The sequence below is a fragment of the Panthera onca genome, chromosome A2 (assembly GCF_046562875.1).
Source record: "Panthera onca isolate mPanOnc1 chromosome A2, mPanOnc1 haplotype 2, whole genome shotgun sequence".
In the NCBI taxonomy this organism is placed as follows: Eukaryota; Metazoa; Chordata; class Mammalia; order Carnivora; family Felidae; genus Panthera; species Panthera onca.
The window spans coordinates 57,315,094-57,385,356 of NC_138340.1; the positions used below are offsets into that span (position 1 = coordinate 57,315,094).

General features: G+C 47.0%; 1 protein-coding gene across 2 annotated transcripts; it reads left to right on the forward strand.

The window, feature by feature from the left end:
• Window positions 1–7,497: 7,497 nt before the first annotated feature.
• On the forward strand, window positions 7,498–38,142 carry RPN1 (ribophorin I). Of its 2 annotated transcripts, none has more exons than XM_060631911.2 (10): window positions 7,498–7,828; window positions 11,194–11,258; window positions 15,566–15,872; window positions 24,027–24,236; window positions 25,881–26,073; window positions 30,466–30,565; window positions 32,203–32,341; window positions 32,575–32,694; window positions 36,059–36,304; window positions 37,519–38,142. In XM_060631911.2, the coding sequence occupies exons 1-10, from the start codon at window positions 7,568–7,570 to the stop codon at window positions 37,699–37,701; spliced, it is 1,824 nt and encodes a 607-aa protein (XP_060487894.1). In that variant the 5' UTR covers window positions 7,498–7,567; the 3' UTR covers window positions 37,702–38,142. The 2 variants fall into 2 exon arrangements, with proteins under 2 accessions (XP_060487894.1, XP_078298808.1); XM_078442682.1 differs by lacking the exon at window positions 7,498–7,828 and adding an exon at window positions 8,928–9,014.
• The last annotated feature ends 32,121 nt before the right edge of the window (window positions 38,143–70,263 follow it).

Consider the following 70,263-nt stretch of genomic DNA (forward strand, 5'->3'; position numbering starts at 1 on the left):
GTCGTTGTCATTGTCATCATCATCATCATGATATCCTGGGTGAGAATCCAGTACCTAGAGAAGGTGCTGTTTCTGTCCATGGGAAAGACACAAGGTTTGTTTGTGCAGGTGTGCAAATGCACATATGTTATTGTCTTGTTGTAGAAGAAATAGGGAAGCCTTTTCCTATTTTTCTACGACTAAGAGATTGAAATTCCACAATGTCCCTCTTAAACTTATGAGTAACATTCATGCAGGACAACACAAACCAAAACGAACAGGAACGTCAGACCTTTGCACTTTTGTCCACATAATATGCACAATTATTGCTTTATGCAGTTGTCTTTTAAGTCAGAGGAGAAAGGGGTACCTGGGTGTCTCACGTGGTTAAGTGTGTGATTCTTGATTTTGGCTCAGGTCAAGATCCCAGGGTCGTGGGATCAAGCCCCATGTCGGGCTCCGTGCAGGGTGTGGAGCCTGCTTGGGATTTTCTCTGCCTCTCTCACTCACTCTCACTCTCTCAAATAATAAAAAAAAGTACATCAGAGGAAGGAAAGAGCAGAGCTACAAATAAAAAGTTTCTTTATTTTTTCATTTGGAATTGAATTACTGACTAGTGTCATTTCATTTTAGCCTGAGAAATTCCCTTTAACGTTTCTTGTAGTGCATGTCTGCTAGTAACAAATTTTCTTAAAAAAAAAAAAATTATTGGGGCACCTGGGTGGCTCAGTCGGTTGAGCATCCGACTTCGGCTCAGGTCATGATCTCACAGTTTGTGGGTTCGAGCCCCACATCAGGCTCTGTGCTGACCGCTTGCTCAGAGCCTGGAGCCTGCTTCGGATTCTGTGTCTCCTTCTCTCTCTGCCCCTCCCCCGCTGATGCTTTGTCTCACTCTGTTTCTCAAAAATAAATAAATGTAAAAAAATAAATAAAAATTTTGTTTATTTTTTTGGGGGGAGGGGCAGACAGAGAGGGAGACAGAGAACCCCAAGCAGACTCAGTGCCATTAGCTCAGAGCCTGACATGGGGCTTAATCTCATGACCAAGAGACAATGACCTGAGCCTAGATAAAGAGCCGGATGCTTAACCAACTGAGCCACCCAGGCACTCCTGTTAGTGACAGATTTTCTTAGTTTTTGTTCATCTAGAAAACTCTTAGTTTCTCTTTCATTTTTATTCTATTACAGTATTTCACTCATTGATTTTTTTGGATATTAAACCAAAGAATGAAAATTCTTGGAGAGAAGTCCATTTCATCATGATGTATAATTCTTTTCATACATTACTTGATTTTGTTTGCTAATATGTTGTTGAGAACTCTTGCATACATATTTATAAAATATATTGGTTTATAGACTCTTGTGATGTCTTTGGTTTTGTTGTTAGGGTAACACTGGCCTTATAAAATGAGTTGAGAAGTGTTCCAGAGGCTGTAAGTGTTTGTGTTTTTATAGCTTTCACCAGTTTTACCCCAAAGGTCAGATGACCTCCTCATGTCATGCTGGAAGTCAGCCCTTCACCCATGTTCTTCATTTAAAATCATTTTTTTAATGTTTATTTTTGAGAGAGAGAGAGACAGAGAGACGAGTGGGGGAGGGGCTGAGAGAGAGGGAGACACAGAATCCGAGGCTGGCTCGAGGCCCCGAGCTGAGCTGTCAGCACAGAGCCCGACACGGGCTCGAACTCACAAGCTGCAAGATCATGACCTGAGCTGAAGTCGGACACTCAACTGACTGAGCCACCCAGGCGCCCCATGTTCTTCATTTTTTTCATTAAAAAAAAAATTTTTTTTAACGTTTATTTATTTTTGAGACAGAGAGAGACAGAGCATGAACGGGGGAGGGTCAGAGAGAAGGAGACACAGAATCCGAAACAGGCTCCAGGCTCTGAGCTGCCAGCCCAGAGCCCGACGCGGGGCTCGAACTCACGGACCGCGAGATCATGACCTGAGCCAAAGTCGTCCGCTCAACCGACTGAGCCACCCAGGCGCCCTTGTTCTTCATTTTTTGAAGGATATTTTGTTCCTAAAAATTCCTGGTTTACAGCATTTTTTCTTTTTAGCCTTTTGAGGGCATCCCAATGCTTTCTGGCCTCCATGATTTCTGATGGGAAATCTGTTAAGCTTATGAAAGATTCCTTGTGCGTGGTGAATCATCTCTGCCTTGCTACTTTCAAGATTCTCTTTTTGTGTTTGCCTTTTGTTCACTTGATTATGATGTGTCTAGGTATGGATTGCTTTGAATTTATCCTGCTTGGACAATTGTTCTCATACTTTGCTTTAGTTCTTTGAACATATTTAAATAAAAAAAATGTTTTTAGGGTTGCCCGGGTGGCTCAGTCGGTTGAGCGTCCGACTTTGGCTCAGGTCATAATCTCTAGTTGTTGTTGCAACAGTTTGTTTAGTGACTTTCATGAAGGAGATCTGTGTTTTTTGTCATGTGTGGCCAGTGAAGTCTCTGATCAGTTAGCTTAGTGGTCAGCTAATGCTTAAACAGAGATTTCATTAAGTGCCTGGAACCATTAAATCTCCCAGGCTTTGCCGAGAGGCTATGTGTGTATGTCGGCCACAACTTCAATGCTCATGAAGGCAGTTTACAGCCCCACCTTATCCTTCATTTACTGTTTCACACAGCCTCACCTAGCCAGAAGTGAGAGCTTAGAGTCTTCTGAGGTATTTTTTGGGCATGTGTGCAGCCCTACACGTCCTTCTGGTTTCCAAGAAGATGGGACATCTCATTCCTCTGTTCAAAATATTGATTTTGACCATTTCCCCCCAGTTCTCAGTGTATTTACGAGGTGTTTTGGAGGTCCTCACTTCGCCATTCCTGCTAATGTTGTCTTATCCATGTAGTATTTACAAAAGTCTTTACTTTTCACCTCTCGACAGATGACCACGTAAGATGTTTTTAATTTTTGGTCACTGCAAACAAAGCTCTATGAACATTTTTGTCTGTCTCTCTGGGCAGATGTGCTCACATTTCTCTAGCATATATATCTGGAAGTAGAATTGCTAGCCCTTGGGTGTGCACATCTTTGGTAGGTGATGCCAAACTGTTTTCTTAAGTGGTTATACCAAATTAGAGCAGGGTATGAGAGTTCCCCTTGATCCACATGCCCACCAGCAGCTGGTATTCTGAGACTAAAAGTTTTGCCAGTTGGTGAGTATATAGTGGCATCTTCTTGTGGTTTTAATATACATTTCCCTAATTACTAATGATACTGTATGCCTTTCATCCTTTGTTTTTTTTAGTTTATTTTTAAATTTATTTTGAGGGGCGCCTGGGTGGCGCAGTCGGTTAAGCGTCCGACTTCAGCCAGGTCACGATCTCGCGGTCCGTGAGTTCGAGCCCCGCGTCGGGCTCTGGGCTGATGGCTCGGAGCCTGGAGCCTGTTTCCGATTCTGTCTCCCTCTCTCTCTGCCCCTCCCCCGTTCATGCTCTGTCTCTCTCTGTCCCAAAAATAAATAAAAAACGTTGAAAAAAAAATTAAAAAAAAATAAATTTATTTTGAGAGAGAGGGCACGTGCACATGCCATGCAAGTGGGGGGAGGGGCAGAGAGCGAGAATGAGAGAGAGAGAGAATCCCCAGCGCTGCCAGTGCAGAGCCTGATGCAGAGCTCAAACTCATGAATGGAGAGATCATGACCTGAGCCAAAGTCAGACACTTAACTCACTGAGCCACCCAAGCGCCCCTGCCTTTCATCCTAATTGTCCATTTGAGTAATTCTTCTTTTGGAAGTGCCTGGTCAAATAAGCAATTCTTCTGCTTATTTTTCTACTGTCTTGTCTTTGTCTTATTAATTTGTATTTTTGTATATATTTTCAATATGAATCCTCTGTCTGTTAGATGTGTTCCAGTGACCATCTCCCACTCTATGGGTTGTGTTTCACTTAATGGCATCTTTTGAAAAATCTTTTTTTTTTTTTTTTTAATTTGAGTTCTGGATTTGTAGAAGAGTTGGAAAGAGTAGCAGAGAGTGTTCTGGTCTGATCTCAGACTGTCTGCACAGCTGTTAGTGTGCCCCTCTCATCCTTCACCCAGCTTTCCCTTGTGTGATCCTCTTGCGTAATAATAGAATGGGAGTGGGCATCATTTTTTGTAAAGATCTCTGAGAGTAAGTGGTTTAGGCTTTGTGGGCCACACAGTCTCTGTTGCAACTGCACAACTCTGTTTTGTAGTGTGAAAGTGGTCATAAATCATATGTAAATGAATGGGTATGACTATGTTCCAATCAAACTTCATTTACAGAAACAGGTGGTTGGCCTACAGGCCATAGTTTTTAGACTCTTGCTCTGTAGGGAAGGAGCATGCTCTCTTCTTCCCCCTTCTCTCTTCCCATTAGGCAGAATATAGACATTATGAGGAAGCAGAGGCAGCCATCTTGGTTCATGACATGGAAGCCATGTGTTAAGGATGGGTGAGTAATCTTATTGAAGGAAGCTGGGTTCCTGGGCTCCATAGGATTATTACATGAGGGATAAACATTCTTCTTGTTTAATCCATTGTTGTTTGGGAATTTTCTAAGAGCAGTTTGCACTGCATACTACTATGCCCATTTTGAGTGGGGTTTCTATCTCGTGCCACCAAAAGAGTTTTGACTAATACACATGACAATAGGAATTTGGGATCTAAATAAAAGAACTGTCCTGAACATTCTTCTATGGGTAATTGATAGGCTCAGTGTTTGACCTTGTTTTCTGTAATATCTGGGTAGTTCTGTCTTTCCAAAATAAGGGAATAGTAAGGAAGGTTCCCTGATCTTGCTAATGTGCAGAGTGTTATTTCTTAAACTCACTTGACTGAATGGAAACACTTCTCTGTACCTTTTTAGTGAGCATCTGCAACACCACATGCACATCATGGGAAAGGATGAATTACAGTTTGGTGTTCCCCTTGCCTGTAAAGAAAGACAGGTATATAGACTACCTAGTAGGGGACACAGAGGTAAGAGGGATTAATTGTGTGTGTGTGTGTGTGTGTGTGTGTGTGTGTGTGTGTGTAAAATTCATGAATTGTTCTCAGATGATTTTAATTTTTTTAAATTTATTTTTGAGAGAGAGACAGAGTGCAAGTGGGCGAGGGACAGAAAGAGAGGGAGACAGTGTCTGAAGCAGGCTCCAGCTCTGCGCTGTCAGCCCAGAGCCCAGTACGGAGCTTGAACCCACGGACCGTGAGATCACAACCTGTACTGGTCATGTGACTATCTTTGTGACTATCTTTGCCAGGAAACCAAAGAAATGGGAGCAGCAGTTGCCTCCTAGGAGTAGGACTAGAAGAACAGAAGATGAAGACTGACCTGGTACCCTTTGTGGTTGCCTCCCTCCAAAATGGTCCCCAACTATCTCTGTCTGCCTCCTGGTACCATGGCCTTGCATAATCCCTTCCTACGCTGCACTATGGTTTGATCTATCACCAATAGAATATGGCAGAAATGATGGTATGTCATTTCTGATGTTACATTTGATAAGAGAGAAAACTGAAAGGGAAGCCATTTTAGATTTCTTTCTGTGTCAGCCTGACATAAACTTTGTTTAAACCAAGGCCCAGTTGATGGCCCGCCATACATACATGGCATTGTGCACCTACTTTGTAAATGAGTAGCTTGAGGGAAAACCATCTTGTCCTCAAGATAGCTTTCAGTGCTCCTACTCCCTGCATTTCTTGATGTTAAAACTTGTGATTTTTGTCTATGCGAATCTATAATCTTCTGATCTTTTACAAGGTGTAAAAAAATGTATAACCCTGTGAAAGCTGTTCATTCTCTGGAACATCGTCTTCCCTGCGAAGAGTGTGTTTCCTGGGCAGCTGCCCTAACTTGGGATCTAAGAAAACCCTCTGTCTTAATTTTAGAGATTCTAAAAGGTTGGCTCATTTGGCATCAACACATTGCAGAAGACACTCTGGCTTCTGTCTTGGTCGCTGTCTCTGACACCTCCTGCCAATAACCACATGAGTGAGCCATTAGTTGGGCTACAGCCTCTGAAGACTTGAGTGGGGCAGGAGGTGCCCCAAGTGCTCTAAGCTCACTTAACTGGTGTTGGCGAGAGAAATGAGAGAGAGTGAGGGAGTAGACTGTGACCAAGATAAAAGATACCCAGGGACAATGGAACGTCTGAAACTCCAGGATAATTCAGGGATCTTTGCCCTGTCGCTTGGTGGAAAAAATCAAATTGGTTTTTTTCATTTGGGACCTGGTGGATGGCCCTAGATTTGCAATAGACTCTGCCAAAGCAACTTCCCTGTATTGCAGTTAATGCTATCCATTCTGGCATTTTTGATGGAGAGTTAGGAGATTGGCTTCCTAGTGTGAGGTCTGCTCTTCGATAGCTGTATGACTTTGGATAAGCTACCCTCTCTGGAACTGTATTTCAATCTGTGAAATAAGAATTAGATTGGGATCCCTAATGTTTCTTTTTGTCAATGAAGATCTGGGATTTTATTCAAGGGTGTGGGGGTAGTGGAAAGAGCTCCAGTTCAGAAACAGTCCTGGTTTCCAAACAAGTTGGCATTTATTGGCTTTGATACTTGAGTTTAATAATCTACAAAACAGGGATAGTACTTACTAAAAAATGCTTAAGTTTATTCATTTATTTTGAGAGAGTGAGAGAGCGAGCAGGGGAGGGGCAGAGAGAGTGGGAGAGAGAGAGAGAATCCCAAGCAGGCTCTGCACCATCAGCACAGAGCCCAACATGGGGTTCAAACTTATCATGACCTGAGCAGAAATCAAGAGTAGAACATTTAACCAACTGAGCCACCCAGGTGCCCCGTGGGGTAATAATATTTATGATGAAAAGTGTACGTATTCATTCAATATTTATTGACACCCTGGGATCCTGGAATTAACAATCTAGATAACTTTCTGCCCTCAGAGAGATTGCCTTTTGTAATAGTTTCTTACTGCTGCTAATAGATTACCACAAACTTAGTGGCTTAAAACAATACAAATTTATTATTTCTATAGTTCCGGAGGACAGAAGTCTGAAATAGGTCTCACTAGGGTAAAGTCAAAGAATTTTTGGTTTGAGGTTTCTTATGGTTGCGTTGAGGTTATAACGTACATTTTCAGCAATTGACAATACCACAGAAGAGAGGTGTCCTTCTGGGTGTATCAAAGGAGTGAGTACATGCTGTCACTAAGTCTTATAATTGGTGATCTTAATCTTGATCACTTGGTTAAGGTGGTGGTTTCTAAGATTCTCCACCATAAACTTATTGTTTCCCTTTTTCTAATTACTAAATATTTTATGGGAGATACTTTGGGACCGTGCAGTTAGCCAGTTTCTGCTTAAGCTGTCGCCTAGGGTTTAGTTTCTCCGTTTGCAGAAGACACTGTGGCTTCTGTCTTGGTTGCTGTCGCTCTCTGGAGCAGAAAGCCATTGTTCTCCCAGGAGAGGAGATTGGCAAAGGTGAAGGCGTGTGCAGTCGGGCGCCCCGCAGGCCTCCCGTTGCCCTGGAGACGGGGTCCTTCCTCCGTGGGCGCCGCCATCTTGTGGCGCCAGCCCGGGCCCAATGAGCAGCTGCACGGTGGCCGGAGGCGGGGCGGCGGCGGCGGCGCTCCGCGCGGCCTGCGGCTCAGCTCGTCCCGGTCATGGAGGCGCCCGCCGCCCGCCTGCTACTGCTTCTGCTGCTCGGGGCCTGGGCCCCGGCGCCGGGCAGCGCCTCCCCGGAGGCACCGCTGCTGGTCAACGAGGACGTGAAGCGCACGGTGGACCTCAGCAGCCATCTGGCCAAGGTGACGGCCGAGGTGGTCCTGGTGCACCCGGGCGGCGGCTCCTCGTCCCGCGCCGCCTCCTTCCTCCTGGCCCTGGAGCCCGAGCTCGAGGCCCGGCTGGCGCACCTCGGGGTACAGGTGAGTGCGAGCGGGCCTCGGGTGCCGCGCCCCTCCCGGCCTCGGAGGAAACGCGGAGCCGTGGGCGTCTGCGCGCGCTCGTTCCGCCGCCTCGGACACGTCAGCGTAAGGCTGCTGGAGAGCGGCCGCCGCCCACGTGGGCAACCGCCCCGACCGCGGTCCCCCAGTCCTCACCGCGGGCCCCTCCTGGGCCGCCGGGCGGACCCCGCGGCTGGCCTCGGGCCGTGCGAGCCCCCCAGTCCGGGGAAGCCAGGGGAGGGGCCGCCTCTGGAAGAGCCTGACGGGGCGCGGGAGTGCAGCAAACTTGTCGTGTCCCACGACTTGACGCGGGAGCCCAACTGGAGGACCAAGACGTGAGCCCAGATGGGTATCATTCCCTTAATTCGGTGTCTGGCCCATTGTAGGTGCTTCGTTCTAGCCATCATCCCGTACAATCAGAAATGTAACATTGCGTGTTTTCCCGTTTGTAATTTGAAACCGTTGTTGTAATGTACTTAAGGTTGCTAAGAATGCTTTTTAAATTTTGTCCCTCTCCTTAAAGTTATTTTAAAAAGGCATATAGGTAATGAAACCTCTCTTGAACTGTACAGAAAGGTACAGTCCCAATTCACTCCCTTCCCCCTACCGGTTCTCATTCTTGGACTTACCAGTATAGGGCTTGGAAGTTTGCTATTGTTCTTGTTCACGGCGTTTCAGTGAACACTTTTACAACTCGAGGAAAGGAAACGTTGGCTTACGTAGTCATAGGTTTGGCTTTTTATTGCTATTTTCATTAAACAACATCCGTTAAGTGATTACCCAATTATTTGTTGCGAGGAGAATAGTCATTACAGTGTCATATTGTAAGTACACCTTCCTCTCTGACCGAAACTGGAGCTATAAAGCTGGGTTTATAGAGATCATACTTCTGAAACGACTCCTGTTCCCTTTTGTGCCTTGTCCATGATGGAACGCACGGTTTTACTCAAAGGTGTGTGTAAAGATGGATCAAAACTTCATTTAAGTTGGTGCTGCCACCTTTGAATGTTTTGAATGTTAAATCCCATTCTTTTATTCAAACTAGTCCTGATTTATTGAAGTTGCCACGAGACGGTAGCAGAAGCCGTCTGCCATCATGCTGGAGAATGCTTTTGAGCAAGCTAGATTACCGTACCACATGTCTTACTGGCAGTCTGCTTTGTGTTGGGTAGGTCGTTTAAGTGCATTCTCTTTAACCCTCACAACGACCCTTTGAGGTGTGTGTAGGCCTACTGCGGGTGAGGAGTGCAGTCTAGGAGTTATTTAAACCTCCCTGTGTCAGGTTTTAGAGCAATGAGTGAACCTGGGCTTAGGTTAGTTTCAAACGTTGTGTGCTCTTCGCTTTACCACGTTGCCTCATTTGGTCCAGATGTCTCTGTGGTAGGGTTGTGTTGGGATGTAAGAGCGGCAGTCACATTACCAAATTTATTCAAAATCATTTAATTTCGTAGTTTCATGAGAGGCACAAGTTAAATGGAGGTATGTGTTCCCTTATACTCCTGTCCCAATGGGAAGTGTAACTGGACGTTACACTAAGCAAAGAGGGTGTGTTCTCTTCAACGGTTGACTTGGAGGCGTTGGTGAGATGGCCAGAAGTTTTTTCAGTAGGTTATCTTCAGCCCTCCATGTAGAATATGAGGAACTGGTTTGAAGGGACAATGGTGATTACTGATGAGGAGCTCACATCTTAGTACCAGGACCCATCTTAGTATTTGTCCTGTCGTATGACCCTATATTTGAGATCTTTTGTCTCTCTGATCTTTTATTAATTAATATCTTTTATTAAGACAAATCAACATATAATTGAATAGTGATAAGCACGAGTGTACTAGAATGTTACCATTGTGATAAAATTCCAAAGTGATGAAATTTGTTTTTATTAGCCTGTAGAGCTTTATTGAGGATGGCTGTGTAATTACTTTTAGGCATTTTATTTATTATTATCTTTTTTTTTTTTTTTAAGGATTTTATTTTTAATCCCTATACCCGAAGTGGGGCTGGGACTTACAACGCTGAGATCAGGAGTTGCATGCTCTACCCACTGAGGCAGCCAGGCACCCCTTTTTATTTACTTATTTATTTATTTGTAAAATGTTTACTTATTTTGAGAGAGAGGGCGCGTGTGTAGTAGGGGCAGAAAGAGAGGGAGAGAGAATCCCAAGCTGCGCAGAGCCTGACTTGGGCTCTAGTCTCGCTAACCATGATCACATGAACCATGAGATCATGACCTGAGCCAAAATCAGGGGTCAGAGGCTTAACTGACTGAGCCAGCCCGATGCCCTAGGCATTTAAAAATATTAAAAATAGGGGCTCCTGGGTGACTCAGTTGGTTAAGCATCTGACTTTGGCTCAGGTCACGATCTCACGGTTTGTGAGTTCAAGCCCCACGGGCTCTGTGCTGACAGCTCAAAGCCTGGAGCTTGCTTCAGATTCTGTGTCTCCCTCTTTCTCTGCCCTCCCTGACTTGTACTCTGTCACTACTTCTCTAAAAAATAAACATTAAAAAAAATTTAAAAAATGTTAAAAATGGCTTCTTCTTTGTTATAGTTCTGTGTACCCTACTGGGAAAAAGTTCTTCAGCCCAAAAAGTAGTCTTAATTTTTTTTTTTTTTTTTTTTTTTTTAGTAGAGGTTGGGTTGGCAGAGAGATCAGTGTGCATAAGTGTTTTCCTTATAGTCTGTTCTACAGTCTCACGATTCAGGGTGTCTACTCTGGGATAGACCCTGCAGCCTGCTGGAGTTAATATTTTCTTCCTGGTTATACATCTGGTGCAGTGAAGGATAAGAATAAGGGAGTGTGATAAGCAGTGGCTGTTGGCTCCTTCTCCCCAAGGGCTTAGGCCACTGTTGACTTCTTTTATGCAAGTATAACCAGTTTTGGCCCCATGGGAGACTTTTCTACCACAACAGTAAATAATCCTATTTATTTTCTGTGCACATGTGTATTTGAATGTAAATGAAGAAGAAAACATTGCCTTTATATTTGGAAATGTAAAGTGTGAGTATAAATTGTTTTTTAAAGTTTATTTGAGAGAGAGTACCTGCCACAAGCCTAATTTTTATTTATATGTGTGTATTTGATCATTCAGGAGAATGTTAGGTACTTATAGAGCTCATTATACAGCTTATTCAGTGCAAAAGTAAGTCTTTGGCAATGTTCTTATGTTTCAGACAAAAAAAAAAACATTACTGAAACCAGAATTCAGTCTTTAAAAAGTTCTGGTAGTTTGAGTACTTCACTGTGGACATTCTGAGGCAGTTAGTTAATTGTTGACTCAAACTTAGAGACAAAAGACATAAAAAAAAAAAAAAAAAAAAAAAAGAATAACCTCTTCTGTCCTGTTACAGGTGAAGGGAGAAGATGAGGAAGAGAACAATCTAGAAGTACGAGAAACCAAAATTAAGGGTAAAAGGTAAGCTACCAAACAGAGTATCTGCATATCTTTTTCTTGTTACAGGTTATCAGATCGCGGTAGGAATCATAAGGTAGGATAGTTGCTTCGGAAATAAATACAGTGTTTGGTGTTTTAGAGGCTGTTTCAATTAATATAGTGTGTGGTAGTCTGCTAATCCCTGTGGGGATAGGGATCCCCAGCCAATGGGTGGAGAGCTGGTATGTGAGAACTCCAGGCCGTTGGCCTCAACAAATAGCCACCCATTTGTTGTTGCTACCGTTCTCTTTCCAAAGGGCAGGTAGCTCTTACCCCTTTACCTCTTCTTGAGCCTTCAGGGCACTGAAAGTGATGTTTCTTTGCAAGAGGTAGACTGAGCTCTGTGAAGGCTGGGGTTGGGCTTACCTTGTTCTCTGCTTTAACCTCAGCACCCAGCAAGGGGCCTGGCACTTCTTAGTTACTGTAAAACACTTTGTTAAGGATATTTTCCAAAATACATATAAAGCAGGAAGAATTGAATACAGAACCCTCGTATATCTTATCACACAGCTTCAGCAGTTATCAGTATGTTGCATGGTGTATACTGGGCACTGAAATATTTGTTGAATGAATGATGTAGGAAGAAAACATTTTTTATTTTTATTTTACTTATTTATTTAAATTTTATTTTTTTAAAATATACATCCAGGGGCGCCTGGGTGGCTCAGTCGGTTAAGCGTCGGACTTCGGCTCAGGTCATGATCTCACGGTCCGTGAGTTCGAGCCCCATGTCAGGCTCTGTGCTGACAGCTCGGAGCCTGGAGCCTACTTGGGATTCTGTGTCTCCCTCTCTCTCTGACCCTCCCCTGTTCATGCTTTGTCTCTCTCTGTCTCAAAAATAAATAAACATTAAAAAAAAAAAAAAATAAATAAATAAAATATACATCCAAATTCGTTAGCATATAGTGCAACAATGATTTCAGGAGTAGATTCCTTAGTGCCCCTTACCCATTTAGCCCATCCCCCCTCCTACAACCCCTCCAGTAACCCTCTGTTCTCTGTATTTAAGCATCTCTTATGTTTTGTTCCCCTCCCTGTTTTTATATTATTTTTGTTTCCCTTCATGTTCATCTGTTTTGTCTCTTAAAGTCCTCATATGAATGAAGTCATGTGATTTTTGTCTTTCTCTGACTAATTTCGCTTAGCATAATACCCTCCAGTTCCATCCACATAGTTGCAAATGGCAAGATTTCATTCTTTTTGATTGCCGAGTAATACTCCGTCGTTTATGTATACCACATCTTCTTTATCCATTCATCTGTCGGTGGACATTTGGGCTCTTTCCATACTTTGGCTGTTGTCAATAGTGCTACTATAAACATGGAGGTGCATATGCCCCTTCGAAATGGCATCCCTGTATCCCTTGGATAAATACCTAGTAGTGCAATTACTGGGTTGTAGGGTAGTTCTATCTTTAATTTTTTGAGGAAACCCCCATATTATACTGTTATCCAGAGTGGCTGCACCAGCTTGCATTCCCATATTTTAATTTTTTTAATGTTTGTTTATTTTTGAGAGGGAGCGATAGAGTGCAAGCCGGGGAGGGGCAGAGAGAGAGAGAGAGGGAGACACCAAATCCGAAGCAGGCTCCAGGCTCTGAGCTGTTAGCACAGAGCCCAACATGGGGCTTGAACTCACGAACCATGAGATCATGACCTGAGCCGAAGTCAGATGCTTAACTAATTGAGCCACCTAGGAGCCCCAAAAGAAATTTTTTAGGTTAGTGATTCTTTTTTTTTTTTTTTTTTTTTTAATGTTTATTATTTTGTTTTTGAGGGTGAGAGCGAGCGAGCAGGGGAAGGACAGGGAGAGAGGGAGACACAGATCAGAGGCAGGCTCCAGGCTCTGAGCTGTTAGCACAGAGCCTGACATGGGGCTTGAACTCATGAGCTGTGAGATCATGACTTGAGCCGAAGTCAGACGTTTAACTGAGCCACCCAGGTGCCCCTAGATTAGTGATTCTTAACTGGGGGAGGGAATGGTCATGTCCTGCTCCCACCCTGCCCAGGACATTTGGCAATCTTTGGAGACATTTTTAGTTACAGCTGAGGGGTGCTACTGGCATCTAGTGGGTAGAGCCAGGGATGCTGCTAAACATCTATAATACCCAGGATGAGTCCCTCCTCCCAGCAGAGAGTTCTCCACTCACAAATGCCAGTAGTGCTAAGAAATCCTGTTTGCTCAGGCAAATAGCTTTAGCTTATGCTGCAGTTTATCATAAAAAGAAGAAAAATAATTTGATTCTTAACTAGCAAACCATTGAGCCTTACAGCTATTGGTCCCCATACAATTTAGAAAGTGTTAAGTTCGGTCTCCCTGCTTGGCAGAGGTTTTGTTTGTTTGTTTGTTTCTGTTTTTTTTGTTGTGTGTGTGGTGTTTTTTTTTTTTTTTTTTTTTGCTTGGCAGAGTTTTAAAAACTTTTCTCATTAGTTTTGAATTTTTTAAAAAATGAGAATATGACTTAATTATTGTTCTCTTTCTTTCTTTCTTTCTTTCTTTCTCTTTTTTTATGTTTATTTTTGAGACAGAGACAGAATAGGAGCAGGGGAGGGGCAGAGAGAGGGAGATAATAGAATCTGAAGCAGGCTCCAGACTCTGAGCTGTCAGCACAGAGCCCGACCTGGGGCTTGAACTCATGGACCATGAGATAATGACCTGAGCTGAAGTCAGACACTTAACTGGCTGAGCCACCCAGGTGCCCCAATAACAATTTTTTTCTTATGCGTTTGCTCATTCATACAAAATTTTATGTAATGGTATATCAATGGGATCATTTTAAATTTATTAATCTATGTAAAGCTTAATGGCAACATTAAACAAGTCATTTATCCTGCAGCCCTAATGCGACCACTGAAATATCTTTGTTCTGATCCGTGAAAAAATCTCCTTATACACCAGTATAGTCAGCTCTGTGCTGTCTGCCCAGCCTTTTATCAACCAGACACCTTCATTAGCTGGTGCTTCTGAGTTGCAGTAAGAATTGATGTTTCTAATGATGACCCTGGAGCACTGAAAGGTTGTTAATGTGAGATTCAGTTTTGCTGGGACATGTCATGTGAAAAGGTGGGGTTGTGTCACAGTGTGTCGATGGGCTGGAGGGAGAAAGAGTTTGGGGGTTAATTAGGGAGAGATGCAATGATCTAGGCAAGGGAGAGTTGCTTGAACTGAGGTGGGCAGCAGTGGAAAGCCAGGAAGGGATGAATTTGAGCAACATTCTAAGGCAGAATTAACCAGATATTGAGGATGGAGTAGAGTGAGGCATCAGAACATGCCAGAGGGTTTGGTTTAGAAATGGTTAGATGGTGGTAATAACAGAGTAAGGAATCAGGATCATGAATGATACAGGTGTGTTCAGTGGTCAGTAGAGCTGTCTAGTGAACATTTGAAAATAGGAGTTTAGTGCTCAGGGCAGAGTGTGGGAAGAGAAGCAACTTGAAGCCAAGAATTGGTTAAGACTACCCTGGGAAAAGGTGTAGGGCTTATATTTTGAGTGGGTACTTTAGAGTAGGGATAGGATGTGTGATGGTGTAACTGATGAACACATGTCAGTTCTTCAAGGCGTGTCAGCAAAAGTGATCCACGTTCTGACCTTGGAGGACAAATTGCATGGAAGCATGTTAAATGCCTTTAATTTTCCACTGACGGTTTCTGAGTCTACCAAAAATTATCTCCTGGCTTAGAAAACTCAGGTTCATTTTTGAGTTAATATCTTCTGGATTTTAGTAGTTTCCAGGGCATCTCTTTTTGTTTAAAATGCTAGTAGCTTAATTTTTATTTTAGTTATTAGAGTGATAACAAGCTCATAAAACGGATTGGAAAAAAATAACAAAATGAAGCTTAACCTCCACGAGACGATTACCATTAACATTTCAGAAACATTCATTGTAATGTTTTTCTTCACATATATTTATATGTTTATACCTTAGGAAGGAATCATACTGTGTTGTTTGTAAACTGATTTCTGTTATTTGCATCGGATGTGGAAATGCTTAATATCTCTACAGATCCAAACATCTTTTTTAGTGGCTGCCAGAATTCCTCTGCTGTAATGCTTTTAGCTATTATCCTGTTGTTGGACTTTTATGTTTTGTACTCCATTATTATTATAAACAACTTTGAAATAATACCCATACATTTGTCTTAAAAGGCTTAAATTAGTAGGTTAAAGGTGATCTCTTGAAGATAACTGCTTTTGTCTTTGGTACAAAATGTTGCTGTGACCTTGAGTTGCTAGCCCTGTTTTCAAAAACCCTTCATCTCTCAATTCTCTTGCCTTGTTCTTCCTCCAGTGGGAGATTCTTCACAGTCAAGCTCCCGGTTGCTCTCGATCCTGGGGCCAAGGTTTCAGTCATCGTGGAGACAGTCTATACCCATGTGCTTCAGCCGTATCCGACCCAGATCACCCAGTCAGAGAAACAGTTTGTAGTGTTCGAGGGGAACCATTATTTCTACTCTCCCTATCCGACTAAGACACAGACGATGCGTGTGAAGCTTGCCTCCCGAAATGTGGAGAGCTACACCAAGTTGGGGAATCCCACGCGCTCTGAGGACGTCCTGGATTATGGACCTTTCAGAGACATCCCTGCTTATAGTCAGGTAGGCTTGTGTGGAGTCCATTCTGTCTCTCTTTCCTTCAGAGAGTCTCTTTCCTTCAGAGAGTCTCCTCCCTTCAGAGAGTCTCTTCTGGAGTGACTGCTAGTTGACTGGCTGTGAAACTACTAGTTTCACCTGCTGTGAAATGACTCCATGGGGGTCACCTTTCTCATTTTGGGAGTACAGATAGAGGTTCGGAGGTTTAGGAGGATTTTTTCAAAAGGCTCTAATAAGGAAAAACATGGCAAATGAACCTTATAAATTTTGCAACTTGGAGTTTTTCAGGCAGTGACACATGAGCTGAGCCGAATTACTGCATAAGAATTTAGGACCTGACAAAGGCTAATATTAGTCAATGACAATGATTACTAGAGATTGCTGAGGTTGAAGGAGACAGAGTTTATCTGCAGGTACTGCAGGAGGTTTCCTAATACCGAACCCCAAATGTAGACAGTAGTGTCTGTACAAATAAGATGGGCCAAGGCAGGTCTCTCCCCTTGGAAGTCTTGCCAACAGATGAAGTGAGATCTCAAACTGCCTGTGGGCAAGTATGCCAGACGGAGAAGAGGAGCTGGACAGAACATGCCTTGTCCATCCCTCTCAAATTTACAGTTACTTAGGGTGTATGGGTCCTCTGGACAAAAAGGCCCAGAGTCTTATACTAACAGAACTCCCATCACATGAAATTAAATGTGAGCCCAGAGGCATTAACTTCCTAAATGCATGCAGGCAGTGGAGGAGAAGGGGATTTGGGAAGGGAGAACAACTTGCTGACTGTCTTTTGTCCTGGGCTCTGTAGTTAGTGTATTCAGTATGATCATTCATTTCATTGAATCATAGTTAAAAAACATAGTTAAAATATTTGTTTTTATCCTCTAGGTATAGAGGAGGAAACAGACTCGGTGAAGCTAAATGACTCCTCCAAGACTAGAGTAACAAATAGAGTAGCTTCCAGGGACGGTGGGCAGTTGTGTGTAGCACAGTGTTAGCAAATATACTCACATGAAAAAATAATAATACAAAATAAGGAGGTAGCATTTGGAGAGCTGAAGTGGGGGTTGGGGGAGAAGGACAAGGCATTGTGGGTAGAGGTCTGGAGATGGGAGACCGGGCGCTGTGCTGGCTGGGGTGGCTGCTGGGGTCATAAGGCAGTCTGCCTTACTGAGCCTAGGCGTTGGGCCTTAAATACAGAGGGAGCAGTCAAGGCTTAAAAAAGACTTTGTTGTTACAGGAAAGTTCAAACATATCCAGGAGTATGGAAAATAGTATAAGCTCCCATACACCGATCACTTAGATTCAGTGGTTTTCACAATATTACTGCACTTGAGCGCTCTCTTTTTCCTCTGCTGTAATATTTTAAACCAAATCTTGGGAGGAATCCTGTCATTTCAACCCATGTACTTGTTTATCATCTCTAAAATACATGGAGGAAAAAAAAATGAATAAAATAAAATACATGGAGGAGTGTCCGGGTGGCTCAGTTGGTTAAGTATCCTGACTTTGGCTCAGGTAAAGATCTCATGGTTCATGGGTTCAAGCCCCACATCGGGCTCTCTGCTGTCAGCACAGAGCCTGCTTCGGATCTTCTGCTCCCCTCCCCTTCACTTGCTCTCTCAAAAATAAACATTAAAAAAAAAAAATAACATGGATATTTAAGACTTCTTTTCATCTCTGTGTTTAGAACATATGTTAATGAGGATGTACAGTCAAAATAGTTCTAATGTCACTTGAAATAATTATTTCTTTCTCAGATGTCAGTTTGACATAGTTAGGGCTATTCATTTTGGGTCATTTTCAACTGTTAAGAATTTATTTTAATTTAATTTTATAAAATGATGGTATATTGGGAGAACTTTAGCTTCCACTTTTACCTTCTGTCTGTTCTTGGTGACCATGTATACTAGTTTTTGGTTTATTTTTCTAAATTTTTTTTTTTTTAAGTTTATAAATTTATTTTCGAGAGAGAGAGTGTGAGCAGGGGAGGGAGAGAGAGAGGGAGAGCGAGAATACCAAGTAGGCTCCGTGCTCAGTGCAGAGTCTGATGTGATGTGGGGTTTAATCTCACAATGGTGAGATCATGACCTGAGCAGAAATCAAGTCGGATACCTAACCGACTGGGCTACCCTGACACCCCTCTAATTTTTTTTTCTATGTGTATTTATGTTCCCCCATTTCTCTAAAATTAGCACCCTGTGTTTACTGTGGCCCCATGGGTTTTGGGGGGGAGTGAGAGTGACGCTCTGTGATTCCTGGTGTAGTTACCATGTGGATAGAGAGTCCTGGGGGCTCATACTTCTGGAGCTGAGGGACTGGCCACTCTGTGGGTTGTGTTTCCTCTAACTGCATATTTATTTCTTTTTCTTAAAACTGAGTGACCATTCATTTCATGTTAAGGACAGAGGTTTGTTTATTCTCCTACATAGGCTTTTAAATTTTGAATATTTTGGATTTTTGACTTCATTTTATTTTATTTATTTACTTAACAATTTTTATATTTTTTGAAAAGTTTATTCATTTAATACTTCTGAGAGAGAACGCATGTATGTGTGTGCACAAGTGGGGTAGGGGCAGAGAGAGAGAGAGAGGGAGGGAGGGAGACACAGAATCTGAAGCAGGCTCCAGGCTCTTGAACTGTCAGCACAGAGCCTGATGTGGGGCTCAAACTCACAAACTTAGAGATCATGACCTGCACCGAAGTTGGACACTTTACCGACTGAGCCACCCAAGCACCCCTCTTACTTCATTTTAAAATAATAAAATGTTCATGAGATACTTACTTGGCAAATATAGAGGAAAATGTGATGCCAGTTGACATCCACTTTTGACATTGTCGTAACTGAGTCCTTTCTAAGCATAGGGACTTTTTAATGTGGGAATCATATTGTGTATAAAGTATTGCATGATACTTTTGCCTCCTAGGATATTCTGTAAACATTTTACATTACCTTTGTAAACCGTTTTTAATAGCCACTTAAGATCCTATGATTTAGTGTATCTTACAGTATATTTGCCAAGTTTCCTATATGGTGGACAGTTAGGTTTTAAAAAGTTTAATACTATGGCACAAAAACAGACATTCGGATCAATGGAACAGAATACAGAACCCAGAAATGGACCCCAAACGTATGGCCAACTAATCTTTGACAAAGGAAAGAATATCCAATGAAATAAAGACAGTCTCTTCAAGTGGTGCTGGGAAAACTGGACAGTGACATGCAGAAAAATGAATCTGGACCACTTTCTTTTTTTTTTTTTTTTTTTTGGACCACTTTCTTAAACCATACACAAAACTAAACTCAAAATGGATGAAAGACCTAAACGTCAGATTTGACCTTGGCCGCAGCAACTTCTTACTCAGCATGTCTCTGGAGGCAAGGGAAACCAAAGCGAAAATGAACTATTGGGACCTCATCAAAATAAAAAGCTTCTGCACAGTGAAGGAAACAATCAGCAAAACTAAAAGGCAACCAACGGAATGGGAGAAGATATTTGCAAATGACATATCCGATAAGGGTTAGAATCCAAAATCTGTAAAGAACTTAATCCAACTCAACACCCAAAAGTCAAACAATCCAGTGAAGAAATGGGCAAAAGACAGGAATAGACACTTCTCCAAAGAAGACATCCAGATGGCCAACTGACACATGAAAAAATGCTCAACATCTCTCATCATCAGGGAAATACAAATCAAAACCACAATGAGAGAGCACCTCACTCCTGTCAGAATGGCTAACATTAACAACTCAGGCAACAACAGATGTTGGCAAGGATGTGGAGAAAGAGGATCCCTTTTGCACTGCTGGTGGGAATGCAAACTGGTGCAGCCACTCTGGAAAACAGTATGGAGGTTCCTCAAAGAACTAAAAATAGAGCTACCCTACGACCCAGCAGTTGCACTACTAGGCATTTATCCATGAGATACGTGTGTGTTGTTTCGAAGGGGCACATGCACCCCAATGTTTGTAGCAGCACTGTCAAAAATAGCCAAAGTATGGAAAGAGCCCAGATGTCCATCGACGGATGGATAAAGATGTGGTATATAGATACAATGGAGTATTACTCAGCAATCAAAAAGAATGAAATCTTGCCATTTGCAACTACATGGATGGAACTAGGGGGTATTATGCTAAGTGAAATTAGAGAAAGACAAATGTCATATGACTTCACTCATATGAGGACTTTAAGAAACAAAACAGATGAACATAAGGGAAGGGAAGAAAAAATAATATAAAAACAGGGAGGGGGACAAAACAGAAGAGACTCATAAATATGGAGAACAAACAGGGTTACGGGGGGGGGGGTGTGGGAGGGGGGGATGGGCTAAATGGATAAGGGGCATTAAGGAATCTACTCCTGAAATCATTGTTGCACCATATGCTAATTAACTTGGATGTAAATTGAAAAAAAATAAATTATTAAAAAAAAAATAGAACTCAATAGCCAAATTATGAAAGAGCCCAAATAAAGAAGATGTGGTATATATACTCAATGGAATATTACTTGGCAATCAAAAAGAATACAGTCTTGCCACTTGCAACAGCGTGGATGGGACTAGAGTGTATTATGCTAAATGAAATATGCCAGTCAGAAAAAGATCAGGGGGCGCCTGGGTGGCGCAGTCGGTTAAGCGTCCGACTTCAGCCAGGTCACGATCTCGCGGTCTGTGAGTTCGAGCCCCGCATCAGGCTCTGGGCTGATGGCTCGGAGCCTGGAGCCTGTTTCCGATTCTGTGTCTCCCTCTCTCTCTGCCCCTCCCCCGTTCATGCTCTGTCTCTCTCTGTCCCAAAAATAAATAAAAAACGTTGAAAAAAAAAATTAAAAAAAAAAAAAAAAAAAAGATCAGTCTCATATGATTTCACTCATATGTGGAATTTAAGCAGCACAACAGATGAACATAGAGGAAGAGAAGGAAAAATAAGATAAAAATAGAGAGGGAGGCAAACTGTAAGAGGTCTTAAACACAGAGAACAAATTAAGGGTTTCTGGAGGGGAGGTGGATAGGGAAAGGCTAAATGGGTGATGGGCATTAAGGAGGGCACTTGTTGGGACGAGCACTGGGTGTTATATGTAAGTGATGAATCACTGGGTTCTACTCCTGAAACCACTACTACACTGTATGTTAACTAACTTGAATTAAAAAAAAAAAAGTTTAATACTATAACGTTAATATCTTTGCATATGACTTTTTATATATTGTTAGGGTAGATTTTCTTTTAAATGTTTGTTTATTTTTGAGAGAGAGCAGGGGACAGGCAGAGAGAGAAGGGAGAGAATCTGAAGCAGTCTCCACGCTGCTAGAGAGCCCGATGCGGGGCTCGAACTGACGAACCGTGAGATTGTGATCTGAGCCGAAGTGGGCCACTAAACTGAGCCACCTAGGCGCCCCTCTTTTAAAGTTTTTACTTTAATTCCAGTTAGATAACATACGGTGTAGTATTAGTTTCAGGAGTACAATGCAGTGATTAAACCATGCAACACCTAGTGCTCATTGCATCCAGTGTAATCCTTAATCACCTTCACCTATTTAACCCATCCCCCCACCCTCCTCCACTCTGATAGCCACCAGTTCTTTATAGTTACGAACCTGTTTCTTGGGGCGCCTGGTGGCTCAGTCGGTTAAGCATCCAACTTCAGCTTGGGTCATGATCTCATGGTTTGTGTGTTCAAGCCCTGCATGGGTCTTTGTGCTGGCAGTGCCCTTCTTCTCAAAAGGAGAGAGAGAGAGATTGTTTTGTGTTTGTCTTGCTCTCGCTGACTTATTTTGCTAAGCACTATATTATGTTGTGTATGTGTATGCCACATCTCATCCATTCATTGGTTGACAGACACTTGGGCTGATTCCATATCTTGGCTATTGTAAATAATGCTGCTATAAACATAGAGGTGCATGTATCCCTTTGAATTGGTGTTTTTGTATTTTTGGGGTATGTACCCCGTAGTTTCAGTAGTGCTGGATCATAAGGTAGTTCTGTTTTTAACTTTTTTAGGAACCTCCACACTGTTTTCCAGAGTGGATGCACCAGTTTGCATTCCCACCAACAGTGCACGCACAAGGGTTCCCTTTTCGCGCATCCTCACCAACACCTGTTTCTTGTGTTGTTGAGTTTAGCCTTTCTCAAGAGTTGTGAGATGATACCTGACTGTAGTTATTTGCATTTCCCTCATGTTGGGTGATGAGCATCTTTTCATGTGTTTGTCAGCCATAGGATAGATTTTCTGAAGTAAAAGTTTTTAAATTAAGGCATATGAACATTTAAAAATGTTTTTTTTGAATGTTTATTTTTGAAAAAGGGCATCCGCACGCACAAGTGGGGGAGGAGGGGGCGGGGGGCTGACACAGAGGATCTGAAGCTGGCTCTATGCTGACAGCAGAGAGCCTGATGTGGGGCACAAACTCACAAACCGCCACATCACGATCTGAGCTGAAGTCAGATGCTTAACCGACTGAGCCACCCAGGTGCCCCTAAAAATCTTTTGATGCATATTGCCAAGTGGTTTTTCAAAGGGTTAAGCCAATTTATCATGGCATCAGCAGTCAGAAACTGCTGGTTTCCTTGCACCCTTGTCACTATTGGCATTAAATAATACGATATGGATGAAGTTGAACTTTTAAAAATCCAGTCCTAGAATGAGTGAATAAAGTAGTAGGATATATGAGAATGAATACAGTGTCCTTTTCATGGTCTTTTGGGGAAGAAGGGTATTTTTTTGATCCTTCTGTCCTTTTAGATACCATTTTTTAAGGTTCCAGGTGTGTATTCATAGAGGGGCATTTATATTACTTAGTGATTGGGAGGAATTAATACTAATTTCATTGGTGAAATTGGCAAAGTGGAGGAGGAATTGCCAAAAGTATTTCCTTTAATTCTCTGAGATGTCATTGGGAGGCAGTATTTACTGTGGAGGAGTGCGGAGCCAGAACTACAGAGTTGAAGACCCGAAGACTTAGTATTGCCACTTAGATTCATTTATGACCTTGAATATGTTAAAACTGCTGGGCCTCGGTTTTTTTAATTTGTAAAATGAGATGGGTAGTACCTCACTGTGTTGTTTTGAGCATTAAATGATCATACATTTGTTTAGAGCTCATAAAAGTGACTACCAGATAACATGTTAGCTCCATATGTGTTAGCTGAAAAAGTCTTCCATGAACTTTTATTTATAAGTCTTCTTATGTGCTAGAAAAATTCAGTAATGTTATGAATCATCCTCAGTTTTGAGGTTATTTGCTAGCTCATTGGGTAGAGATCATGTCTTTATTAGATCATGAATATTACCTAGTCACACTTTTTCTTTATTATAGTTTAAGGTTTCATTTTATGTTAAAACTGGAAAAATTATTTAAAAGGCAACTTAAAAAGCTCATTGTAGAAATTTTGCAAATAGAACGTACAAGGAGAAAGAAATAATCTATAACTGTTACTTGGGATTCTCATGTATTTCATTCCAGTTTTTTTTTTTTTTTTTTTTTTGTCTTTTTACTCATATGGTGGCTATAAGATGAGTGGAGCATAGAAGTTTTTGTTTTTAAAATACAAATGAAAAAAAAAATTAAAAAAAAAAAAAAAAAAGAGGGGCGCCTGGGTGGCTCAGTCGGTTAAGCGTCCGACTTCAGCCCGGGTCACGATCTCGCGGTCCGTGAGTTCGAGCCCCGCGTCGGGCTCTGCGCTGATGGCTCAGAGCCTGGAGCCTGCTTCCGATTCTGTCTCCCTCTCTCTCTGCCCCTCCCCTGTTCATGCTCTGTCTCTCTCTGTCTCAAAAATAAATAAACGTTAAAAAAAAAAAATTTAAAATACAAATGATGGGGAGGGTGGGTGATGGGTATTGAGGGCACCTGTTGGGATGAGCACTGGGTATTGTATGGAAACCAATTTGACAATAAATTTCATATTAAGAACAAAACAAAATAAAAAAACCCACAAATGATACTTATGTTGGAACCTAAAGCAATTTTGTGTATCCTATTTTTCTATTTAATAATATATCCTGAATGTTTATTTCTGTATGCCAGTAAAAAGTTCCAGTAAGCGTCATTTTAGAATGTGGCCCACAGTAGATATACCATAATTTAACCATTCTGTTGCTGATACATGGATTGTCTCCAGTTTATTTGAAACTAGTATTGATTCATTTGTCACTTGTTTCCTTCCTTTATAGGATACTTTTAAAGTACATTATGAGAACAACAGCCCTTTCCTGACCATCACCAGCATGACCCGAGTCATCGAGGTCTCTCACTGGGGTAACATTGCTGTGGAAGAAAATGTGGACTTGAAGCATACAGGGGCTGTGCTGAAGGGGCCCTTTTCACGCTATGATTACCAGAGACAGCCAGATAGTGGAATAGCCTCCATCCGCTCATTTAAGGTATGGGGTCTTCAACCAGACAGTGGGAGAAAGTATCATTTTATCATATCTGCCCTTTCTTTTGCTTTTTTAAAGTATCTGAATATTGACCGTTGTTTGGGATTGTTTGGTGTTCAAGTAGTTGAGCTCACAGTGTTAGAACCAGCAGAAAGAATCTTTAAAAAAAAGTGCCCCCATTTGTATATGTAGGCCACGTGTTTGTTTGTTTTTTTAATGATTTTATTTATTTAGTTTTTGTTGTTTTTGGGGGTTTTTTATTTTTATTTTTAAATAATATCTACACCCACCATGGGTCTTAGACTCATAACCCTGCAATCAAGAGTCGCATACTCCAATGACTGAGCCAGCCAGGTGCCCTAAAGTAGGCCATGTTTTTAAAAGAAAACTTGAATAATAGAAAAAGGAAGACCAAACCACCACCCAGACATTACTATTGCTCATATTTTAATATTTCTTTTTTCTTTTATAATGCTCTTTTAAAAAGATATGTGATTATATTGCATATGAAGTTGTATATACTTTTTGTCTTGTAAATAAGAGAGTGTACAGTGGAAAGCTGAAAACATGCACAGTTGAAAACCTCCTTGAGGGGTGCCTGGGTGGCTCAGTCAGTTGAATGTCCGATTTCGGCTCAGGTCGTGATCTCACATCCGTGAGTTCGAGCCCCGCGTCGGGCTCTGTGCTGACAGCTCAGAGCCTGGAGCCTGTTTCAGATTCTGTGTCTCCCTCTCTCTGACCCTCTCCCGTTCATGCTCTGTCTCTCTCTGTCTCAAAAAATAAATAAACGTTAAAAAAAAAGAAAACCCCCTTGAGAAACACAGACGTTAGGGGTGCTAGCCCCCCACACAGTTGAAAATCTGTGTATAACTTTTGACTCTGAAAATTTAACTACTTATAGCCTCCTGTTTTCTGGAAGCCTTCCTGATAACATAAACAGTCCATTATGACATTGTTTGGTATGTTGTATGTATTAATTATATACTACATTCTTATGTAAGCTCAAAGTAAGCTAGAGAAAAAAATATTAAGAAAATCATAAGGAAGAGAACGTGGCGTTTAAGTACTGTATTTACTGAAAAAAAATCCACATATAAGTGGACTCATGCAGTTTATGAACAACTCATGTTGTTCAAGGGTCAGCTGTTCTTCTGTTTTATAGAAGGGCTCATTATGTGAATGGAAGTGTTAGCATTATTTCTTCCTGATTACGAAAAGATACTTACAGATTTGGAAGCCACAGTAAAGAGGTGGAGAAACCCTCCATGACCCTGCCACCTAGCGATTTGATGTAATTTCTTCCATTTTCATGTTTCTCTCCCTGCAGAGTAGTTTAAAGATTATTTTTATCTTTGTATTAATCGTTTAGTATTCGTAAAGGTATTTACAATTCTCTTCATTATTTATTGTTCAGGAGAATTTGGCTATTTACCATGATTGAGAAATAGTTACAATATCTAGAAATTTTGAAGCCTTGGGTGTGGGGATGGTAGTTAGACCTCTTTTTAGGTTGTTTCCAGTTTGGGGACTGTTTTAATTAAGTATTGTTACAAGGAGGCTCTTGGTGTAGAAAATCTTTTCTGTCATTAGGATCATCTCCTGTGAGTAAGTTTCTGGAGGCTTTCAGGCATGTCCCTTCTTTTGCAGACCATCCTCCCTGCTGCTGCCCAGGATGTTTACTACCGGGATGAGATTGGCAACGTTTCCACCAGCCACCTCCTTATTTTGGACGACTCTGTAGAGATGGAAATCCGGCCTCGCTTCCCTCTGTTTGGCGGGTGGAAGACTCATTACATTGTTGGCTACAACCTCCCAAGCTATGAGTACCTCTATAATTTGGGTCAGTCTTTAGTACTTAGTGCTTAGGGGAGAGACTATCATTATCTTTCATTTCCTGCATTTTTATTTCTACTGGTGTTCGTTTGTTTTGAGAATTACCAGTCGTTTTTGATGGGAAGAGAGAATTATCATTTTTTGGAAGGCTGGGATAGCAGGAACAACTTTTCATGGGTGGAGATAAATTACTGTTGTAAAAGTAATGCCTGCATATAATAGTTCACACAGCCTAGTCAAAATCCTTCTAACCCCTGGTTCCATCATAAGACAGAGCTGCGTAAGTTTTTTTTAATTTGAGGTATTTAAAAAATTAAGGAAAACTCAGAATAATAAGCACTTTTATGCGAGCACCCAGAACTAATCATTATAATGATTTGGCCATATTTTCTTCAAGTCTTTCTTTTTAAAATCTTTTAAACACAAAATTGAATGTAGAAAACCATACAAAACAGATGTATAGCTCAGTAAATGACTAGAACACCTTGTAAACACCACTCAGGTCAAGAAGTTGAACTTTGCCAGCCAGCCAAAAGGCTCTCCATGTACCTCTTCCTTCCCCACAACCGTAGTTACCATCCTGACTCTTGGTAACCACTTTCTTGACTTTCTTCATAGCTTTATCACCCAAGTGTACTTCTCTAGATAATCTACTTTAGTCTTGCCCTTTCAAAAAATTCGATGTCTTATCAGTCTCTAATAATCCAGTCCCTCCTGTGTGTGTGTGTGTGTGTGTGTGTGTGTGTGTGTGTTGAATACAGTTTATCTGTTGAAGAACTTGAGCCACTGGTAGTGTAGTCTCCAGTCTGGATTTTGCTGACTGCTTACTCAAAATGCGGTTCCTGTATTATTCCTATATTATTCAGTGTATTCCTGTATCTTCTGTATTTCTTGCAAATTGATAGCTGTTAACCTTCCTTGCTGTCTTATGAAAAGACATTCTTGGTTCAACTTGTATATTTTCATTTCTTGTTTTTTTTTTTTTTTTAAGTTTTATTTATTTAAGTAATCTCTACACCCAGAGTGGGGCTCAAACTCACAACTTTGAGATTAAGAGTTGCATGCTCTTCTGACTGAGCCAGTCAGGCACTCCTCAACTTGTTTATTTTCTGTCCCAGACCTGGAATCAGCTTTTTCTCTTTAAAGCTCTGGTTTCTTCTTGTGGAAAAGGGTGTTTTAAGACCACAACCTGAGAACTAGGAATGTTCATTGTGCTTAGTTTGGTCAATTTCTAGGCCTTTTCGGGGCGCCTGGGTGTATCAGTCAATTAAGCATCTGACTCTTGATTTCGGCTCAGGTCATGATCTAACAGTTCATGAGTTCAAGCCCTACGTTGGGCTCCATGCTGACAGTGTGCAGCCTGCTTGGGATTCTCTCTTTCCCCCATCTCTCTGCTCCTCCCCCACTTACGAGCATGCTCGCTTGCTCTCTCTCTCTCAAAAATAAACTTAAAAAATTTTTTTCTAGGCCTTTTCAGTTAATGGAGTTAAGTATATATTATGTCTTTGTATAAACAAAATTATGAAGTTTTATAGTTACTTAATAGTATGAGCTATAGGGATTTTGTTCCTGTTATATCTGTACTTAGTTCCATACTGAGAATTCTTGTTCTGAAGGACAGAGAAGGTGACAGAATTAGAGCATTCCACAATTGTTTTATCCCACACCTGCTACACAACAGTCTCAGAATAAAAACGATCACACTGCCACTTCCAATATGGTTACTGAAAAGAGTTAGTTTATTTATTTATTTATTTTTGGAATATCCTCTCCCCATTCTGCCCCATTTTTTTTTTTAAAGTTTTTAAATGTTTATTATTTTTGAGAGAGAAAGAGAGGGAGAATGCAGATGGGAGAGGGGCAGAGAGAGAAGGAGACAGAGGATCCAAAGTGGGCTCTGTGCTAACTAACCGCAGCCAGCCCGATATGGGGCTTGAACTCCCAAACCATAAGGTCATGACCTGAGCCGAAGTTGGATGCCCAACTGACTGAGCCACTCTGGTGCCCCTCTACCCCATTTTTTGGTGTGCTGCATGTATACTATGTATATATCATCAGAACAAATAGCTGTTACACAGCATAGCTCCCCGCTTTTAACTCTGGTCTTAGCTCTGCAGTAAGTGTAGTTAATGCTCACCATATCAGTTTTTACATCGACTGATAAGGTCTCTATTCATTTTGATGACCTGAAGCTCATTCTCTAGTAGATTCCTTAGGAAGGGCTTGTAGGAATGAGTTCTTACATGTTAACAGGTTGTGCCTTTTGTGCATATGAGTCACTTTGATGAATATAAAATCCTTGGCTTACACATCTTTCCTGGAGTATCTTACATGTGTTACACTCTTATTGGTATAAAGTGTTGCTGTCAAAGTCTGATGATTTAATTTTTCCCCTCTGTGAGTCACTTCCCTTCTAAGTCTTAAATATTGAAAGGGATTCTTTCTTTAGAATCTAATACTTTTGGGGCGCCTAGGTGGCTCCGTCAGTTAAGCGTCTTGACTTTGGCTCAGGTCATGATTTCATGGTTTGTGGGTTCAAGCCTCGTGTTGGGCTCTGTGCTGATAGCTCGGAGCCTGGAGCCTACTTCAGATTCGATGTCACCCTCTCTGCCCCACCCTGCTCATGCTTGTCTCTTGAAAGTAAACATTAAAAAAAAAAATCCTAATACTTCTACTAGAACACATCTTGGCAGTGGTTGCTCTGGGTTGCTATTCTTGGGTCTGCATTATGGTTTTTCAACTTACAGTTTAAACCTTTTTGTAAGTTTTTTCCTTTGGCGCTCCCGATTATTTTTATGTTGAGTCTTTGCCTGTTTTTTTTATTTAAAAAAAAAAAATTTTTTTTTTTTAATGTTTATTTATTTTTGAGACAGAGACAGAGCATGAACGGGGGAGGGTCAGAGAGAGAGGGAGACACAGAATCTGAAACAGGCTCCAGGCTCTGAGCGGTCAGCACAGAGCCCAATGCGGGGCTCGAACTCACGGACTGTGAGATCGTGACCTGAGCCAAAGTTGGCCGCTTAACCGACTGAGCCACCCAGGCACCCCAGAGTCTTTGCCTGTTTTTTAATATTTGGCAATTTCTCTTGAATCTTTCCTTCATTGATTCATTTGCTTCAATTCATTTGCTTCATTCATTCATTTGCTTCCTTTTACTTTTGATTTATTAGAAGACATTACCTGTTGTGTTTATTCACTCCTGTTCTTTCTAGCTTAGCCTTCATTTCTAAGACAGTTTTTTTAATTTCTAAAAGTTATTTCCTAAATTTTTTTCTGAGTTGTCATTTCTGAATTTCTAGAATTCTTGTTTATATTACTCTTTCATGACTTGTGTCATTTTTAGAATACCTTTAACATTAGTCTGTTTTTAAAAAGCAGGAACAGTTTTGATTAGTTTTGTGGCATGAATTTCTGGCATGTTTTCATTTTCTGTAGGGATGTTGTCTTTTTTAGTAATTTTTAAAAACATAACTTACTCTAAGACTGAGGGGCACCCTTATCCTTTTTTGTTGCTCATTTTTTCCCCTAAAGTTTTTTTTTATTCAGTTAAGTAATCTCTGTACCCAGTGTGAGGCTCGAACTCACGACCCCGAGATCAGGAGTGGCATGCTCTTCTGACTGAGCCAGCCCGGCGCCCCCTGTTGCTCATTTTTAATGTGAGCAATTAAGAGGAAGTATTGTAACTGTACATTTGATTTAATGTAGTATGAAAAATGGTGGCTTGCTTTCGGAGCCTGCCCTGGCTCGGTGTCCTGTAGCTCTGTTGTTCCTGTTAGGCTTGATTTTGTTTTCCTCCGTGTATGGTGCTGTCCTTGGAAGGGAGCTCTGATGGCTTTTCCAAGTTCTCAGGGGCTAGATGCCTCTAGACTGGCAGGTCTGTGGGCCCATTTTGCTCTCTGCTATGTGGGACTGCGGGAGGCGGACTCAGAGCTCTGGCCGCTCTTCTCCAGTTGGCCTGCTTCGCTCTCTAGTGAATATGTCTTGTTTGGGGCTCTTCTCTTCTCAGGTCTGTCACTTGCCCTGTTGGTTCCTTCTTCCTCCTCTACAGACACTGGTGGCCTTACTAATAATGTGCAGGTTGTGTGACTGTTGGTGTTTTGTGACTCCTCTGTGTTTTGGGGTTTGTGGAGATCCCTAGTTTATCCAGTTTTGTTGTAAGTATGTTCCATGGGGTTTTGGTTTTGCCATCTTGTTGCTCTTTCTGTAGAAATTGGTGAAGACCCAAAACCATGCTGCCACCACACCTCTGTCTCCCAGAGTCTCCTAGTCCGTTAACTTCAGATGGCATCTGTTCATTCCTCTCTGGAAGATGAGAGCGTCCATACCCTCTGCATCCCTCTAGCTCCTGTGCCATTTTCTCTGTTTTTCACATCACTGCGTGTATTTGCTCTTTCTTCAGGTGACCAGTATGCACTGAAGATGAGGTTTGTGGACCATGTGTTTGATGAGCAAGTGATAGATTCTCTGACAGTGAAGATTATCTTGCCTGAGGGGGCCAAGTGAGTGTGACTGTTCCTTTCCTTGGCTTCCCATTTCTCTGGTGGTGGCCTTGTGGTACTTCAAGGGGAAACTGTGTCCTAGGGGTGTAGAATAGGTGCTCAGTACATACCTTTGACTGAGAGGCCCGTAGGGACTTTCTTTTTTTTAAAGATGTATTTATTTTTGAGAGAGTGCAAGTGAGGAAGAGGCGGGGGCGGGGGGGGGGGCAGAAAATCTGAAGTGGGCTCTGCATTGATAGCATTGAGCCCGATGCGGGGCTCAAACTCATGAACTGTGAGATCATGACCTGAGCTGAAGTCAGAGTTGGACGATTAACCGACTGAGCCACCCAGGTGCCCCTGTTTACGAAACCTATTCCCCAAACAGAGTCCCTGTATGTGACAGGTGCAGCCTCCAGAGGGGATGGGATGATCTGTAAGAGGACAAAATGCAGAGTCAGGACAGCCAGGTAGCGCTTGTGCTGTGTTACTATAAAAAAGAAGAGCAGTGGGGGCGCCTGGGTGGCTCAGTCGGTTAAGCATGTGACTTTGGCTCGGGTCATGATCTCACATTTCGTGGGTTCACACCCCACGTTGTGCTCTGTGCTGTCAGCTCAGAGCCTGGAGCCTGCTTCGGATTCTGTGTCTCCCTCTCTCTCTGCCCCTCCCCTGCTTGCACTCTGTCTTTCTATCTCTCTCAAAAATAAATAATAAACATTAAAAAAAATTTAAAAAAAAAAAAAAAAGAGCAATGGAGTAATGGCTCTGTTTTATCCCGGGCCCATCAGACCAGGTTCAGAAAGGGCGGTCCTGGTGGTGTATTAGGGTTCTGTGCTTAAAACGGTAGGCAGTCGTTGGCCAGTTGAAGCAGAAAGGACTGCATTTGAAGGGTAAGGCATCTCTTATAAAATGGCAGCGTAAGTTGCAGATCCAGAGAGTCTCTGGGAATCCAGTTGGTGGAAACCGGGTGGATGGATCCATCCATGGATGATGGATGTTCACAGGGGACCCGCCCTTGGCATGAGTGACAAACACCTATGTGCATATTTGTGTCACTTTGCTCTGGGTTCATTTCAAAGGGGAGCATCTGCTTGGCCTCTCAGGTCATGTGTCCACTCTGATCACCAGAGAGAGTCACCTTGATTGTTCCTCCTGTGGAATGGGGAGTTTTAGCAAAACTAGAGTGTGAGAGCCTGGAGGAGGGAGAATGGATCCAGGCAGACAAAGACAGAGCCTGTCCCACTATACCTTATAAGAAGTTCTCAGTCATGTGAAGAGAAGGTACTTCGAAGTAACTTCTCAGGGGCCTCTTCAAGTCCCGGCGAGGCTCTTGTTGGGTGGAATGAGCAGGAGGGCTGTGTGGGCTATGTGACTCCGAGGGGTTGGCCAGCACTGGCGAGGACTAGCGAGTACAAGGTGCAGGGGGATAGTTGTTGCGTCGGCAGGAAAGTGGTCTGATACTCAGGGTTTTCTGGCAGCGGGTTAGCTGTCTTGGGAGGTCTGGTGGTCCCTGGTGCCGGGAGGGGAGCAGAGTGGAGTGTGAACTTCATGACCCTGAAAGGCCTCTTGAGCCTTAGAATTCTCCAGCCCTAAATAAACCTCGTACGTAGATCAGTGCAGTTTGTCTAAGGCTGTATTTCATTCCTACCTGCGTCCAGGAACATCCAAGTTGACAGTCCCTATGAAATCAGTCGTGCCCCAGATGAGCTGCACTACACCTACCTGGACACATTTGGCCGCCCTGTGATTGTTGCCTATAAGAAGAATCTGGTGGAACAGCACATTCAGGACATCGTGGTAAGTGGCTCCACAGTTCTGCCTTCTGGGCCTTCCTCCTCAGAGTGTGGGTCCTGGAGGCCAGGGACTTGCCTGTCTTTATCTTTCCTTCCTTGGGCTGTAGGGGTTTGAGCACAGTCCCCTCTGTGGGTAGGTGGGGCAGCCTGGATGATCATTGGCCTGCTGAGGCCCCTGTGTTGTCCCCAGCGTCCATGCAGACTGTCAGAGCCCGTCTTCCTCGTTCTCTCTTCCAGGTCCACTATACGTTCAACAAGGTGCTAATGCTGCAGGAGCCGCTGCTGGTGGTGGCTGCGTTCTACATCTTGTTCTTCACTGTCATCATCTATGTCAGGCTGGACTTCTCCATCACAAAGGTACCCTTTGGCTTTCCCCCTACATTTGCTAGTCATCTTGCACCCTTGGTCATGTGTTTCATTAGCTTTTCTGAGCACCAGTCCTTTGAACAAGTTCAAGGCAGAACCCTGTCCCCCAGAAGCCTTGTCCCTGCCTGTGGCCTCTGCTAACCCTTACCATGAAAAGAGACACCTTGTTCTTGTTGCGATCACAGAGCGCACTTGTTAAATGAGGCAGGTGCTACTGGCGCCTCACAGCCGCTACTGGCGGGTGAGTACTGTGGAAACAGGGCAGCTGGAGGTGTGTGTTTCGGTGGTGGGACTACCCTGAGGCGGTGACAGGCAGAGAAGGTGGAGAAGGGCATTCAGCTGGAAGGAACGGTTTGTGCGACAACAGGAAGGGCTTGGGTGGAACCCATGAGGGGCAGCAAAGATGTTGATCTGGCTGGTTCCATAGACCGGTGAGGCTGCCCAGTGAGGCAGCTACTAGCAAATCTTGTCATACGGAAGGGCTGAGTCTAGGTTTTATTACAAAATAGCCCTGTTTTTTTAAGTTTAAAAGCTGATTTTTTTTTTTTTTTAATTAAAAATTTTTTTTTTAATGTTTATTTATTTTTGAGACAGAGAGAGACAGAGCATGAACAGGGGAGGGTCAGAGAGAGAGGGAGACACAGAATCCGAAACAGGCTCCGGGCTCCGAGCTGTCAGCACAGCGCCCGACGCGGGGCTCGAACTCACAGAACGCGAGATCATGACCTGGGCTGAAGTCGGACGCTCAACCGACTGAGCCACCCAGGCGCCCCTGATTTTGTTTTTTTTTAATATATTTATTAAATTTTATTTTCAGTAGGCTCCACCCAACATGGGGTTTCAACTCACAACCCTGAGATTAAGAGTCACATGTTCCACTGACTAAGCCAGCCAGGTGCCCCTGCTTTTGTTTTTTTTAAACTTTGCTTTAAAATAATTCCACTGTTAGGGAAATTTTGCAAGCATAGTAAAAATAACTTGTATACTCTTTACCTAGACCTAGCAATTAACATTGGCCTCTCTCTTTATATATAATTATTTTTCCTGGGCCATTCGAGAGTAAGTTGGAGACATTTTTATCCTTCCTCTCCTTGAGTACTTAAGTGTGCGTGTAGCTTAGGGACAAGGGTATTCTCTTAATAGAACCACAGTATGATGATCAAATTGAGGAGGTGTTACATTGCCATAACACTGGTAACCAACATGCAAGCTCTGTTCAGATGTGGCTGATGGTCCCAGTGATGGTGACATTTTTAGCAATTGTTTTTCTTTCTCCAGAATCCAGCTGAGGATCATACGTTGCATTTAGTTGTCACATTTCCTTAGACTCCTTTAACCTGGAACAGCTCCACCGCCTCTCTTTGTCTTTAATGACCATGACGTATTTGGCATGTAGAGACCAGTTTGGTAGAACGTCCCTTAGGTGTATCGTGTTTCTCCCTGATTAAATTCAGACCATGCATTTTTGGTAGGAATGCACTTAAGTGCTGCTGTGTCTGCAGCGCATCACATCAGGGGTACCTGATGTCAGCTGGTCCCAGTGCTGGGGATGTTAACTCTCCTTATTGGGCTAAGTTGATGTCTGCCTATTCTTCATGTTAAAGTTACTGTTTTTCTCTTTGCAATTAATATATGATTTGTTTGAGGCTATGTAAATACCCTCATATACATTAGAGCATTTACCATTGATTCTTGTCTGAGTCTGTTATGTGGTGGTTGAAAAACTGATTCCTTTTGCTGGCACTGTACTGTAGGGAAGGCTTTTCTTCCTGGTTGGCTAGTTACTTGTGTCGACTTGTGCCTTACCTTATTCTATGGGCTGCTGTCCACTGGCACTACTTCCTTTGGTGCTCTAATTGTTGCTGATTGGACTTTTTTTCATGTCTCATCATTTTTTTGAGCACTTCCTTATTGTCAGGCACAACAGCATGTTCCAGGCATATCCTTCACTTTCTCCAGGCAGCCCTGGTTCCTTTTATTGTGGAATGGTGCCTGGAGACTATGATCTGTGAGCTAGGTGTGATCGTTGCTTTTGGAGTATCACTGGGTCTGGGCCTTTCAGCAGACAGAGCCAGGGGAGAAACATATTTAAAATAGCGGTTAACACCGACGTCTCGCTCCATTCTGAAGCCACAGGGTTCTTGCCGTACTCCCTCATTCCACCATGTTTCCTTCTCTCCTGGATCCCAACATTAATGTATTTATTCATTTGTTGAATTGTGTAAACACACAAAATAGTTTCAGAATTGCTGCAGTCATGCTGCCACAAACACCAGATCTACCAAGTAGAGTCCCAAGATTCGTTAGCAGTTCTTTTTGTCTTTAGACTGAGAACGTCTTATCAAGTACTGTGTTCCCAAGGTAATTGGCTTAGTTTTCCTGTATTAACTCATTTGAAACATAATTAAGTTCATTTATTTGTTTGAATTTTGCTGTAGTTTCCCTCTCTGTCACTGTTAAGTATTTAATTTTGGTTATGAATTTGTAAAACCCTGCCTTGTGGATAACCAATTTCATCACTCTCTGGGTATCCTCCCTGATTTATTTGGCAAAAATAAGCAGATGTTTTAATTCTCATTTCTTCTTTCTTGCACAAAGCATAGCACTAGTACATATTTTTTGTACCTCTTTTTTTCATTAAACACATTCTGAGAATTACCCATACCAGTTCATAGAGAGCTTTCTCCTTTTTAAAAAAATTTTTTTATTTTTTGTATAGCTGCAGAGTACTTCCTTGAATGAATGGGTCAGTTTATTCGATCAGTTTCTTATGTATACATTTCCCTGTCTTAAAGCTTTGATAATTTATTGAGAAAAAAAATAATCGTGGGCCAGATGAACCATTTGTAGACCAGATTCAGCCTTTGTGCTACCAAGTTAGGACTTTTGAAGTAGACTCAAGGTGAGAGAGAATGCTGGAAAGTATGTAGGACCGCATCTAAAGGGTCATGAATAGCAGGATAAAGAGCTTGGGCTTTGTTCTTTGGGCCTTGGGAAACCCTTGGAGGTTTTAAGGAGAGAGACATAATAAATGTCCTGGAAGCCTTCCCTAACTTGCATTGAGACTTCTCTTTCTTCACCTGGGACCGCACCTGTCCCTTTCATGGTGTATTCTGGCATTAGTATCTTTTTTCACGTCCCTCTGTATGCCCTGCCGGACTTTGAAGTGAACGTCTCCTTCATTCTCATGTCCCCAGTCCTGCCATTTGCGGAACTGGAGTGGATTTAATGTCAGCAAAGGTTTGATTCAGATGGCTTTTCTTGTTTGCACAGCTGGTGGTGGGTGCTTTTTGGAAGGTGAAGGTTGGGGCAGGCTCAGGCCTGGATGTTGTCATGCACAATGTCTCCCCCACAGGATCCAGCCGCAGAGGCCAGGATGAAGGTGGCTTGCATCACAGAGCAAGTCTTGACCCTGGTCAACAAGAGAATAGGTCTCTACCGTCACTTTGATGAGACCATCAACAGGTACAAGCAGTCCCGGGACGTGTCCACCCTCAACAGCGGCAAGAAGAGCCTGGAGACAGAGCACAAGGCCCTGACCAGTGAGATTGCATTGCTGCAGTCCAGGCTGAAGACAGAGGGCTCTGACCTGTGCGACAAAGTAAGTGTCTGCCATGCCGGAGTCGCTCGGCTCTCTGCCCGCTTGGTCATACTTCCAGGGATTGTCTCCCACCTGCTAGAGCACCGCAGGGCTGCTCTGTGTAGAGCACACACCAGGCCGCTCCCACTCACCGCTGGCTGGTCCTGTGGTGCCAATCCTCACAGTGGAACAAGAAGTTTGGGGGTGTCGGTTGTGGGCTGGGATCGGAAAGCTCTGCTAGCCTCCACGTCACTGTCTGTCCACATGGCTGGCATGGAGAGCGGCTGCTTCCTCTGCTGGAGACCAGCCTGGGCGAGGCTCCAGGCTGCTCGCGTGTACTGAGAAGAACCTAGACTTAGAATCACTCGTTTGAATTCGGGCTCTGATTCAGCCTTTGTAAACCTGGGCAAGTTACCTAATTTCTGCGCCTCCGTTTCTTCATGTCTTAGTACTTAACCTCTCAGTGTTGTGAGAGTGTGAAATGAGTTAGTGCACGTCAAGTGCTGAGAACCATGCCTGGGACAAGCTTTGTGAGTGAGTTCTTGTTGGCTGTAAATGAAGACGAGCCTCCCTCCCCGCCAGAGGTGCCCCTCCTAGTCTCCCACAATCCCCCTCTCCACATGCCGCTCCCCAGCACACCGTCTCCTTGCTGTGTTCTTCATGGCTCCTCCCTCTTTCTGAAGCTTTTCTTTATGTGCTCAAGGAGTACCTGGCAGCTTCGCAAAGGCAAGATGCCCAGTCTGTCTTTGCTGCTCTTTTGCAGAGCCTCGAAGTGTGCCTGGGACTGTGGCTCACTAAATAACTGTCGTGTTGAATGATTGTGACCGTGAGATGCTCAGTCCCACACCCAGCTGGTGACAGCGGGGGGAGACATTCAGTCTCTCTGCCATATCGCTGCCATTGGTCTTGTCTAACTGAATCCCTGGACCTGATTTGGCCAGCCAGAGGGAAGAGGAGGAGTGTACCTCGAGTACCTGCTGTGTCCCTGGTACCATGCCAGGGGTGACCCATCTGTTCCCACTTGATCCTCACAACTCTCCTCTACAGCTGACGCTCAGGGTCGGATCTTGAAGGAGTAGAGAGTGGAGCTGGCATTTGAAGCCAGGCCTGTCTCCTTCCATAGCCAGCCCGTCTGCCCTGGGCCTCCAGGGTCTGTAGGCATGGGAGGTGGTGGCCCTGCTGAGGGAGGGTGGGAGGACCCTTCTCAAGCTCTGCCCTGCTCTTGCCTCGGCCAGGTAAGCGAGATGCAGAAGCTGGATGCACAGGTCAAGGAGCTCGTGCTGAAGTCTGCGGTGGAAGCCGAGCGGCTGGTGGCTGGCAAGCTCAAGAAAGACACATACATTGAGAACGAGAAGCTCATCTCTGGAAAGCGGCAGGAGCTGGTCACCAAGATCGACCACATCCTAGACGCTCTGTAGCCCCATCGTCATCAGGGTGGGCCCGGGGCGCTGCACTTTCAGATGACAGGTTGGGGGCGAAGAGGGGGAGGTGATCATCAAGGCCACTGAATGCTGGCATCTGTATTTTACAAAAGGCCTTCAAGGAAGTGAAGCCAGGCCCTGCTGCAGGCAATACAAGAAACTTAGTTTTTGTTCTTAAAGGGTTCCTTTTTTAAAAAACGAAATGAAACAAAAACACTTTAATCCCATTAAAAACAAAATATTTTTGTGTTTTGAACAAAGAAATTTTCAGTAGTTGATTGATTTTGTTTTGTTCTGAAGCCTAGGGTATTGTTTCAGCCCAAAGCCCCCTTGTTTTTTGCTCTAATTCCTGATGTTTGGGTATTTTGTAAGTGTATGTTTGTTTTTTTTAAAAGCGTGTGTGGCTAAATGAAAATAAAGCAGGGACTGTGAACATTTTGTTTGTTCTGGTGACAGTCTCATAACTTATTTCTTAACTCTGAGGATAGTCCTTTATCAAGTGCTTTTTATTCATTGAAAAATAGTGGATTTGCTTCTTAGAGCAAGTTTGCACGGCAAGTGTTGGCTGCATTTTACATGTTAGAACACTTAAGGCCACAGAGGTAAAGTGGACTATGTAATCATCGAACAGAGTGGTGGAGTGAATGCTCTTTTAAACTTCTTTTTTTAAATCTGTTTTGCATCACATGCTATATTAGGCACTAAGGATACAATGATGGACGAGGTAGAGGTGGTTCTTATGGAGGACAGATGATCAAATACAAATTCATAATCACAAACTGTGACAAAACCCCATGAAGAAAAGGGACAGGGTTCTCTGAGTATTTACAGGAGAGTACCCAGCGCAATCTGGGTCGAGAGGGGAATTGGGCAATTTCCCTAAGGCAGTGACTTTGGAGTTGGGCTCTGTAGGAGTTACATAGATGGCAGAGGGCATAGCATGTGCAGAGGCCTTGGGACAGGCTAGGGCTTGAGGACCTGAAAGGAATCCGAAAGCGTAGGGCATAGGCTGCAGAGGTGGGAGAGCCCAGATGAGATCGGGCTTTGTAGGTCTGGCGAGGCTTTTGGTTTTACGCTAAAACCAAGGGAAGACCAACCACTGTATGAGACATGCTTAGATTTGCATTTTGGCCGAGAACAAACTGCTGAAGGCCATAAATGGGTGTGGGAGAGAACCTTGGGCAAGGGTAGCCATGTGCCCACATGGGTGCAGCTGAGAGATCTAGGTGGGGGAATGGACAGTGTGAGATGAATGCCATGCTTTTCTCTCCTTCCTCTCTGCCTGAGGTTTTTTTGTTTGTTTTTAACGTTTATTTATTTTTGAAACAATGTGAGAGACAGAGGGCAGAGGGGCAGAGAGAGGGAGACACAGAATCTGAAGCGGGCTCCAGGCTCCGAGCTGTCAGAACGGAGCCCGACGCGGGGCTCGAACCCATGAACCGCGAGATCGTGACCTAAGCTGAAGTCGGACGCTTAACCGACTGAGCCACTTGGGCGCCCCTCTGCCTGAGGTTTATGCCTTGTCTTCATTTAGGTAGTTCCTGCTCAGCTTTCAGGTAGTAGCTTCAGGGAGGCCTTCCATGACCTCCCACACCTAGTCAGCCCCTCTTGTTCTTCTCTGCACATCATATCACAGTTGGGATGTGCATAATTACTGGACTAGCTCTGATGGGGCAAGGGTTTTGCCTGATAAGGGCCTCTTCTGTTATCAGCCAGACACACAGATCAGCGTGTGACATAGCATGTGACATACTGGCAGGGTAGGTTGAGGGATGGTTGTGCCATTCATTTAACAGGGGGAGGTCTATAAAGACCAGTTTCGAGGAGGATGATGATGAGGTCTGTTTCAGAGATGGTGAGGTGGGTGTGCCTGAGACTTCCAAATGGAAATGTCTGGGCAGTTGGATATTTAGGCCTGGAGTTCCAAGGGGCCTGGTGTGGAAATGATAAATGTGGGGGTCATTCAACATGCAGCTGGCTGTGGGAATAGCGAGGTAAGAGGTTGTGGTGGGTGAGGGTGTCTAGGAAGGGTGTCAAGAAGAAGAGACCCAGAAGTCAACGTAGGGCTCCAAAGCACAGTGGCCACTTGGAGCCCCCCATCTGCGCACAGGTTGTGAACTGGCCTGTGAAATAAGAGAGCAGGAACGTATGAGGTTATGGAAACTAAGGGAAGGGGTGACTTTACGAGGAGCAGGATCAAGCACTGCTGAGTGGTCATGTGACAGGAAGGCTGGGAAAGGTCAGTCTGTGCTGGGAGCAGGTCACCGACATCGGCCTTCAGGGACTTGAGCGCTGTGTGGGTGGAACAGCGGGAATGGGAACGGGACCCAGGCGAGGCTGAGGCTTCCTTCGAATGTTGTCGGAGGCTGTGAGAGGGAATGGGGAGGGAGATTCAGGTGTGTTCAGTGCCAGTGGGAAGGGTCCGGTGGAAAATGAGAGGCTGAATATAGAGGTGAGAAGACGTGGGCAGGGTGAGAGGTTTTTCCAGCAGTGGGAAGATAAGGAGTCCAAAGGACAGTGGAAGGAGAGGACTTGGATGTGCACAAGAATGTTGGCTCAAGAGTGGGGCGTGCAGTCAGACAGACTGCATAGTGTTTTTAGAACGTATTCACCATCTTTTTTTTTTTTTTTTAAAGTTTATTTTGAGAAAGAGTACGAGCTGGGGAGGGGCAGGGAGAGAGAGGGAGAGAATCCCAAGAGCCTGACGCGGGGCTCGATTTCATGAACCGTGAGATCTTGACCTGAACTGAAAGCAAGAGTTGGATGCCCAACTGACTGAGCCACCCAGGCACCCCAGACTGACTGCATATTAAGGCCACTCACCATGACCTTAGGTGAGTCTTTGAGGCATCCATTCCCTCATTTGTAAAATGGAACAGTGCTTTGTTAATGCTTCATAGGATGGATCACGTGAGATAATAAACATGGAGTGTCATAGGGCAGCTGCTCGTTAAACATTAACTATTGGTATCGTCCCATCGCTTAATCTCTTTCCATTCCTCCAGTCAACGTTCCTGGCAGTATCCTGGGTGCGTCTTTGGGGTGTTGTGGCCTCAAGGGTTGGAAACTGTAGAGGCGGCACTTGACTGGTGTTCACAGTTGTGTTCTCGTGGGTCTGGCCCCACACTTGCCCAGTCTCTGGCGCCCCTCGGTGGGACCGAGCTGGGCCTCCCTTTGTTCCCCTGGAATTGTCAGATTACTTGCCCAGCAAGCAGCCCTGCGCTGGCTGACCCTCTCCTTTCCCTCCCCGCGCTGCCTCTACTTCTCTAAGGAAGCCCCAGGGGCAGCTGTGTGTCTTAGAGTGGGGACCTGGTTACCCTGGGTGGGTACCATCTCAGGCCTTTGGGCTAGTTTCTTCCCAGCCCTCCCCATCCTTTTGTATTTGGTTAAATCTTTTCTCAATTTAGAGCAGGAAAAGACAACTTGGCCGGAACCAAAGGTCCCTGTCGCCGGGCGCCCTCTGCTGGGCTGCTGGGCTGCTCCCAGACCTGGGGAGGGAGCTGCGCTTGCGCCCTTGTGTCTCTGTGGAAGCTGTGGACACGTCACTGGGGCGCCAGGAAGTAAGGTGGAATGCACAGGCGCAGAGGGCCCGCTGGGGTTGAAAAGCGGCGGCGCATGTGCAGGGCTGCAGCTGCTTTAAGGGCTGGGCTGCTCCGACATTCCCCAAAGCCAATGCTCCGGCTGTGGCGCCATCTAGGGGTGCAGGTCGGGAACCACAGCCCTGGCCTGGACTACACCTGGGTCTGGGGTCTACGTGCAAGGCGGGCCGCGGTGCTGCCAAAGGACAATGAGGACTTGGGCTCCCAGATGCCCTGTAGGGTTTAGGGGCCAACTGGCCCATAGCTCACCCAGCATCAGGGCTGGGGACCACAGATGAGACATCCCACACTCTCCACTAGCCCCTCCTTGTATTCGTAGCTCTGGGGCATAGCGTCTTAGTCCATTGACAGCCCTGTGCCTCTTGGGTCCTTGATTTCCCTAGTGGCAAACAGGGCCCCAATTTCCTCCTTACAATTCCTGGGATGGGCAGTAAAGTGGGGTCCTGAGTATGAAGCCCTGGCCCAGGCCTAGCCCCCCTCCCCCGGTGTAGGGTAAGGTGCCCCAGACACCTAATAACTCTCATTTGGTCTCAGACTGAGCCTGCCCTCTCCGTGGCCCTCATGGCTGGCAGAGAGGAGTGCTCTCCTGGGGCTTCCCTGCCACTGTTGAGACCCCCAACCCTGGCCAAGACTCCTGACCCCAGTGACCTGGCCCTGGCCTCCTCCCCTGCCCCAGCCTTGAGCTGTCCCTGCAGCCATAGCTGGTTGGGTGGCAGGCCCCAGCCCTGGGCGGCTGCCCACAGCCCGGCCCCTGGCTCGGGGGAAAACACGGCTGAAGAAGGGCGGGATGTCACTTTCCCTCATTCATTTGTCTTGGAGGCTGACACGGGAGAAAACCCCAAAGGACCAAGTGCACCCTCACAGTTTCACCACAAGTATCCTGACCGGGCATCTGGTACCAAGCTGATAGTGCAGGCCCCGGCCGCAGCCCCGCCGGAAACCGCGCTGCCAGCGGTTGGGGGCCGCAGGCCCAGACAGGAAACGCCCCCAAGCGTACCCCAGGGCCCATGGCCTCCGCACAGGCCTGCTGCCTTGGACCTGGCCCTGGCGCCATTTTGAAGCTGGGCTGGACTCTCGGACTCTGGCGTGAGACCTGCGGACTCGTCTGTCACCTGCCTGGACGGGCTTGGAAGATGACAGAGAGGGAAGAGGGAACCTTCAAACGGGGCTGGATGTGAACCAGAGCCTCTCCCCTCCTGTGGCCAGTCCTTCCATGGTGCCTCCAACCCAGCCCTCTAAATTCCCAACCTCCTTCAGGTGACTGGTTCTGTGTTTTCTGTGGCAGGCCCAGAAGGAAATGCAGGGGACCGGGCATGAGAAAAAACAGAATGGGGGCATAGCCAAGAGGAGTAATAATGGGGCCTGAAGCATTTGCATGTGGGGGGTGATGGAAAGGAGCCCATTTAAATGCTGAGAGAAGGAAAGAGGTCATGGGGAGGGAAAGGTTGCAGATCTAGGAGAGAGGGAACCTGAAGAGCAGGACTGGATGGGACTGAGGGACGAAGGGGGAGACCTCGGGGAGATCGCTGAGCCGTTGGCTGTGCCTCCCACCAGCGCCCTCTCAGGCCTGGGCCGCCTTCCCTATTTCCGCTGGGAATTTGGCATTGCTCTCTGAGGTGCTTGCCTCCCTAGACTGGGAGCTCATTCTGAGCAGAGTCAAAGAAGTGTCACACCCGATGCCTCTGATTCACTTGACACATAGCTTTACTGTGTGTCAGACACTGTGCCTGAAAGACACCAGGGACATTGTACGTAGGACACAGTCTTGTGTGACTTTTAGTTTTTACTTATTTTTTAATATTTTTTTTTGGTGGGCGGAGGGGCAGAGAGACAGGGGGACAGAGGATCCGAAGTAGGCTCTGTGCTGACAGCAGACAGGCTGATGGGGGCCTTGAACTCATGAATGGTGAGGTCATGACCTGAGCCAAAGTTGGATGCTTAACTGAGCGAGCCGCCCAGTCGCCCCGCGTGTGACTTTCAGAAAGAAACTAGAAAGGCGTTCCTGGGTGGCTCAGTCGGTTAAGCGTCCAACTTCGGCTCAGGTCATGATCTTGCAGTTCGTGGTTCGAGCCCTGCATTGGGCTCTGTGGCAACAGCTCGGAGCCTGGAGCCTGCTTCGGATTCTGTGTCTCCCTCTCCCTCTGCCACTGCCCTTCTTGGGCTCTGTCTCTTTCTCTCAAAAATATATAAACATTAATAAAAAAAATAAACTAGAGGGGCGCCTGGGTGGCTCAGTCGGTTAAGCGTCCGACTTCAGCTCAGGTCACGATCTCACGGTACGTGAGTTCGAGCCCCGCGTCGGGCTCTGGGCCGATGGCTCAGAGCCTGGAGCCTGCTTCCGATTCTGTGTCTCCCTCTCTCTCTGCCCCTCCCCTGTTCATGCTCTCTCTCTGTCTCAAAAATAAATAAACGTTAAAAAAAAAAAAAAAATTAAAAAAAAAAAAAAAACTAGAAAAATGTTGGCAGGTAGCGATGGATGTTTTGAGGGACAAAATAGCGTGCAGTGACAACTGGATTTAGTCCGAAGGGCCGGGAGGCATCCCTGGGAGGAGACCGCTGAACCGAGAGCTCTGGAGGGTGGCATGGCAGAGTGTTGACTGGAAGGCTGAGTGAACACCCCAAGTCCCACCACCTCACCCCTCCCTGCCCTGCCCCGTCCCAGCTGGGCCCTGGTGGCTGCAGAAATTCCTGCCTCCAAGTCAGGTATCATGGCATCCCTTTTCTCCAGGGCAGCCCAGATCCTTAGCTCCTGGCTCCCTGCTCCCTGCCCTTGAGGCCTGGGTCTTGGTGCCCTCGGCCATCATTGTCTTGGTGCCCCAGGCCGGGCTCCTGACTGGGCGTGTGACCCACTCCAGACCCAGGGCTTATCCTGTCCTCTGAGCCTCACCTTGCTCATCTGGAGATCGGGGACCATATGGTTGGAGGTCTGTAAGGACCAAGTGACATGGCACAAGTGAAACCCTTCTTGAGCGGTGGCTTAAGAAATGGGAGTCTCTCCTCAACAGTTGCTGGAATGATCAGCCTAACACTTTTGTCCGAAGAGCTTAGCTATTTACAAAGTGCCTTTATGAATATCCATTGCTCATTGGTTCAGGTGCAGACGGGGGTCCCTGAGCATGGGAGCCTGGGTCCCAGCTCCCTCTCCCCTTTGGGACTCAAGTCATCTTGCACAATGATGGGTGTTCTGGGGCCCTCCTACCACGCACACCTGATGCTGGGGCCAGCCAGGCAGGGAGGAGCCTCAGCTGAGGAGAGAGTCACAGAGCTTCCTTTCCCCATTCCAGCTTCTTCCCAGTGCTGGGCTGGGCTCTTAAGGGGAGAGGCCGAGGCTGGTCGTCTGAGGGAGGACCCGTCTTGGCTCCTGGTTGCCTTGTGAGCGAGCTCTGGAGGCACCGTGAGCAGAGCAGATCCTTCCTGAGCCTCCGCATGACCTGCACTAGCAGGGTGGGGGCTTTCTCTCCATCTCTGTCTCCCGTGTACCCTCTTGGGGGGCAGAGAAGGCACACGGCCTCGGGCGTGCGGCCATCCAGCACCTGGGAGCACCCGCCCACCCCGCCATGGTTCTCACGGAGACTTGCAGACCGACATGCACACCCGCTGCTGGGCTGGGTCGAGGGTGTCAGATGTTCACGGGGCGTGCATCGTGTGCTAGGTGGGGAGTGGGCAAAGTCTCCGCCCTTAAGGACCTTAGAAGGCCAAGTCACGGTCATAATGACCGCTGACACTCAGGGCACGCACCTGGTGCTGCCGCTGCTCTCGTTGCTTTACGTGTCCACCTGTGTTAACCCTGAGTCACTCTGTCGATGGGCACTGTTGCCTCACTTTGCAGCCCCGGGGCTGGCACAGGCAGGCCTGGCATTCTAGGCCTTTTCTCACCCACAGACTCTCTCCTCCGGGCAAGCAGGCTGCTCCAGGGCACCCTCATGAGCAGAAACACTTCTTTGCACCCTCAGGCCTGCTGCGTGGGGCTCTCCACGCACCCTCCCATCACACAGCTATTCCACACCCCCTCCTCCGTCCTGACTCACATGGGCTTCTCCGGAGGGCATCTTTCTGTTTACTTAGTCTCAGAAGCTGCTTTTGCGGTTCTGACCCATCCCCCTTAGGGCCTGGCACAGAAGCCCCCAGGCCTGGCCACCTCCTCCACCAGGCTGAGTCCAGGGCAGGCCCTGGGTTTTGAGCCGAGCACAAGGCCTGCAGTAGAAGTGGGTCTTTGTGCTTCGGGGGTGTTGAGGGACACTACACAAAGGCACAGCCTCTTACCCACAGAGCCCTTCCAGAGAGCCCAGTTTCCCCCTTATGAGGCCTGGTCACTGGAGCAGGAAGCTCAGAGCCAGGAGGGAACTGGGCAGGAGATGAACTGGGCTCCTGGAGACCCAGCTGAGGGACTCCAGCAGCATGGCGGGAGGGGGGGGGGGGATGTTGTCAGGGATGGAGACTGGGTCCTGAGGAGGAGACCTGTTTGAATTTGGGAGAGCTAGAGAGGGCGATTGGGGGTGTGAGGACTGGGACAGGGTATCTGTGCACACCCGAGGCGCAGGAGGGGAAGAGACAGCTCCAGGAAAGTGTTCTGCCATGCTGTGACCCGTGTGTGTGTGTGTGTGTGCACATGTGCATGCTTGCGTATGTGTGTGCGGTGGTGGGAGGCAGCCCTGGGACAACTGGAAGAGGGTGGAACCAGATCTACCCGGAATCACTTGGTTCTGGGAGTCACTTAACTTTTCCACCAGAACAGTGGGCCAAATGATGTTACAAGAATGAAAAACATGTAAGTAAACATCCTGGCACAGAGAACGTGTGTGCCTAACACATAGCAGTTGCAATTTGTATGCGCGCGCGCGTGTGTGTGTGTGTGAGTGTGTGTGTGTGAAAGAGAGAGGGGGAGAGGGAGGATTTGGGGGCCCTTTTAGGGCTTGTGAATTACAGGTCCTGGCAGAGCTGGTCTTGAGGGCCCCATTCCAATGTGGCTGTCCTGTGATTCTAGGGGCGCTGCCCATCTGTTACCCAGGACCCACAGTCACCTGCTCTCCTGCCCGCCGGACTCCCATCTGTTAGACACGGACACGGGTACTTAGTCCTTGACCATGGTCTGATAGGTTAGATTCTGGGCTGGGCGTTCTGTTACTAATCCCTACTTGTTTCTTTTTCTCAGATTGGGACACATTGCCTCTGTCCTCGAAGTACCTTCATCCTGACCCCTCTTCCCCTCCTCTGTCCCCGTAGACAGCCCCACTGTGTAGAGTGCGTGTCCTCAGATGTGGGGGTGTGTCCTGGGAAAGCATGTGGTATGTTTTCATGCGGATGTGTCCACTTGGCTCTATCATACTCTGATTCTTACTGACCGTACTTGGCTCAGTTTTGGGGGTCTGCCCGTGTTGCTCTGTGTGCATCCACAACGTTCTATCCCAGATTATTTCACTGTGCGTCCTCCACCCCTCAACCGTCTACCCCCAGTGATGGGTGCCACACCCCCCCATGTCCCACCCTCGAATCCCCAGTGATGGCCCCCCACACCCCCGTCTTCCCTCTGTCCCAAAGGAGGCTTCAGGGAGTAGACCTGGCCAAAGGAGCTGGGGTGGGAGGCCTGGTGGGTCACACAGGCTTGGCAAGGGTGGTCACCAGCGTGCACCGCCCTCCCCCGCGGTGGTGTCACCCTGCTTTGCTGACTTCGGCCGGGGTTCTGTTTCGTCCCTACAGCAAATCTGGCAAGTGGGGGCGATTTCTTTCCATTTACAGTGAGGACTGGAAGCCAGAGACAAGTGATTCTTCTGGGGCCAAACAGCCATCGGGCAAGTCTGGTTGCAGAATAGTGGTTACATCATGCCGCGCACACGGCAGCGGGGCTGTGCCCGGCCTGGGGCAAGATGGGAGCCCTGGTCTTAAGCTCCAATCCGCTCTGAGGTATCTGTGCCCCCAGAGCGCAGCCTGGAAAGGAGGTACTAGGCAGTGCAGTTCCCTGGGAGAGATGGGACATAATGACTCAGAGGGCGGGTCTGGAGGGTCTGCCAGGTGGGGCAGCTTGGAATCTCACAGCCCCCCAACAGGTAATCTCACAAAATCAGGGCTGCTTCCAAACGCCAGGCTTTCCATTCGCGATTCCGTGTAGTCAAATGGAATCCCTTCATTCGATGTACATTCTCTTTGGGTTTTTTTTAGAGTATCTTTTACTTAAGCCAGTGAAATGGTAGATTACAAATTTTCATTACAGCTAGTTGAGACCATGAGACAGACCCGAGCAGGGAGGTGACCTCTGGGCAGGCCCTTGGGGTGGACTGCTGGCTTTGCCACTTCTGAGCAGTGTGACTGGGCAAGGTACTCGGGTGCCCTGAGCCTCGAATTTCCCATCCATAAAATGGGGCAATAGTAATTCCTAACTCGGAGAGCCGTCGTTGGTGTGAGGCTCAAATGACCGGGCAGGGGCTGGGCGGGCGCTGGCCCACAGGTGGCATGAGGTGGGTCTGTTGTCCCTGTAGGAACACAGACTACAGGACCGGAGTGTGTGACACAGGGTGTCACGGTGGGGCTGGAATGCTGGCAGGCACCCATCTGATTCAGCTCCTATTTCAGAGGGGAAACCGAGTCCCTTTTGCCTTATGCCACCCTCCACTGCACCCTCCACTGGAACACGGGGGCCATTAAGATGCCCCCTGGGCCTCCCTCTGGGAGGCTGGCCTGCAGGGTGGCTTTGGAATCAGCCTGACATTGAGCCTTGGGTCTCCTCCATAGAATGGGATCATCCCAGGGTTGACCAAACTCTGGTCGGGCTCCTCTGAAGTCTCTCCTCAACTGGGCCCTGACTTTGGGGCTTTTGTCTTCTTTTGCAACATCCAGTTGTAGCTAGAATCCTCCACTCTGTGTATCTGATCAGCTAGACAGAAGTCTGGTTTCTTCCTGCAGTTCTTCCATGAACTGTTCTGTGGCCCCGGACAAAGTTACTGCTCCATTTTCAGGGCTTTGGTTTCCCCCTTTGCAAAGTGGGGCTGCGGGGCCCTGGCCCCTGAGTGTGAGCCAGGTTCAGGTAAGAGTTGGACCCGCCTCACCTTGCTCTAAAGACCCTCCCAGGCAGCAGGGACTTTGAGCCCTTCGCCACCAGAGGGCGCCTCCTGCCCAGGAAATTCACTCTTCTCCTCGCCTGGAGGAGGCAGGCCCCGGCATTTGGCCCCGGCTCTGGGTTGCTTTTGCCAGTTGGTGGCCTGTGCTCTGGTGCAGAGGACCTCTGTTGACGGTGGCCAAATTCTACTTTGGAATGACGCAGTCACATGGCACCAGCCTGAGGTATGTGGCGGGTGACAGCCGGGATGCCCGAGCCAGCTGCGTCAGGGTTCAAATCCCAGCTCCCACACTCCCTGGCTGTGTGTCACCCTGCCTGCCTCAGTTTCCTCATCTGTCATGTGGATTATCGCTGGAACTGCCGCTTAGGGCTCTTGGCAGACTGAACAAATTGATGGCGGTAAGGCACTTAGAAAAGTGGGTGTCGGATAGATGTCAGTAATTGTCCCAGAGTTCCGCTCTGCACCACAAGTCAGGACCAGTGGTGAGAACTTGGCATCCTCATACCCTTGGTTCCTCACAGTTACCATGCAGCTGGAAGTTTTACTAAGGAAACTGGAGCTTAGGAAAGATAGCTAAAGGTCCCACTGTGGTGAGGGAAGGTCCCAGCAAGACTCAGACCTGCTGACCGGCTCCTAGTTGGCGGCTAGTCACGCTATGCTGCTCGGGCCTTTGCGACTCCCAGTGGGTGGGCCCAGGCTCCCTGAGAACCCGCACAGCCCGAGGCAGCTGTTCATCCTCCAGTGAAGGACTGAGGTCCTCCTGGACCTCTGAGAGGTAGCTCTGGGCCAGGCCTTGTGAGGACCCAGGGCCGTTCTCAGGCTGCAAGCCCTGCTTTGGAACCACTCTATGGTTTCCAGCTCAATTCCAGGTCCCTAACATGTGTCAAGTTCATTTCTCCCAACATGTCCGTGCTTGTGCCATGCCATAAAACCTTCCCCAGCAACCCCGACAGACGCTGATTTCCTTGGTCTGCAAGGAAGTTTCCCTCCTCGTCTGCCTGGAAAAAACTCCTATTTCTTCTCTAAAATCCAGCTGCCAATGTTACCCCTGGGAGGGCTTAATGCCATCCTCCTCTCCTCTCCTAGATGAGGACAGTTACTGCCTTGCTGGGCGTTCTGTAATGTGAGTTACAAGTATCACTGAATTGCTTTACAGACAGATTCATTAGAAATGCACCTTGTGTTTTAAAAATTGTGAAAGTAGGGGCAGTGTTTAAGCTTCGGACTCTTGATTTCAGCTCAGGTCATGATCTCCCGGTTTGTGAGATCGAGCCCTGTGTCGGACTCTGCACTGACAGCGTGGAGCCTGCTTGGGATTCTCCTTAACCCTCTCTCTCTCTCTCTCTCTCTCTGCCCCTCTCCCACTCGCATGTGTATGTGTGACTTTCTCTCATTCTCTCAAAATAAATAAACATTAACAAAAACCCTGTAAAAGGTTTCCTTCCTACCTGCCCATAGTGGCCAAACACTCTCCCAAAGGAAAACTTTGCTGGCAATTCTTTGTGAGCTTCCAGAAAACTCTATGCCTGTACAAGAATGGTTGCCCTTCTTCACTGCACTTTAATGATCTACATGTCTACCTCCATGAGGCCTGGGATAGGGTCTGAGTTAGGTGGTTGCCCAGAGCCAGCCCTGGGCTAGGCCCAGAAAACACACCTGGATGATGTTGCCCAGGCTGGCCTTGTGGTTTTCACTGGCCGTATGTAGTGTGGGACCTGCTGAATCTCCTTGCTGCCGACTGGAGTTTGCACTCTCTGGCCGCCATGTGCATTTTCTTTTCCTGTGGAATGTTATTATCATTATGAAGTACTGAGTTATTTTCAGCACTTAAAAGCCAGGCGATATACCCTAAAAGTCTGACTTTTTTTTTTTAATTAAAAAAAAATTTTTTTAATGTTTTTATTTATTTTTGAGAGAGAGAAGGACAGAACACCAGCAGGGGAGGGGCGGAGAGAGAGGGAGACACTTCTGTGTCTCCAGGCTCTGAGCTGTCAGCACAGAACCCGACGTGGCCCTCGAACCCACAAACTGCCGAAGTCAGACGCTTAACCGACTGAGCCACCCAAGCGCCCCTAAAAATCTGACTTCTTTACGTCTCTTGAAAAAATTCTGATGATCGGGCCGTGGGGGGGCCTGTGCCCCTGCCTGGTGGCCCTGGGCTAGAGCGGTGGCTGCTCCCGTGTGCCCTGTCCACACAACCGACTGTGCTCCCACCTCCCACTTCCATCTATACACTTGTACGCACCCCCTGCCTGGCCCAGGGTCCCTGAGTCTGTGGCTTTGGACTTGGCCATGCCTGTCTGCGGTTCCCCAGGCCCCCCAGGAGCCTCTCTTCTAGGTTGGTGCCACCCAGGACAGCACTGGGGTTCACAGTCTGGGTCCTTGCTGTTCTGGAGGGAGTACCCTCCGCACATGCAGGGTACAACCCAGGGTAGCACCTTCAGCCTGTCCCGCTGTGGATGCCAGGGGCACTGGACAGGTGGACCCTGGCGTACCTCGCCCATGGAGGGATTCAGACACACGAGGGAGGCGTTCCAGGGCGAGGGATGGGGCAGGGGCCAAAACCCCCTGGCTTGGAACACACGGGCCAGGGACAGGCTGCCATGGTGTGGGACGGCCGTGTGGCATGGCTAACTCTACGTGACACAAAGTGTGAATCATAAATAACCAGCGTAACTCGGGGTTGCTGCAGGGAAGAGGGGGAGGGAGCAAGTGAGAGGGCTGGGGCCTGGGCACATGGGGACGCATGTGGCTCAGAGCTTCTAAACAAAGCTGGAAATAACAACCTAAACCCAGCTACCCAGCAAACGCCGGGCAGCCGTGGGCCTTCACTCTGCTGTGTCTGATTGGCTCGTACCATCATTTCTTCAGAGAAAAGTTTTCACTTTTTTGCCCTCCTAAAAAGTGGGGGTCTCATCATCTCAATGTACCATGGCAGCCCTTTCATTTTTGCTTTATGGAAAGCCTATGAGGTTGCCCTCAGGATTCTGGTTTCCAGGCGAGGAGAGGAAACTTCATTTGGCCTAAACCTATTGACCTGTGTGGGGGGACCCCGAACTGTGGTGACCCCACACGACCGAGTCTGGGTCTGGAGTCCCTGCCCAGCTACAGGAGTGGAGGGATGCTTTACAATATGAAGAGGAGGCTGGCCAAGGAGAAGCCCACATCCCCATCTAGCCCAATGGCCAAGGAGGCAGGCAGTGCCAGGTGGAGCACCCCCCCAACCCCTGGGGTCCCGCGGGCTCAGTCGTGGGCATGGGGGCTTGAAAGTCACCGATATGAGAAGCTTCTAGGCCAAGGCGGGGGTTCTCTGCAGGCAACCACCCGTCTCCCTGCACAACAAGGGCCTGCTCAGGCCCCAGGGCCGCCATGATTCTCGCTTGCCCTCACGCCTTGGCCCCTTCCAGCTCAGGGTGCCCAGGGCTGGGGTGCCGCAGGTTGGGGAGTGAGTCCGAAGCCGAGGGATTGGGGCGGGCTGAGCTGTCCTGTTGCCTATCTCTGGTTGAGGCCTCTCTGTCCTTCCTTTCCCAGTGCTCCCCCCATCTGCCCCTGCTCCCCCTGTGGGGGTGCATCGTGGGGAGGTTGTTGACAATTTGTGCATTAATCTCTCTGCCTGGGGCCTCCTGGTCAGGTGGTGCTTATCAGGGTTCCGCTCCTGTCAGATGGGCCTTCCGGAGCCCGTGGGCAAGGGGGGGGGTTTGGCAGGAGCCACTGCTGCAGGGCCTGGAGGCTGCCTCACCATCCTCGGGCCTTCACATCCCCTCGCCCCCCTGCGGGCTGCCTTCTTTACCACATCAGGATACAGAACATTGCATGAATTCCGGTCTCAATGGAATTATTTCAGAATTCTGGTCAACCGCAAGCTTGGGGTATTTCACAAACTATCTATCACTGCTGTGTGGTGGGCAGAGCCTGGGCTGGGGGGCGAATAACGGATGCAGGGAGGCCCCTGTCCGCTGCCTGTGGGGGTGGTGAGCCCCTGCCCACCTTGCTGCCCCTCCCAGCAGCATCCACAGCTTTGTAGGCTGACGCCCCCCATATCTGCAGGGGACTTGTGGGAGGAGGGCGGTTCAGGAAAGGCAGCAGGAGGCCGGGCCCTGGGATGGGAAGAGTGGATGGGGGGAAGCGAAGGGGGGGGGGCTCAAGAGCGCCTGGGTTTGGGGTCCATTCTTGGCTCTATCACTTACTAGCAGTGGGACCTCGGCGAGTACGTCGTAAGCCTCAGATGCTTCAGCTCAGCTATAAAATGGGGTTATGATACCTACCCCTCAGTTCCAGAGTGTCAGAGGTCAGTGAGACTCCAGCCCTTCCTAATTGTCCCCACGCTTTTAGGACTGTTCCAGGGGTAGCATCTGCGAAGTGCCTGGCTAAAAGTAGGTGCTAGATATTGTTAGCTATGAGGGTAGGAATCGCAGTTCCTGCTAGTCTGCTAATAACCTCTCCCACCTCTCTCTAGTGGAGGGGATGCCTACAATTTTGGGAGAGGAAAGACCGTACCTCCGGGATGACAAATACACAGTCTGTACCCTGCCAGTCTCCCATTCCACGTCGTGCCGACATGGCCAATATGTCACCGGTACACTCTTTCCTTCAAGCTTGGACTGGGCCTCAGATCCTTTCTCGTCACGGTGCCCGGAAGCACTATGAACTGACCAGAGTAGGCACACGGGTAGAAGCTTCTCTCTTCTTCTGGCCCCAACTGATGGGAGTGGTGTAAGCTGGCAGGGCAAGGGGTCCCCACTCTGCTTCCTGCTCCCTAAAATCCTCTGAAAAGTCTTGGCCCTTCCTCTAGGAAGCTGCCTTCTTGGAGGGCTCAAAGCAGGGCAGGGATTGGAGGAGCCAATCACATCTCCTCCTCTGCAAGTTTCCCACCGACCACCAGTGAGGAGGCCCCAGCCCCAGGCGGGACGCGATAGTGGGGCCTGGGCTTGGCTGGCACAGGAAATCCTTCCCACAAGGGTCCGGCATTCGGGCCATCTGCTCAGCAAGATGCTACCAGGCAGCATTGGCCAGGCTAGGCCCGAGCACCCGGTAGACAGAGAAGGGGTTGCCGCAAAGACCTTGAAAGCCAGGCCTGGTGGCGGCCCAGCCCGTGAGCTTTGAAAGGGGCTCCAGGTCCTGAGTCTGGGAGACTAGTCCTGTCCTTCCTGTTCAGGGCTGAGGGAGGACAGGGCTGGCAGGGGCCGTCTGGCCACATGCCCAAACTATGGTTGCACAGTTTGTAAGCCCCACCTCGAGACTCCCAGCTGGCCATGTCTGAGGGCACTAACAAGGGGTGGAAGGAACATTTGGAGTCAGGATGGTCCCAGCAAACCCAGGACTCCTGTCCCTCTGGCAAGTCCCTGAGGGCTAACTGAGTTCTCACACCCATTTCTTTTTCCTTGTCCTTTAAATGAGGATGACCACCCCCCCCCCGTCACCCTCTCTCTGTCCCTTCCCACTCATGCTCTGTCTTTCTCAAAAATAAACAAACATTAAAAAAAGGAATAAATTCCAACCTAGAAAAAAGAGTAAGAGTAGTGTAAAAGTCGCCTGTATACCACTTACTCCAGCTCATCCACTGTCTACGTTTCTTTAAAAATATTTTTACATGTATTTATTTTAGAGAGAGAGAGCGAGAGCACGCGCACAAGTGGGGGAGGGGGCAGAGAGAGAGGGAGACACAGAATCGGAAGCAGGTTCCAGGCTCGGAGCTGTCAGCTCAGAGCCCGACGCGGGGCTCGAACCCACAAACTGTGAGGTCATGACCTGAGCCGAAGTTGGACGCTCAATCGACTGAGCCACTCAGGTGCCCCCATTGTTTAGGTTTTACTTTATCATTTTTCCCCTTCCCCCTTTTCTCTCTCTTCCTCCCTATGTGTATTATGTATAATGCAAATTATGCATATATAGTATGCACTGGAGAATATATTGTATGCATCATGACTTCCTTAGAGACTTCCGTGTGTGTTTCCTAAGAGTAGGGATGTTTTACCTGAACACAACACAGTTATTAGCCTCAGGGCTGTATTTTTCTCTAATTTACTAGCTGTGATCCTGTCCCACTAGTTGAGCCAATAATGTCCCTTGTTGACAGTTCTGCCTCCAGACAGACCCAGTGGAGGGTCATGGACCGCATTTAGTTTTCCTGGAACTTGTTAAAGCCTCCAAAGCAGTGAAATATTGTTTTGCTAGTGATAATGTATTTCAACTATGTACCAAAAAGGTGGTATTGTTTTCAAATACCACACAGCGGTGGGGTGATGTGAGATCTGTGATTTACTTTGAAACACGTCAGCATGAACAATAAAATGAATTGGGCACCTGGGTGGCTCAGTCGGTTGAGTGTCCGACTTGACCGCTGATCATGATCTCACAGTTAGTGAGTTCGAGCCCTACATCGGGCCTGCTTCGGATCCTCTGTCCTCTCTCTCTGCCACTCACTCTCTCTCTCTCAACAATAAATCAAAAATAAAATGAACTAAAGCTTCCTTCTGCTGTTTAACTTTGGATCAGAGTTTCACGTCAGTCCTTTAGCGACGAAGGTCATAAAGTTGAGGACAGGGCGAGGAAGACGTGGCTCCGAAGACAGAGGGCTCGTCAAAGGCAGAACACAGGGGAGCTGAGGAGGTGGGGTTGGAGGGAGCGGAGAGGGCCAGAGGGCCCAGCAGGAGGCAGCGGGGGTGCAGGGTGGCTGTGTGGGGGTGGCCTTTTGGCACCCAATCTTTCCTCCTCTGCTGGAGCTGGAGGTGAATGAATGCTGCAGGTGGTCCAGGGCAGAGTTGGGTTTGGGGTACATTTGAGAGAGGAAGGTGGGCAAGGTGATGCTGGGAGTAGTGGGGGTTTGGGGTTTTCACTGCTGAGTAAGAAGTGGTAGCACAACCCACTGTTACCGTCACTCATAGCAACTTAGAAGGACTTACTAAGGTCTTACTAGGTACTATTCTACGCATTTTTACATTTATTAACTCATTTGGTCTTTGCAACAGCCTTATGAGATAGATACTATTATAGCACCCATTAAAAAGTTTAAAAAATTATTTTAATGTTTGTTTATTTTTGAGAGAGAGAGAGAGAGAGAAAGAGCAGAGGGAGGGCAGAAAGAGAGGGAGACATAGAATCCGAAGCAGGCTCCAGGCTCCGAGCTGTCAGCACAGAGCCCGACGCGGGGCTTGAACTTGGGAACGGTGAGATCATGACCTGAGCCGAAGTCGGGATGCTTAACTGACACAGCCACCCAGGCACCCCAGCACCCATTTTAAAAATAAGGAAATGGAGCCGGGGGTGGGGGGGGTTCAAGGAGCTTGCCAGTGACACTCAGCAGGGGAGTGGAAGGAACCCCGGGCACTCTGGCTCTGGGGTCTGCTCTTGGCCACCAGCTGCATGGAGAAGGGGCTACTGGGGGTAGCCTGGAGCCCTTGAGATCCCTCAAGTTTTTAAGGTTCCATTGGTTTAGTCTGAATTATCAAACTAATATAGCACTGCAGAAAGTCTTCAAAATAACGAAAACAAAATGAATGAACAAAATCTTTCCACTAAACTACCCATGGTGATCAATTAGGCATGTTCGCTGGGCATGCCCCGTGAACACTTTCATGGATATAACTTTTCCTCTCCTCTTTCCCTCCTTCCCTCCTTCTCTCTGTTTCTCTTGTTTTCTGACTTTCTGAGGCTAGATTTCCAGAAATAGACATGTGGGGCAAGGGGGTAAGATTTTTTTTTTTTTTTACTTTTTTTTGTTTTTTGTTTTGTTTTTTTAATGGTTTGTGGTAGCTATGGTGTGAGGCCCAATCTTGAACAAGGGAATTCCCATTCGTGGAGGCTGAATATGGGGGTTTCACAGATCAGAAGATATATCTTAGATCACTTTTCAGAGGCTTCTGGGGAGCACTGAGGTCCCAGGCATCATTATCTCTGGCGGTCTTCTTCACTGCATTATCAAAAGCACTTGCAGGAAGTGTGAAGGCCTGGGAGAGACTGACACAGCCCCAGACAGCTCTGCCCTGGCGCTTTCTTGTGAGAGAGGATGCACACCACGGAAGGGGAGTATGGAACACACAGGAGGACAATCTTGGAGGCACGATTGAAGAGGGGCGGAGGGCCCTGTGACCTGAGTGCTGGGCCGCTGCCATGTCAGGCTGTGCAGGCTGTGACTTACAGGAGGTGCCGTTCACGGCGAATTATGGCCCAGTGGGGCCCCCTGGAGATGAGCAGTGAACGACCCTGACAACTTGCCCAGCTGGTCGTGCGCATGAGTGAACAGGACACGTGTCTGCAGATTAACTCCACAGGAATGTTCTTCACTTCCATAAAGTAAAACCCATGGCTCTTTGGTTTACTTTCCATTTTCCAATTTTTGATAAAGACACGGATACGAAGAGCCGTGTCTCACCCATAGGAAGAGCAACGGCATAAAGGCCTTCAGAAGTGAAAACAGTATTGCAGCTTCTGTGTCCTGGTGGCAATAGGGAATGTATAAGGAGGTGACTGCTGTTCAGCTCCAGCTGATGGGTGCTATGCGGGATGTGGGCCCAGGGCTAGCAGACCATCCATTTTTTCCCTAGAGAAATCAAAAATTTAGATTAAAAAATTTTTTTAATGTTTATTCCTTTTTGAGAGACAGAGGGAGACAGGGAGAGATAGAGTGTGAGTCAGGGAGGAGCAGAGAGAGAGGGAGACACAGATTCCAAAACAGTCTCCAGGCCCTGAGCTGTCAGCACAGAGCCCGACACAAGGTTCGAACTCACGAACTGTGAGATCATGACCTGAGCCGAAGTTGGACACTTAACCGACTGAGTCACCCAGGTGCCCCTAAAAAAAATATTTTTTTAATGTTCATTTATTTTTGTGGGGGGGGGGGACAGAGAGAGAGGGAGACACAGAATCCAAAGCAGGCTCCAGGCTCTGAGCTGTCAGCACAGGACCTGACATGGGGCTCAAACTCATGAACTATGAGATCATGACCTGAGCCAAAGTCGGATGCTTGACCAACTGAGCCACCCAGCGCCCCCCAAATTTGGATTTTTTAAAAATGTGTGATCCTTCAGCATTTACATGCTGACTCAGGTGTATTTGAAGGCTTAGGCCTAACAGAGCACACTGTGGTTGGATCACTGGCTCCCCTGGGGGCTGAAACAGCACTGTCTGGCCTGCATGTGGCAATGGCCAGCACTCACAGGGTCCACCCTGCCCACCTGTGACCACCCCTACATATCGGATCCACTGGGACATCGGTCCATGTTGGCACGTGGCAGCGAGAGGACAGGAGATAACAGTCTTTAACCAAAGGGACTGATAATAATAATGGCAAATGCACGCCCCTTTGGTCTATATCATCTCCATTTAATCATCCTGGGCCCCAGCTTACAGATGAGGAAACAGAAACACAGATGGGTTAAGGGCCTTGCCCAGGGTCACACAGCCTGAAGGAGACAGAGGCCAGACACACCGCCATTCCCAGCCTGGTGCTCGCGCGTGGCGGGGGGGCGGGGGGGGGTGGTGCGGGCAAGTTCTCAAGGACGAAGGGTTGCTGCCCCAGCCAAGCAACTCTTGTGAAGGGATGCCCTGCTGGTGTTTTGGGGTGAACACCGTTTTGTCTTTCCGGGTGTGATTCCCGCCAGAAGGAACAGGTGGGAGGGATGCCCTTCAGAAGACTACAGAACTCTGCTCCATCACTCTGGCTTTCCGAGGAGAAGGAAACGAAATTTCCTGAGGACACAGCAGACACTGTTAGAATATCTGTTTCTTTTATATTATTTTATTTTTTTTTCTTTTAATTTTTATTTATTATTGAAAGATAGAGTCAGAGCGTGAGCAGGGGAGGGGCAGAGGGAGAGGGAGACACAGAATCTGAAGCAGGCTCTGTCCGCACAGAGCCTGACGCGGGGCTTGAACCCACAAACCGCGAGATCATGACCTAAGCCGAAGTCGGACGCTTAACCGACTGAGCCACCCAGGTGCCCCTAGAATATTTGGCCCTGTGTGTCGTTAACTCCCCAGCACACTGCCAGGATCCCTGTGCAGACCCCACGGGACCGGTGAGGCGGGCTGAGGCTCCGAGAGCAGAGGCTGCAGGTGAAGGTGTGCCCAGGGCTCAAGCTGGGCCTGCCTCCCAGATGGGAGACCCCGAAATTTCCACTTTTGTCCAAGGGAGCAGACAAAGAGCTCCTTGGCACCTGTCCTTCCCCCCCTGCCCTCCATTCCACTGGACCGGGCCTCCAGGAACTGAGGCCTGCTTCTCAGTCTCCCGGCTCCCTGTGCCACCGAGGGAGGGCACCGCCCTGGCTCCTTTGTTGCCTCCTTGGAGGGCTCTGCGTGGACCGCAGGGCTGGTGACGCCTTGATTGTCCTCTTGCGTCTTTCAGGTGCTCGTCTCCTTGATCCCATCTGGGCTGCGTCCTTGACACTCAGAAACTCTCTCCCAACCAAGGCTAAGTTTCTGAAGCTGCAAGACGCATGTGCACTTTTAAAACTGGAAATCTGGGGGCACCTGGGTGGCTCAGTCGGTTAAGCGGCCGACTTCGGCTCAGGTCATGATCTCGCGGTCCGTGAGTTCGAGCCCCGCGTCGGGCTCTGTGCTGCCAGCTCAGAGCCTGGAGCCTGTTTCGGATTCTGTGTCTCCCTCTCTCTGACCCTCCCCCGTTCATGCTCTGTCTCTCTCTGTCTCAAAAATAAATAAACGTTAAAAAAAAATTAAAAATAAAATAAAATAAAATAAAACTGGAAATCTGTGTTCACGTGATCGTGGATTCACGGCTCTTCCTCGGTTGTCCTTGCACGCGCGGGGTTCAATGACGGGCTCTCGTAGGTGGCGGACTTCCCAGTGCCGGGCTCCTTATTTGAGATTTTCGGCAGCCCTGGAGGTCTACACGGGCAGCCCACCGTGGAGTGAAATTTGGCATCATCACCCTGCTGGGGTGGTGGGACCCAGACTGGCTCAGGACCATGTGACGTCCGCGCATCTTTCCATTTGCCTCAACCATCACATTACTGGGACACAATGGAAATCACAGGACCTCTCTGTTTTTCCAGACTCCCCAAGGGAAGCTCTGTTTTCCTGTGTACCCCTCACGTCTTTTTCTCTGTATTTAGAAGTCTAAATGAAAGTTCCTTTTAATTAAAAAAAAAAAAAAAAAAAAAACAGGGGCACCTGGCTGGCTCCATCAGTTAGGTGTCTGACTTTGACTCGGGTTGTGATCTCACGGCTCGTGGGTTTGAGCCCCGCGTCGGGGTTTGTGCCGACAGATCAGAGCCTGGAGCCTGCTTCGGATTCTGTGTCTCCTCTCTCTCTGCCCTTCTCATGCTCTGTCTCTCTCTCTCTCAAAAATAAATACACATTAAAAAAAAAACCCAACACAGATCGACTCCCGCGAGACCCCCTGTCAACAACTGTTTTTCATTTAATCATGATCGTGTGTATCTCTCCAGGTCTCCGTATCTAGATCTTTTTCATTCCCCTCCTTTAAATCTAAATGTCTCTTCTTTTTCTTCTTCTTCAGTAGGCTCCACGCCCAACCTGGAGCCCAATGCAGGGCTTGAACTCATGACCCTGAGATCAAGACCTGAGCTGAGATCAAGGGTCAGACGCTTAACCGACTGAGCCACCCAGGCGTCCCCTAAATCTAAATGTATCGTAAAAGATAATGCATTCCTGTCGTTTAAGATCCGAAAGGTAGAAAGCCCCTTGCTTCCACTGCCCCATCCTAGTTATGCTCTGTAGACACAGCCAGTGTTTCCAGTTCTTCGGGAGTCCTTCTGGAGACGGCTTTCCCGGACAAGCATATAGGCATGTAAATTTTCCCCCTCCCCCTTTTTAATATTTATGTATGTATTTATTTATTTATTTCTTCCTCCTTTTTAAATTTACGAGTAACTGATATATAACGTTGTATTCATTTTAAGTATACAACCTCATGCTTTGACACTGGTATATATTGCAAAATGATCCACCACCATGCATGGTTACAGAATTCATTTTTCTTGGGGTGAGAGCTTTTAACGTCTACTCTCTTAGCAACTTTCAAACACGCATTACAGTATTATTTAAAAAAACATTTTTGTAACATTTATTTATTTTTCAGACACAGAGAGAGACAGAGCACCAGCGGGTGGGGGGGGTGGGGGGGGTGGGGGGCAGAGACAGAATGAGACACAGCATCCGAAGCAGGTTCCAGGCTCTGAGCTGTCAGCACAGAGCCCGATACAGGGCTTGAACTCACAAACCGCGAGATCGTGACCTGAGCTGAAGTTGGATGCTTAACCGACTGAGCCACCCAGGTGCCCACACATTACAGTATTATTAACTATAGTCACCATGCTGGGCGTTACTACCCAGGATTTGTTTATTTGATAACAGGAAGTCTGTACCTTTTGATATCCTTCACCTATTTTGCAACCCCCCTACCTCTGGCAACCACCAGTCTGTAACTCTGAGCTCAGTTGTGTGTGTGTGTGTGTGTGTGTGTGTGTGTGTGTTTTAATTAAAAAAATTTTTTTTTTACATTTTATTTATTTTTGAGAAACAGAGTGAGAAAAAGCATGAGTGGGGGAGGGGCAGAGAGAGAAGGAGACACAGAATCCAAAGCAGGCTCCAGGCTCTGAGCAAGCGGTCAGCACAGAGCTTGATGCGGGGCTCGAACTCACGAACTGTGAGATCGTGACCTGAGACGAAGTTGGACGCTCAACCGACTGAGCCACCCAGGTGCCCCATGTGTGTTTTAACTTTAAATTCTGCATTTGTCTTTGTCTGACTTATTTCAGTTAGCATAATGCCCTCAAGGTCTGTCCACATTGTCACAAACGGCAGGATATCCTTCTTTTTTCTTATGGCTGAATAATAATGGGTTCTGCACCTTGGTCTGTCTCCCTGAACAGTGTCTCTTAGGGATCCACTGATGGATTCTCTTTCCTCTTTTTTTACAGCTGCATAGTACTCCTTTGCAAGGGGTGTGCTGTAATTTATCACAAGTCTCTTATTTATGTCCATTCAGGCTGATTCCAGTTGTCCTATGTGGAACATCAGCTACAGCGACAGGCACGGAGAAATCGTGTGGGGGCAGGGGCTCCCGGTGCTCTTTGGAGCATACGTGACCGCCAGAAGTCAAGTGTCCTTGAGGCCCAGGGAGTCACTGTGCCCAGTCGTCACGGGGTTGTGTGTGTCAGTGCATTTCCTACCCGTGACATTTGCAGGTTGGTGACTCAGAATGCTGTTCAATATCAATCTTACTTCCTTTCTGCCTTTCACTTTTTCCAGCCTCCCTGTCTCCCACCCTCCTACCCGTCGAGTGGTAGCAAATCTGAGATCCTGTGGGGATCTCCTGGCATTAGTGAGTCGAAAAGGTCATCCTGAACCAGACTATTAGAGTTTAGGTTCCTTACTGGGGTTATTTCCAGGTAGGTGGGAGTGGAGAGAATTTGGCTAAGGTTTCTGATTTGAGATCTTGTGATCAGGGGCCATGGTGACAGCCTCTGTTCTTCCTGGGGCGGTGGGGATAGAGCTACAGTTCTGCTCTGACAGTTGATGAATTTGTGTGAACTTGGCAACAACTCAGGACTGAAGAGACCAGCCGGGCTCCAGCCTCGTGTCATGTTTACCTCTTTGAGTATTTTTCGTGGTATGGGTTTTGCAAAAGGAAATCAAATGCTAGCAATGTCATGGACGTGCCCTTAAAGCACAAAACGTGCCCTGTTTTGTCGAGTCAGGGAATATTTCAGTGAAGGTTCTCTCCAGAATGCAACTCCCTGATGCGGGGCACTGGGAAGGGTTTGGATTTGGAGTGTGTGTTTTAGAAAGTCTTGGTTTTTCCCAGGATGTCCAGGTGAACATAGTAAAGCCTGACGTTCATATTTGGTTACTGGCTCTTTAAGGATCTGTCTGTTGAAAGGGGGGGGGGGGTTGGTTCTTGTGTGAGAAATGGATTGACTAGGGCAGACAACAAGCTTTTGGGGTGGCTCAGGAAGGACCCCTGGTGACAACATTGGGGCTGTGCCGCTTCTGTACTCGGTCCAGCTGGCTGGCTGGCTGGCTCGAGGGTCCACATGCCCTGGCACAGGAAAGTCTACATGGATCTGCCTCCAAGATGTCCCAGGACTGTCACCCCAGCCTCGGGGACAACGGCCTTACTTGAACTCTGTTTCCCACCGGGTCTCCCTGCCTGTGCCTGGCTGCCTCCAAGTGTCTCCTCACTTCCCCCACCCTTTGAATGTCTTCCTCATCAGACTTAGGTTTTTCTCAGGGGGACCCCAACTCTCCCGTACACAGCTCCCCTCCATGCCCCATGTCCACGTCTCCTTCTGGAGAGAAGCCTCTCACAGACTGCCAACCACAAGCCTCCTCCTCCTTGCTCCTGTGAGGTCTGGTCCTTTCCTTCATGGACCCTTCCTCTCCCCTCAGGGGCCATGCACGGGGCACGAGAAGGTGGGGGTCCCACTGGTGTTGCACGTGGGTAGGTCTCAAACTCAGAACTTCAACATTCTCCTTAAAACAAGTCGACAGAAAGAGGATGAAAAGACAAACCCCGGAAAGATGTGCAAAAGACATATCTGATAAAAGATTATTATCTAAAATACCCAAAGAACTCTTAAGACTCAGCAGTAAGAAAACAAACCACCCGGGGGCACCTGGGTGGCTCAGCTGGCTAAGTGTCCAATTTCAGCTCAGGTCATGATCTCCCAGTTCGTGGGTTCGAGCCCCGCATCAGGCTCTGTGCTGACAGCTTGGAGCCTGGAGCCTGCTTCGGATTCTGTGTCTCCCTCTCTATCTCTCTCTGCCGCTCCCCTGCCTGTTCTCTGTCTCTCTCTTTCTCTCTCAAAAAAAAAAAAAAAAAAAAAAAAAATCAAGAAAAACTTAAAAAAAAAAAAAAAAAAGGAAAACAAACCACCCAATTAAAAAATGAGCAAAAGACCTGAACAGACATCTCACCAGGGAGGGTATACAGATGGCAGACAAGCATATGGAAAGATGCCCCACATCATATGTCATCAGGAGGATGCAAATTAAAATGAGATTCTTTTTCTTTTAAGTTTATTTATTTATTTTGAGAGAGACAGAGACAGTGTGAGTGGGGAAGAGGCAGAGAAAGAGGGAGAGAGAGAATCCCAAACAGGCTCTTTGCTGCCAGTGCGCAGCCCAATGTGGGACTTGAGCTCACAAAACTCACAAAACTGTGAGATCATGACCCGAGCTGAAACCCAGTCAGTTAAGAGTCAGACGCTTAACTGACTGAGCCATCCAGGTGCCCCTAAAATGAGATTCTAACCACACACCTATCAGAATGGCCCAAATCCAGAATACTGACAGCACCAAATGTTGGCAAAGATGTAGAGCAATATGAAGTCTCATCCATTGCTGGTGAGGAGGCGAAATGGCGCAGCCCCTTTTGAAGACAATTCGGCGGTTTTTTACAAGCTAACCATCCCCTTCCCATATGATCCAATAATCACGCTTCCTGGTATTTGACCCAAAGGAGTTGAAAACTTACGCCCACCAAAAGCCTACACACAGATGTTTATAGCAGCTTTATTCAGGGCTGCCAAAACTTGAAAGCAACCAAGTTGTCCTCCAGTAGGTGGATGGAGAAGCTGTGGTCCATCCAGACAATGGGATATTATTCAGCGCTGAATAGAAATGGGCTGCTGAGCCCCGAAAAGAGACGGAGGAAACTTAAATGCACATTGCTAAGAGAAAGAAACCAGTCTCAAAAGGGTACATACTGTGTAATTCCAACTACATGATATTCTGGAAAAGGCAAAACTACGGAGAAGTAAAAAGATCAGCCGCAGCCAGGGGTTGTTGGTAGGGGGAGGGGGGGAGATCAATAGGTAGAGCATAGGGGATTTTCAGGACAATGACACTACTCCGTGTGATACTATAATGGTGGATACATATCCTCATACATTTGTTGACACCTATAGAATGAACCCTCATGTAAACTATGGACTTTGCGTGATAACGATGTGTCAGTGGAGGCTCACTGAATGTAACAAATGCACCACTCCGGTGGGGTTATGTATGTGTGGGGGCAGGGGGTGTAGGGGAACTTTCCAGTGACAGGGTTGAAAGAAGATGATGTTCCTCATTTGGCTTTAAATTTGTGCTTCACCATTGTTCTCACTCCTTATAGAGACTCCAGATCAATATATACATATTTGTATAAATCTCCTAATTATCTTGTGTGAGTATAATGACATGATGGCATAGCTTTTATTGTAAGAGCTTTAATTATTAGTTAAATGGAAACACTTAAAATATCTTCTAATTAATGTAACCATGTTTTGGCGTTTCTGTAATTTTTAAAAATGTTTACTTATTTTCTGAGAGAGAGAGAGAGACAGAGCGTGAGCAGGGGAGGGGCAGAGAGAGAGGGAGACACAGAACCAGAGGCAGGCTCTAGGCTCTGTGCTGACAGCTCAGAGGGTTTGAAGTTACGAACCACGAGATCATGACCTGAGCCGAAGTCGGACGCTCAACTCGCTGAGCCACCTAGGCGACCTGGTATTTCTTTAAATTTTTATGTGCTGGTGGTAGTCGAGCATGAAGGGCTCCACCCTCAGTCCCTTTCATAGGCTGGCGATGTCTCACCCCTTGGGCCTTCTTCTCCCTCTTGTGGTGTCCTACCCAAGCTTCCCATTCTGTGCAGTCCTGAGATGGCCCTCCCCTCTGTTGTCCCCTTTGTGACCTTCAAGGTCTCATGTCACTTTGTCCCAACTCACCCAACAGTGTCATCCTGCGGGCCTCCCTCCCAGCCAGTCTGCAGAGCTTCCTCCTGGAGTACTTGAGGCACCACCCTGACTGGAGTTCCTTTCACGTGGTATCACTGATTGTGCCATGGGGGGCAAAGCAAAAGAGCAAATATGGGATATCCTAATTCTGTCATACCCAGTGTCACTGTGAACTTGGATTCGTTGCTTAGGAGAAAAGCGATACTTATCTGAAACTGAAAAAAACTTAAGTTAAAAAAATCCCATGATATTGAATTTGGTTGGAAGTACAAACTCACGTATTTTATGTTAAAATGTTAAATGTGTTTTATTCAGTGAAAGACCCCAAATCAAGGCCAACCCATAGTAGTGAGCACCCTTACATTCAAATTGTGGTCTCTAACTACCTTTCTTCACTGAATGAAACTAGGGGTCTATGGAGAAATAACCAATTCCAGTGCTAGGGCAGGAGATGCCCAAGATGAGTTTGGAACATCTGGTCACATGAGATTGCTATGTTATCCAAGACTAGTAGGGTTCTCTTCAAAAGACTCAGGAGCCAACTATAATGATTCCCAGTAGCCAAAAATGGGACAACCACATGAACATCAATAAGAATAAGAATGGTAATGGATCGTAAACACTTATGCTTAAATCCATGAGTTCAATGCTAAAAACAGAACCAAAATAACAAAACTCACCATCACCATTGGGAATCTACCCGCCATTTTGCAAAATGGCCCACGAGAGGAAAAGAATTTAGCATTTATCCTTCCTATATCTCCTATATCTCTATACCACTGGGTAATCAAATAGTAGGTGAGAGAAACTTTTCCTCTATGGATGCATTCCTACTAATGAATGAAGAGAAATAATGGGAATAGAAGGCCACCGTTTGCACCCCTAATGAAGGAATGGGCTTAAGTATTGATGGTCAATTTCTGCTAACATTATAACAGAGAGACAGCCAGGCATGATATGTATCCTGATGGAAGAAAAATCACCACCTGTGACAGTCTTGGTGAAAAAAATCAAACCTGATTCTGATCAAACGCTCAGCTCCAATAACCAATTATAGGAAAGGCGGCAGAGAGAAGAATGTGAATGATGGGCTTCTGAGGCTCCAGCATGTGCACAAATTATGGGGAGTTTGTGAAAATGAAGTTCTGGTCCAGCAGGTCTGGGGTGGGCCTGGATTCCTCCTCATTTCCAACAAGCTCCCAGGTGAGGCAGCTGCTGCTGACCTATAGACGTGCTCCCCGTGAGAAGTGAGGTCTAGGCAACACCACGGAGATGCAGACAGCAAAATCCATGCCGTGGTGAATGCCACAGGACAAACAACATGAGTTTCTTTGACAAAAACATTGCCAACTTGTTTTAAGAGACGTCTTAAGAGACCTATCAGCTGGTCACAACTGGTGATCCTTGTTTGGATCTTGATTTCAACAAACTAAAAAAAATGGTGACCCTCGTGAGATAATTGGAAATTTGAACTCTGACAAGAGTAGTTTTTTAGAGCTGTCTAGAAACTGGGTGTCTAGAAACTACGGCAAACTGGGTGGCTTAATAATCAGAAATTCATTGTCTCACACTTCCGGAGGCCAGAAGTCCAAGATGAAGGTGTTGACAGGGCCATGCTCCTCCTGAAGGCAATGGGGCAGGGTCCTTCCTTGCCTCGTCCAGCTCCCATAGCCCCTGACACTCTTTGGCTCGTGACTACATATCTCCAGTTTTCACCTGGTGTTCTCTCTGTATCTCTTCCCATAATGTTTTCCCCAGGCCGGTCTGTCTCTTGGACAGATTTCCCCTTTCTCATAAGGACACCAGTCCGATTGGATCAGGACCCACCTTAATGACCTCATTTTAACTTGATCACCTCTATAAGGACCCTGTCTCCAAATAAGGTCACATTCTGGTCTTTTGTTTTGATAAAGAAAAAAAAAGATATTTGGTAATATTAAGGAATAATGTTCATCTTTTAAAGGTATGATAATGGTATTATGGTTATATTCTAAAAGTTCCTTTTCCTCCAGAGAAAGATACTGAAATATGTATAAGTGAAATGCTATGATGTGTATTTGCTGCACAGTAATATGGAAAGGTGATAAGTCAGTCAGCAAGTGGCAGAGAACATCAGCCCTGGGTTGATACTTGTTGGACATGGGTTGATGGGTATACGAGGGGTCATTGGAGCACTCTGTTTACTATGTAAAAGCTTGAAGTTTTTGATAACAAAGGTAACAAGACGAAAAGATGAACAACACATACCAAAAACATAACACTTCTCGCATAGCTGACTTGGCCCCTTCCCTGTCCCCCTGTGGAGGGCCCCCCTAAGGCTCACCTTCTCCCACCACAGGCCTCCCCTCACACAGGCAGTCTGGCTGGGCCTTTCCTCATAAATCCCGCGGGAATCTCTGGGGCCCACACATCCTGGCAGGCTGCACACAGCTTCCCCACCCCAGACATCCTCCATTCCTCTTCCACTGGCACCGGCCTCGGCCAGCTTCCCTGCAAAGGTGAAGGCCTGGTTGCCATCTTTGCCCTCATGGGGGCAGCCACCGCTCAGGGAAGAGATGGCCCAGCTCCAGTGCAGCTGTGGACCAGGAGCTCAGGTCCCGGAGGGCACTGCTGGGCCCTATCCTCTACGTCCAGGGCAGCCCTGGTGGCTTTTGAAGGAGCAGTGGTTTGGGGAACGGGCTTCCTCCAAAAAGGAGACTTGGGCATGACTCGTGTGCATTTACTTCTCTCACAGCAATTCAAGGGGCTCCAGACCAGGCCCCAGGGGCACGACATTAAGGCCCAAGGGTCCCCTGATAGGGATGGCCTGTTCAGCAGGGGGAAGAGACCTACAAGGAAGAGAGAGTCCCTCTTAGGCCCCTATGATCTCTGTCCAGGGCCTCTCCCTCCAGAAGTGAGAGAACCTTCTAGAATATTAAACAATGAAAACAAGACAGAATAGCATCGTGGCCGACTGAGGGATTTTAGAAGTGTTTCCACTGCACAGATTAATACCTTTAAGAAAAAAGCCTTTTGTAGGTGTAACCTTACTTGGAGACAATATCAAAAAGTCTAAATTTAAGGTTCTTCATGAAAGCAAAGCTTAGATAAAATGGTCCCTGATCTCTTCTGGGTTGCCTCACAGTCCCCTTTTGGCAGGTTTCTCACCAGAGTGTTCTTCAGAGGCTCACAGGGGGACGTCCCACAGGCCTCCCTCCCAGGGCCTCCTCCACGCCTATGATCCCACAGGGAAGCAGGAGGATGGCTTCTTAGATTCTCCTGAGGACGAGGTTCTAGGCCTTCCAGGCCGGGCGCCATTGCTAGAGGACCATGGCCGAGCTTCCTTTGTGCAAAGCCACGGAGCCGCCAGCTAGATGTCAGCCACAGACGTTCTCTGGCTTGTCCTGCGTGGTAAATTCTTTCCACATCTGTTTGTTGACACCTACTACCTTCCAGAAATAGTTCTTTTTTTTTTTTTTTTTTTGAATAGGCCTCATGCCCAGCACGGAGCCCAACGTGGGGCTTGAACTCGTGACCCCGAGACTGCCAGAGATAGTTGGTTCCAAGTTCCTGGGGCACAACAGTGAACACAAGAGACAACCATCCCCACCTTCTAGAAGGACAGAAGATAAGAAGCAATAAGCACAGCAAATAAGAACATTGCAGAAAGCGTGAGGGAACGTGTTGTATGAAAACATTGAAAAGGGGAGCAGAATGGGCAGGGAACTGTGACCAACTTGCAGATTTCACCTAAAGAAACCCCGAAGTTCAGGATTATCCTGAAGAACAAGACTCTCTGGCAGTCCCTGGGTTCGGATCCCGACTGGCCAGAATCGGCCGGGGCCACGCCTGTGGTGCCCTTCATTAGCCATGGTCCCCAGTGCTCCTTAGTGCCTCATACAGGCCACCTCACTCATTTATGCCTCCTGCCTACTCCTGTGGGCATAGACCCGGAATAAGGAATACATGGGCTCGTCCTTCAGCATTTTCAAGGTTTTTAAAAACAATTTTTTTAAAACTTTTATTCATTATTGAGAGACAGAACATGAGCAGGGGAGGGGCAGAGAGAGGAGGAGACACAGAATCCAAACCAGGCTCCAGGCTCCGGGCTGTCAGCACAGAGCCCGACGCAGGGCTCGAACTCATGAACTGAGAGATCATGACCTGAGCCGAAGTCGGATGCTTAACCGACTGAGCCACCCAGGCACCCCTAGCATTTTCAAGTTTAAGAGCAGGGCCGCTCAGACTTGAACGTCTTGCAATCACCTGGGGATCTTGTTAAAATATAGGTTCTGTTCAGTAGATGGTGGGGGATCCTGAGATCGTCCGCCTCTAATAGGCTCGTGGGTGATGCTGATGCTGCTCTATCCACAGACCACACTTTGAGAAGTAAGGGTCTCACTGATTCTACCCACTGATTTGAATATACCCACAGATAGGTACTGAGGACAAACACGCATGAGCGGTCCAGGCTGGTCTTCATTTTGCGTGTGTTGACTTGCTAACCGCATGCTGCACACAGAGGAATGACACTGGCCAGTGCCACTCTGAGCACACCCTGTTCTCCGGCCAGGGCTTTCCACGCCGTCCACACATTGGACTCACCTTGGAGAGTTTCCTAAGGTATCCCACCCTGGAGGAACTCGACCGCAATGGCTTTAAAACTCCCCAGGTGAGTGCCGGGTGTGATCGGGTAGTCAGGGAGATCTCTGCCGTGCATGAGGCGAGGCATCAGAAAACACCCTGGAACAGGTTGAAAAGGCAAGTTGCCTGTGGATGGTGTCGAATGATAAAATGGCATGGCTACAGTTGGATGCAAAGGTCCAAGATCAGGGGAGGTTGAAACAAGGGTGCAGCATTTGAATGAAAAGATTCAAGACAGACCCCGCCCAGGAGCCTCTGCAGGGACACTGCTTTGGCAGTGACTTTGGCATCTGAAGTGGCCCAGGTGGGAGGACCGTAGGGGTGCACTACAACCTGCAAGGTGGGCACTTTGAGACAGAAGGGACTGGGGGCGTGGATGGGGGCAGGTCAGGAGGGAGACTCGTTTCCTTTGTGTGTTTTAAACGGGATCCGATTTGCGCTTTAGAAAAACTGCAGTCATGTGGAGGGGAGAGGGTGGAGTCAGAAAAAACAAATTAGGCTGTTGGCTTGTTGAGAAATGACAAGACCATGTCCTGGAGGAGGGGCTGGAGGGGATGCTAGGGTGGGGAGACCCCCAAGAAGGCACCT

Excerpts from the sequence above, each read along its gene's own strand:
- RPN1 (XM_060631911.2), top strand. The coding sequence starts at position 7,568 with ATGGAGGCGCCCGCCGCCCGCCTGCTACTGCTTCTGCTGCTCGGGGCC. Across the intron at positions 7,829-11,193 it reads TGGCGCACCTCGGGGTACAG|GTGAAGGGAGAAGATGAGGA; the intron begins GTGAGTGCGAGC and ends GTCCTGTTACAG. Across the intron at positions 30,566-32,202 it reads ATCTTGCCTGAGGGGGCCAA|GAACATCCAAGTTGACAGTC; the intron begins GTGAGTGTGACT and ends ACCTGCGTCCAG.